This window comes from Pundamilia nyererei, unplaced genomic scaffold, assembly GCF_000239375.1.
Source record: "Pundamilia nyererei isolate P.nyererei 1_Seehausen unplaced genomic scaffold, PunNye1.0 scaffold00065, whole genome shotgun sequence".
NCBI classification, from domain to species: domain Eukaryota; kingdom Metazoa; phylum Chordata; class Actinopteri; order Cichliformes; family Cichlidae; genus Pundamilia; species Pundamilia nyererei.
The window spans coordinates 1613852-1669011 of record NW_005187466.1 but is presented as its reverse complement, the minus strand read 5'-3'; the positions used below and the strand labels follow the sequence as shown (position 1 = coordinate 1669011).

At 39.4% G+C, this 55160-nt stretch overlaps 2 protein-coding genes across 3 annotated transcripts; one reads left to right on the top strand and one right to left on the bottom strand.

Annotated features, from left to right (window-relative positions):
* Nucleotides 1–5322: 5322 nt before the first annotated feature.
* sec23b (SEC23 homolog B, coat complex II component) lies at nt 5323–14499 on the bottom strand. Its single transcript, XM_005735793.2, has 19 exons — nt 14140–14499; nt 12351–12578; nt 11894–11951; nt 11628–11714; nt 10874–11110; nt 10645–10727; nt 10392–10536; nt 9227–9385; nt 9027–9142; nt 8797–8920; nt 8580–8660; nt 8398–8487; nt 8033–8139; nt 7358–7511; nt 7110–7187; nt 6815–6976; nt 6587–6673; nt 6244–6465; nt 5323–5625 (listed from the first exon to the last, which is right to left on the bottom strand). The coding sequence occupies exons 2-19, from the start codon at nt 12569–12571 to the stop codon at nt 5536–5538; spliced, it is 2301 nt and encodes a 766-aa protein (XP_005735850.1). The 5' UTR covers nt 12572–12578; nt 14140–14499; the 3' UTR covers nt 5323–5535.
* An 854-nt stretch (nt 14500–15353) lies between these two features.
* On the top strand, nt 15354–38366 carry ccdc85al (coiled-coil domain containing 85A, like). 2 transcript variants are annotated; one of them, XM_005735791.1, is made up of 4 exons: nt 15354–16115; nt 17401–18499; nt 34738–34795; nt 37327–37407. In XM_005735791.1, exons 1-4 carry the CDS (start codon nt 15870–15872, stop codon nt 37343–37345), a joined length of 1422 nt encoding a protein of 473 aa, XP_005735848.1. In that variant the 5' UTR covers nt 15354–15869; the 3' UTR covers nt 37346–37407. The 2 variants fall into 2 exon arrangements, with proteins under 2 accessions (XP_005735848.1, XP_005735849.1); XM_005735792.1 differs by lacking the exon at nt 34738–34795 and having other exon boundaries at nt 37327–38366.
* The last annotated feature ends 16794 nt before the right edge of the window (nt 38367–55160 follow it).

Sequence of the window (55160 nt, the reverse complement as noted above, 5' to 3'; positions counted from 1 at the left end):
TTAATGCTTAAAAAAACCTTCCAAAGTGGCTGAATTAAAATAATTCTGCAAAGAACAGAATACCAAATCCCCCCTACCATGATGTGAAAGACTCACAAATACTTGATTGCAGTTCTTGTTGCCAAGGGTAACACAACCAATTATTAGGTTTTTGGGGCAATTACTTTTTCCACATAGGTTTGGATAACTTTTCTCTCTTAATAGATGAAATCATCATTTAAAAATGGCATTTTGTATTCATTTGGGTTGTTTTTTTTCTGCGCTACAGTTCTTCAATCTGAAACATATTGTTGCATATGTGAAAAATGTGCAACAAACTAAGAGCTCAGGAGTCAAATAATTTTTATGGCCCTGCACTTGTCTACAGTCTGGTAAACTGCTTATGACGTCTCTGTGATGGTCATAGGCCGTCTCTTAAGCTCGTGACAAGAAGTTAATCCACGCTTTTAAGTTAACCAGTCTTTTCCTGTAATGTGGGAAATCCAATCACACATCCAACCAAGACTTTGAGCACAATAATTCAGTTCGTAAATGTGTCAGAGAGTTTTGCTATGCACACGGCATCCCCCAATGGAAATTAAGACTGATTCAGTATTCATATCAACGTAGTATAAAGCTAAGCAAAATAGATGTTCTCTAGTTTTCTTGTACTTAAAGTCCAGGTTTTTTTTTTAAAGTATACTCTTGGTTAGGAACTATAACTTTGGAACAGCCAGGGCTTTCAGTTTTTGGATGGTAGCTGAAGTTGTCAAAGCATGTAAAACAAAGCAGTGTTTTTTTTTACTTGTGCACATTGGGAATGGCATTTCTCATTCTTTGTTAGCACTGGCAAATGTTTAGGGCATTAAGGCAAATGGCTAAGCACAATTGTTCAAGCACTTCAACTAATTACAAGTTGTGATCAAAGTAGATACTATTTCAGATAGTTTTACTCTCCAAAATATATATTTTTTATTTGATTTGATTTTTTTTTTTTTTATCTTGGGAGGCACTGCATGGACAGTAATCCATCTACAAGTCAAAATCTGCTTATGCCACAAGTGTAAATATGACTATTGTAAAACAAACCCCCTCACAGAAGAGAAAGAAAAGTAGCAAGGCAGTGTAGCAAGGAGGAGACCACAGAGTAGATGCAGAGAATGGATGTAGTGTACTCTCACTTTAGCCAAATTATCTGTGGCCAAACAGGAGTGACAGGATGTACAGTGGTTCACAGCAGTACTTCTGTGGTATAATACTGCACTTAGCAGACCTATGTAAGTATCTTATTGGTATGCAAAAACTGAAGACTTTCATCTTTAATCCAAGGGATTTAACAAAAGTATTGCACTGACTGTTTAGGAATAATGAACATTTTTATACTCATTTTTAGAGGCTCAAAGGAAATTAGACAGGTGACTGATAAAAATACTAGTTCCCTCATTACTTTATGACAGATTAGACATATAAAAGATCTGGAGTTAATTCCAAGTGTTGTACTTGTAGTTGCGTTGTTTAATCCAGCTATTCCCTGGAACTCGCAAGATGAAATCCAAAAGAATGTCAGTGAGAATGAAGGAGGACATCATTACCCTGAAAAGTCAAAATCAGAAAAATAGCAAAATATTTAGGGGTGCCCAAATCAATTATCTGGTACATTCTTAAAAAGAATGAATGCAGTGGTCAGCTCAGCAACACTTAAAAGCCTGGAAAAGCAGGAATGGGAGCCAAAAAGGATGATCACAATACTCTTTTCTTTGGTTACCACTTCAAAATATCCTGCAAATTAAACGTCTGTGACCAAACAGGAGTGAGAGGATGTCACAAGGAGGTAGGTATATTATCTTCAGAGTCTACAATCAAGAGACATACATGAATGGAAATGCAGAGATTTCATAATAAGTTGCAGACCAGTGATTACACTGAAGATCAGGAAGATTATTTTTAGCCAGAAAACATCTAAAAGAGCATGTGCAGTACTGCAAAGAAAAAAATCTCTGGACAGATGAAACCAAGATTAACTTGAACTAGAATGATGAGAAGAGGAAAGTGTATAAAAGGAGAGAAACAGCTTATAATCCAAAGAATACCAAATTATCTATCAAACATGGCGGCAATGTTATGGAAGGGCCAATGGAACCGGGTCATTAGTGTTAACTGATAATGTGATTGCTGATAGAAGTAGCAGGATTAATTCTGCAGTGTCCATACTATCTGCTCAGAAGGGATTACAGTCCTAATGACTTAAAGAATACTGTTAAAGCAAACCCGGAGTTTCTCGAGGCATGGCCATACAGCAGCGGTCCCCGAGCCACGGTCGTGAGTCGTTTGGTACCAGGCCGCGAGAGTTGAGGCTCGGGTGTGAAATTTATGCTTTTCAGGAGTTTTATCATTTTTTTAAGCGTTTTTATCATTAACTCGGTTTCCCTGGGTCTTTTCCTGTGTGTTATGAATAATTCTTCTTACTTAGGTACCGGTACTGGTTTTATTTTGTTGTATTTAAAGGCCGGTCTGTGAAAATATATAGGACTGTCTACTGTGCACCAACCTGACTTCTGCACAACACACCTGCTGGTCCCAACCCCATTAAGAAGGGAAAAAATTCCACAAACGAACCCTGAAAAGGCACACCGTGAAGTGAAAACCATTTCAGATGGCTACATCATGAATCTCATCGAGAGAAGGCCAAGGGTTTGCAGGGCCGTCAACAAAGTGTAGGGTGGCTATTTCCAAAATATAATCTAAAATATAATTACTTGCTACGTAAATCCATATATCTTGCTTCATATATTTGATGTCTTCAGTTTGTATATACAATGTAGAAAGCAGTAAAAAATAAAGAAAAACCACGAGAGAAACCATGAGAAGGTGTGTCCAAACTTTCGACTGGTAGTGCATAGACATCTTAGCTTTCAGGCACAGAAGCCAGAATGGATTTCTCTAGTTGCTGGAATAGAAAAATACAACTGAAATGTTAGGATTCGATAGGAGAAAAGAAGTTGGCACATTTCCTTACAGCTTTTCCTAAGCCCAGGGCACAAGCGTCATGAATTATCATTGATGGAAGAAGAGAAAAAAAAGGAAAAAAACTAAAGCATTAAAAGCAATTGTGATGTTCTTTTGTCCCTTGGAACATCTTTGGGTGACAGCTTTTGCACGAATCAAGATGACCAAGTATATAGACACACAGATTAACAGACACAAATTTTCCTTCAGGAGATTATTTCATATCCGTGTTCTATATGACCGCAAAATACATGCAGCATAGCAATTTTTAACTGCAAAATGCATAGACTTACAAGGATATTTTGATAGTATGCACAGCTACCCATGTCAAAAGAGATTAAAAGTCATTGCACTTATGTTTTGATTTGGTCATGAATACCTTTAAAGCATATGCAGTCTCATAGCGCACATAGTAAGGGCTAAGCTCTTGACAGACACAGCATTCATTTGTATTTCCACAGCAACTTCCACTTAAAGCTGCTAAGAGTAGAATGTGCCTCTAAACAGATAGCCCCTAAGGATTAGTCTTCATAATCTGCCGTTCACTGATCCTCGAAATCATACGGTCTGGGTGCTCTGAAATCAGCTTACAGTGATAGTAGATGGTGTGTGAGTGGTTTTATGATTGGGATTGTGTTCTATGTGGGCTTTTCATACAGTAGCAGTGAATGAAAAAAAAAAAAAGACAATTGTTTGGGTATTGGGTGTTGCGTCCAATCTGCACAGAGGATGTAGACTGTAGCAGCAGCACGGTTCATGCCATTCCAGTGCTCACACTTGCACGCAATCTTTCATATTTGCAGTGCTAGACAGCAAAGAGTATTCTTTATTCTGTTCAAAAACCTTGGTGTCTGCACTGAGCAACTGAGCATGTTTGCCAAGAGAAAATCCAGAGCTGGTGAGAAAACAACACCTAATATACAAGTGCAAGGAAAGACTATGCAGTTTCCCTGTTCTACAAAAAACAGCAACAGTGTTTTACACAGCTGTACAATATAATAAAGTTTGAGTTCAGGAGACACCTGACAGTGCACCTGGGTTGTGGAGAATGAGATAGTGAATAGGACAGGATTATAGTACACTCTAAAAAAGAATATCTAAATGTTTGTCATAGAGAACATACTCAGTCACAGCTGAGCTGAACTGATTAACTTCCTGTGGTGGGGCGTGGACTGCGGTGCCGTGTGGACGCACCTGCACGGAGGTAACTGGAGCTGCAAGTTGCATTGTGGTGTGATGCATGTGCGGCTGGCAGCCGCAGTCAATAAAGATGGCTCAAAACTATGATCTCTGGACCCGCCGTGTCTCATTCACACCCCACTTCCATTACTCAGAACATTAATCAGAATTATTCAGGGAGAGAAAATCCACAGAAAACATTTAAGATCTTCTTGATGCATGCTCAATCATCCAGGTAAGTAAATCTCCAAAAGTTGATTCTGTTCATCTGGACGTAGCGTTTTGAGGGAGAAACGTTTCGTCACTCATCCAAGTGACTTCTTCATTCTCAGCTGACTGCAGGTTTCCCCAAATCGTATAAACAGTACATTTGCATAATGAGTGAAACCAGCCCACTGAAGGAACAATGGACTGGTAGGTCAGTTCCTTAATCTTAATTATGCAAATTCTCATGACCATTGATCAACAACCACTGATCAATGGCCATGAGTACCATTCACAGAGAGTTGGGGAATGGCTGCAATCACAGCATTGTAAGATGGTGAAAGACGTACCCTTAGGCCCCTCCTCGATTCAGAGATGGTCTTTCCCTTTTCACATAAATGGGCTCCTTGACTCCGCGCTCAAACCAGCGTTCCTCCCTGTCCAAGATGTGTACTGGCCAGGACTCTGCAGTCTATTTACACCTAGAGGCCAGTGGACACTCTTTCAAGGATGAGGATGTACACATCTTGGACAAGGAGGAACACTGTTTTGAGCGAACTCAGTTTTTTACTGGAAAGCACTTTGGTCAATAAAGTTGGATTGGATCGGGACAAGAAATCAGCACCAAGACGGTACAGCATTGCGGATATTTTTTAAACAAGTGGTACCATTATAATTTATTAATGAAAACATTTCTAGACATGTCAAATTTAGCTATAGACAAAAGCAGACAAATAATCATCTTATTAAACCTTATACACAGTCTGATGCAGTAGATACATATTTTATAAAAAAAAAAGATGAAAGTATTAGTCTAATCATTCTGCATTTCATAGGTAATACCAAATATTAAACAGATGTAGGGATATTATTGATATGAGGACAGTTTGGTTGAGGAGAACTAGAAACATTTCTCATAAATAAGCTGTTTATTGAAAATGAGTAGACATGTTATTACTATCTTTTTCTTTTAATATACCAATGTGCCATCACCCTTTTTTGTGTCGTATAAACATCACATTGGCCTCCAAACAGCAAACTGAAACAAGCACAAACAGTAGACTGTCTCGGTTTGGCTCCTTTACAAAACTGCAGAAATGTTAATGGATCCCGATGGAAGAAAAATGCTGTATCAATTCTTTTCTCTTTGAGGTGGAATAGCGAGTTCTATGCTGAGCTGGAAACAGCCAGTTTCTTCAAGTGGTCCATGAAGACCTGCAGGCTCACGTCATCAGTAAGGATTGGGGCTCCTGTCTCCTATTGGAACAAGGGAGGAGCAAAATGGTGACTTACTCACTTTGCAAACACATCTCATCACGACATAACTCTGACCACTTTAATGAGCAAAATGCCCCGCTTTGAAGATTGGCTTATGCAAGACCACGCTCTGGTGATAATCCTATTCTCAGACTTCCGTAGCTTTTCTCCTTTTCTTGCAGTATTTGTACAAAGCACTTCCTTGACTTGGGAAATAAGAGATTAGTGCTATTTTCAGCTTGCAATCTTCTACAGGTTAGCTTATCCAAGACCTGTATTTACTGACAGTTTGCCTGTCCTGTGGGTGAAAAACAATCAGGGTGGATGTCTCAGAAGACTTAAAGTCAATCCTGGGATTTTAGTCTATACTTGTACAAATAGATGAAATGAAAACTTTATGGAAAATAAAAAAAATGTATGCATGAGGCAGGAGACAAATCCACTACATTTGAGAATTTTACATTTACATATTTGAATGTAGCGCAAAAGATATAACTATAGTAAAACTGCAAATTTGGTGCCTTTCATTAAACTAAAAACAAAACAGGCTAGTTGAGAATTTCAGTCCAAACGTTTCAAAAACAAATGCAAATAAAACAGTATATTTTAATACCGTACCTGTCCCCAGGCATAGAGGTTGTTGTGGGTCTGCGATGGGTTGACCTTTGAGAGCAGGAAGCGAGCCTGGGAGCCTCCGTGCTCAGTGTCAATGTAGCGTGGCATGGGGAAGCGTGTCTGTAGGATCTCTTGAGCGTCATCCAGTGGAGCCTGCAGCAGCTGTTTGAAGTTCTCATACTCTGCCATTTCTTGGTAGCCTGCTTTTCGCCATTGAGCAATGGTCTGGAACAAAAAAGAGAAAAAAATCCAAATGCATCACAACATACAGAGTTTTGTGTAAATAGTTTAAGCATATAAAATAACATTTTTAATGGATAATTTGTTGAAAAATCTGCTGCCTTACCTCTCCATGGTAGATAACCAGCTGGAAGAAGGTGTCCATCAGCAGGATTCGATCTGGCAGGATACTGCTGCTGTCCAGGAGCACAGGCTGTAACACATCCATGACACAATGCACAACAATTTAGCACCAAAAATATAAACACTTTTGCTAGGAGCTGGCTGTTCAGCTGCCAGTGAGTAACACAAAACATTGATGATAGGATGATAGTGTTGAGCGTATGAGGCTGACCTCTGGTGGTCCGTGGAAGGAGTACGAGTAGAGGATGGGCTGGATCATGATCAGGGACTGGGTCAGGTCTTGCCTGACAAAGTGATGCCTGTAGTAGGAAGACTCATCTGGGCTGTTGTTGAAAACTTGCAGGAATGGTGACCGTCGCAAGTGGAACATAAACTGTAGGTGTAGGAGAGAAAAATGTTCACACAATGTTCACATTGTTTTTCCTAGCAGAGTATTCCAGCATAACTGAATTAAATTAGGGGGGAGTATGATAATCATAATAATGGCTACATTTGAAAGAAATTACCTGTGGATAGAGGGACAGAGACTCTGACAGTCTAAAAGATGTCGGATCATCTTTGTTGAACTGGCCAAATTTCTGACACTGAAACAAAGGAACAAGATAACGTGGTTTAAATACGTACCATGCATGACGTTCACATCAGGAGTCATAATAGATAAATATCAACACTATTCACAACATGGGTATCGGAAGTATTCCAACTATGTATTGTTAACATGTTGCAAACTCTGCTACGTAGGAGTGTCACTTACCAGGCGGATGAGCTGCCTGTCAAGCCAACGCAACACATCAGGACCCTCTTCAGACTCTGCCCTAAAGACGCCCAAGCGGGCCATGAGCACTGCAGCTGCTTCTTGGTCAAAGGATGATTCGATGTGCTGAATCTGAGATTGGGCATCTGCCCAGCTGGAGTAGTTTAAGAAAGAAAGAGAAGCGAGAAAGAGAATGGGAGGGATAGAGATAAGAAGAATAGAAGAAACCAGAGAAGCAGAGGTCAGAATAGGTGTGGTGTACATGACGCACATGCAAACAGGTCTCAAAGGCGTTGGTCTAAATTGCAGGAATGCAAACATCCTTTCTAGAGAGGAAAATATTTATGCAGTTGTCATTCTCTTGGCCTCATTAAACCAACATTTTACACTCCCAGCATTTACTTTATTGAGAACATACCAAATTTAAGTACATTTTAGGTGCAGTCTAGTTGGCCATGGTTCACATCCATTTAGATGAACAATGAAAAGGTGGCAGCTGTCATTCTCTTGGGTGCATTGGAGGCTCATTAAACCATCATTTTACACACCCGACATTATCTTTATTAAGAGGAACCGGTTTGGTAAGAACATACCAAATTTAAGCGCATTTTTAGGTGCAGTCTAGTTAATCATGTTTCATATCAATTTAGATGAACAATAAAACAGGAGTCTTACTTCCTGGCGATGGTGGTGACCCGTATCCTTCTTTGTGTGTTTGAGTGCTGGTACTGGGTTACAAACTGGACTGCCCCACGTCCGCCCTGAGGGACTGGTGCATTGTGCTGCAAACACAAAACAGTAGAAACAGTAAGAATGCAGTTGACAATCATTTCTATTTTACTGGGAAAGGGGGGAAAAAAAGAAGAAAAGAAAAACCCATACAGAGACACAAAAAGCCTTTGTCTGAAGAATCTTTTACTAAACAAAGCCACAATTCTTCATTACAACTATTCATTGTTTGGCGTCCTAACATTTCCACTCTTATCAGCTTACTGTAATTCTATCTAGCTAAAATGCTGAGGTTCAAGTTCTTATTTTACCTGATTCACAACTTCAAAATAGATGCCCAAAGTAGTGGAGGGGTTGAGACCGCACACCTTCCATTGGCTGGTGCCACCAATGCCCAATTCCTGCACAAAACAGAGAGTGCAATTTGATAAATATCCCAGATTACTCAACATGACAGTAAAGAATCCAAATCATATCTGGCTCAGTCACTCACATTCTCTGATACACAGGGAGACTTTGAGTTGAGTGAAACACACGGTCCAATTGCACCGGAAACCTTCAGCTCTCTCGAGGTCTATAAAGCCAGACAGAGAAAGAAATACAGTTAACGTTTTCAACAGCTAATATATGTTACCTTTGTTCTATCATTACAAATCCCAATATAGAAAGTAATCACACGTATAACTCAAAGGACTAAATCAAGCCTTTACCTTGACTTCCAGGACACCTCCAAAGGCCATGCGGAAGTCACCATTGTAGTCCTTACTAAAGACTCTCTGGAAGGTTTGTTTGAACAATGAGGTATTGAAGGAGTCTCCCATCACAATGTGCCCCCTGAAACACAGCACAATAAATTGTCAAGATTCTTAATTATTTTTTAAAAGGGCATACTAATGCAATTACACACCTTCAATGAATGTAATAAATAGTGCTTACTTACCCAGTGAGATTAGATAAGCACTTCATTTCAAGCAGTCCAGTCTGGTCTAGGGCGCAGGCATAGATATCAATACTGTGGCCATTTGTTGCTGAACGATTGGCCAAGGCTTCATAATACTGTGAAAAACAAACAAACACGTTAAATTTATGTAATATGCAAGGAAAGGTTTCAATCAAATACAAGTACTACTGCATGCTTACCTTGGTGGCCTTTTTCAGATGGCGAGCATTGTCTTTCTGGATGTCATGCCAGGAACGAATTGGAGTTTTCAGCTCATCTCCCACCACCATTCCAGGGCCCTGGGTGGGTGGTCCTCCAATAAAAAGCATCACACGAGCCCCTGTGTTGGGGAATGTACCCTGAGGAGACAGGAAATGGACTTCAGTTAGTGCAAGTATCATTATACCCCAAGTTAACATTCAGCAATTCTGCGATCTCGTGTAAAATATATCGTCAAAACTTTTTTGCTTTTATAACAACCAATATGTGCAAGTGGAATTTACATCACAAAATAAAACATCATTAACCAGTCCATTTGAAAATGAACCATAAAAGCATAAATGTTGAATTAAGGGAACGAGTTAGAATAAATGGTTCAAGGAACACGTGTAAGCAAAGGGCAGACTTCATAACCAACTCTTCCAACAGTGAGGTCCAGAGTCCAAGAGTCTGGGAAGGTCTGAGATAGTGAAATATTTGGAACTCAACCAAGTAGCCACCAAGCAGCAGGAATTTGCTTTAAATATGATGTCTGTATTTGATAACACATTCTATATAAAGGCTGATTCATTTACCAAAGGGACAAAGAGTTATCATTCAAAGAGAACAAACAAATGAGCCAGCTGATACTTGATGCCAAAAGCTGTTTGCGGTTCTCCTTTACATGGAAAAAATAAATAAATAAAAGACTCATTCATTTAGTCATATCCCTTAAGACAAATCAGTGAATCTGAAGTTAGTGAAAGAGCAAAATGTATTCTAGTACAGCTGGGGAATGTTCTGTTGTACTATCAGTTATATAACCACACAGATTAGCAGTACAAAAAGGGTGGTTGACAGTGGAGGGAAAAAAAAGCACAAGGCAAATAGGTAACAGCCTTTGAACGGACAGAGAATATTTACTGTTTGTCTGATCATTATCAGACAGCGTGTGCTGTTCGGAAGAGGTACATGTGGCACAATTGTCTTTAAGAAGCTAAAGTTCAGGTTGCTGTGAATTACTGTATTTGCTTTATTTGTAGATAAACCTTGTAAATGACTGTTTCTGTGATCATAAATGGCTTTATGTGTTCCATTTCAGATTATTGACAGTACAGCATCACTTGTATGCACTTAATGTATGAGATAATTTTTTGTCTTTCGTACCTCCAGCAGGCCGACAGCGACAGACAGCGCAACACCAGTGGATCGGAGTGGCCGTTTACCCTGAGGGACAGGCCACGGGTCTCTCTGAAGCTCTCCCAGCAAATCTGTCAGATTCATATCGACTCGATGCACAGGCTGAAGAAACCTGAATATAAGACACACACACACGTTTTAGAAAAAAAAAAGTGCTTTGCTTTTTTTGTAAACAATAACCATCAACTGACAAACATGAATTGATTGTGCTCCGACGTACTTGCAAGTGGCAGCAGCATCCTGAGGGGCCAAAGGACGACCTTGTTGTCCTGTTACAGCTGGCTTTGTTAAACCCAGCATCTCCTGAAATGAAAAGCAAAGGTTTTACACGTTTAACAATAGCTAACCTTGTTTTTTGTACTTTTTAATCTAAATGGACTTCCTGTTTTTTCCCCCCTAATAAGTGTGTCACTCACACCAGACTACCAAAGGCCTTTGGCTGGACTTACCTGTATCTGTTTGGCGGTAAGATCCTTGGTGCCTCGGAACACATAGCTCTTAGCAATCCCCTCGCAGCTCAGCTCATGAACTTGAACCATGCGGCCAAATGTGATGAGGCCCACAAGAGCGTTGGGGGGCAGCAGACTGAGAGACATCTGGAGAGACTCCTTGAGAGCCTGGAGATCTTCTTCTTCCAAACATGTGTCCACCACATACAGGAAGATGAGAGGAGCTGCAGGACCACGCTGTAAAGAGGCAGGAGACTAAAGTCAAAAACTGATGAAATCACATTGTATCCAAACAGTCATAATCACATGGTGAAGAACAATTGAGACTATTGTTTATGCATTCCTTTTCATGTGGTGCTGTGTGGTTTGCTGCTTGCTTCGTATATATTTCTATATTACCGGCACTAGCAGAGATGGCATGTGAACATCAGAAGCTCATAGTCATACTTTCTGAATACACTACACATTATAAACTAGTAGTAGTATTGTTACAAATGCCAACCACAACAGACGTCAGGCTCAAAGTGGTTTTGCTTTTATAATTACCATTTAAAATGTTTATTACAGCCACCTGTATAATTTAACTTAGGTCTACTTTTCTGTTATTACATCTGTCACTGTCAAAAATAAGGCATCCCTAAAAAAACATATGTGATACTACTGAAAACTGTTAATGTTGACCTTTATACCTTGCATCTTCTGGACTTAATACAAATTGTTAAGGTCAGAGTGCAGACATGTATGCAGTATTTACCTGTACTATGTACTCAATTGTAGAAAACTGTGGCATAAGCTCAGCTGGCTGGTTCACGTCTGATATGCCTGCGTAAGAGGGAGGGAACTGCGCACACACACACACACACACACACACACACGCACACAGAAAGATATCAAGATTAACCAACCTAAAAAAGGAATGTAGCTCATCAGCATTAAGTTATGAATGCAGAGACACATTTTGGCAGCGATATGTTTCAAATAGCAGCAAGACTAAACTATGCTCTCAGCCACAGTACTTACAGGGTTTCTCTGGAAGCAGAAGTTGCAGGCCCATATTTTTGCTCTGAAGTCAACTTGACTGTAAAAAATACGAATAAAAGTAAGAAAATAGAGGTTGTATCTAATTGTCATAAGTGTGGCTGTGACTGAAATATACACAAGGTGTATTTAGTGTTTGCAGTTCTCATGCACCACACCCAATACTAAGAACACCTCAGCATTTAGAAGTGCTGATGTGTTAGAAAAAAAAAGTCAAATTCAAATCCCTGCATCTCGTTTCATTCACATTTACATTTGCAAATATAACACTTTAGTAAATAAATGTCAGGAACAGACATCTGTGGCTTTAAATGATGAAACTAAAATACTAAAAGTCAAGGAAATTATATCACATACATATACCAAAACGCATGATTAAAATAAACATTCAAAAGGATACACTTTATAAGCTAGAGTACTGTTTTTCTGTGAAACTCACCATAGTGGGTTGAGCACTGCCTTACAGTTGGCCCGGCTGCAAAGAACTGGCTCATACTGGACCGGTGGCAAGTTGGGCCTCTCTTTGAGAGGTGTGAAGAGGCAGGAGACAGGGACTACCAGCCTGGTGGCTTCAAGGCGGCTCGAGGGCCAGAGGTTCCAGCTGAATCTCACCCCATCTCTGTCCTCATTTTGTTGAATGAACTCCTGGTAGGTTGTCATCACTGATCTTCAGAAGGAAAAGATCCCCCAAAATAACACAGTGAGGTTATCAGTCCCGCTGAAGAATTAAAATAATAAGCGTGGAAGTGGTAATCCAAACGGTACCACTCCAAATCTTCCGATGTTCCCTCTCTGCTGTGTACCGGCTTTCTTCTGCTAGCTGCAGTCAGCGCCTACTCTTTATACCTGTGATCTTTTCTCTCGTGTGCTATAAAAAGGAACGGATTTTCGAAAGCATGACGCACAAATTTTAACATTAGAAAACCTGACCAGCAAGTTTTCAAAGAGTGCGGAGGAATCCTGCAAGTATTTTAAAGCTCTACCTTTGTTAGCGGACGTCACTGAAACATTAGTGACGCCTTTTGCAAATCATTGCCAAGCATGCTGTTGTAGCAACTGTATACTCTCATTCTTTCTCATGACTATGTGAAGCTGCATAGTCAAGAATAAACATCAAAGGACTGCAAAAACATGCAACGTGTTTAACGTGGATTAAATTATATAAGAGTTTTTATTATTCACACATTACATTATCTGTTGTAATTTTTTCCCAGTTCAGCCAACTAACTTATGTGTTACAACATACCCCAGAGCCAAGACTGACAGCACAGGGTCCAGAAATTCTCATCTCATAAAACAAACAGAAAAGGTAGTATAGATTCACACAACTAAGATGAACTTGTACAACTAATTTATATTCACAGGGAAATCTATTGTTTTTTTTTTACTCATTTGTTGTATTGCTCTAAGCCACTTTGCAGTAGTTTAGGTATACAGGCTATTGTTATTCTTTGATTAACTAATCTATTGTTGTAAATTATTGAAAGCATGCACTTTCATTGTTTACAAAATGCGCTTAATACACAAACTTTCCTTACTGACTGTAATATTTGGGAATGACAACTAATTTCTGCAAATACTGTTTTTCTGTGTATTTTATTTTTATTAATGCTGTCACCAAATTAATGACTCGAATTTCTCTTCAACTCTATTACTACTACACCTGACCGCTTAAGATTGCAATGCTTAAGGCAAAGAAACTAAAAAGCCCCCGCACAATCTAATGACATATTCAAGTTTGGAATGAGGAAAAGATTTTGTCCTTTTTAAAAAAAAAAATGTCTATTTTTTTTAAACAAAGTACAAGGAAATACGGAAAAAACAAAAGAAAAGTCAAAATTTTAAGCAACTTTTCGAATTTTATGAATCTGAATAGATTTCAACACAACACACAGGCCACGTATTATCAGCAACGAAGCCACCAGTGAGAGTTGGTCTTTATCAGAACTCGTACTCATTCAAATGCTTATTTACGCTTTGTATGCTGATAGCCAAAACACAACATAACAGCAGTGGCGTTTATAGAAGACAGACTAGTTTAACAGTTGGCCTTATTTTGTTAATCTTCGCTGTAAAACCGTCTCTCTTTACTTCTCTGGCACTCATCTGCATGCTAACGACACCGGGTTAGCTAATGGAATGTAGCATTAACCTACTTCCTGTCCCTTCGTAAATGAAAGCTGAATTCGGGCGGTCTACTTTCGAAGAAATTTAAGGCGAGCTCTTACCTTTTATATTAAGTTGAGCTTAGGTATGGACAACAATAAAGAAACTGTTCGGTTCGAAACGAGTTACAGCATCTGGAGGTAAATGGAGACGGATGCCCGAGAGGACACAGAGACGACGTTGACGAGCTCACTCCCTATCAGCCGGGTATGCACTCCACTAGAATGACGTGTTACTCCAAGATCAGGCGTGTCCTATTGGCTCGTATTTCCATGACGTTCGTACGTCATGCTTAGCGTATGCAGCGGAAGCGTACAACTATGGGAAAATGAGTTGTTTAGATCCGCTGCAGCAGTAACGTAAGCTCCGATAATCTCGGAGTTGTAGAGCGTGTTATGTCCACCGAAAATTTTGTACTGTGTGATAACGTGTTGTTCGACAGTTGTGCGGGACTTGTATTATCTCACTGTACTGACACATGTACATTGATGTACTAATGAGTATTTCAGCTGTATGCCACTTTTCTTCTACTTTACTAAATTTCAGAGAGAAATAATGAACCACATGCTTTGCCTTATATATATTTCGAAAGTTACTGTTAATTTCAAATATATGATTTTTTTTAAAAAATTGTTTCCTACACACAGTCGTCAATATGTTCAAAAATGAACAAATGGTTAACGGTTACTACCCATTCTTGGTTTTTAGAGTTCATTACTATTTCTACTACTACTACTCACTTCTATTAACGTGGTGTAGTTGGGGTGTATAAAAGAAGAAAACAAATAGATGAACATCAATAAAAGCATTATTACTATTATTATTATTATTTATTTTTTGTGCTCAAATATGGGGACTTTTGGTCCAAACCACTTAATATAGCTACACCATACCTACCTATTTCCCACAGAGGAAAGTTCCGGTATCTAAAATATCAGCGGCTTACAATTTGAAAATCACAGACAGTAATTTAAACTTAAAGGACTACACGGTGCAACATGAGGCAGTCGAGTGAGGTTACGGACATCAGTGGATAGCCTGTTGTTAAGTTTTAGAGTATAACCTGTAAACCTGATTATTAATTCATTTATTATTATTATATTTTGGCGCTTATACAGCCTATGTTTTCTCCTAAATCGTCACACTTGCAGAAATTATGTCGTTTGGAGAAAGTACCAGAATCTTAACTTCAGAGTACCCCCTGTAATTTCAAGCGAATCCGAGAGGTAATTAACGAAGCATTTCAGAACAGTTTGCAATAATTTTGAACGTTAGGTGGCGCTGCAACCAAACTATGATTTCGGTGAGGCTCAAGCCCCCGGAGGGAGAGACCTGGAGAGAGAGAGGGAGGGGGAGAGAAAGGGGAGAGCTGTTTCCTCTCCCTGTGTTTCTGCTGTGCACAGCGGACTATCTCCTCTTTCTCGCAGTGTGCTGAGCCTAGATGCGGCAGGTGTGTGTGTAAACCGAAGCTTTTCTCACTTTGACCACCTGACCGACAGAATCTGGATTCTAATGCATATCGGCTGCGCACAGAGTCCATTTCGGCTGTGAGGATGTTGCAGTGATAGTAGAGCATCTTCTCCGCTGTATCGCGCCCAGCCGGCATCGTCAGCTGTTGCTCTAGGAAGAGAGTGGAAGAGTGGGGAGCAACAGAAAAGGCCAAACTATGCGACTGATTTACAATCCGTAACCGTTTCCACCCTAAGTCGACCGGGGAGCGGATGCGAGCAGAGGTTGCCAGCGAGCCTCTAAGTATTTTCTGCTCTTTGTCGGTACCGGAGGAGCTGTGCCAATGGAGAAAGCGACTCCACCGCCCCAGCCTGGGCTTCAGCTCTCGATAGCGAAGACTGAAAGTCCAGCAGAGGACATCTCCGGTCTGACTGACGAGGAACTGCTCAAGTGGACCAAGGAGGATCTGGTGCGCCGACTCAGGCGGTCTGAGGCCGACAAGATGAGCGTGATTCTGGACCACGGGAATCTCATCCGGGAGGTCAATCGTAGCCTCCAGCTGCACTTAAACGAAATCAGGGGGCTGAAGGTGAGGGGGCGCGCATCGGTGAAGGATGAGATCATAGGCTTGGAGCACACCTGAGAACGCGCATAGCAGGAGCAATGCTCTGCTGTTTAGAGAGCGCCTCTGCAAACATGGTGTGAGAATAGATGGTATATCTGAAGTTCAGTGTGCCATTTCATGGGTCATATGCGATCATTTGGGTTTAGATGGATGTAAAGTATATGTGCACTTTTGCACATGCAGGAGCTAATAAAAGCCTCTAGTTTCCATTTTAACTTTTTTGAGGTGGGAAATACGGGCTTTTAAAGTGAACTAAAAAGGGAAGGGATGTTTGTGCTTGTTAGCAAAATCAATACCAAGCTGTGCCCTTTCCACTCAGATAGAGCAATGACGAGTAGGTTTCACTTAAAAATGCTTTCTTCTAACAGTAATGTCCGTCAATAAATCAGTGGATTTGTTCATACAGTGCTCAAATCTGATCTTGTCTTCGCATACTTTAGATTCCTAAAAAAATTCCTTCACATAAATCTACAGCAAGTGGAACACAGAATCGAGTGGCAGATGCTCTGAAACTGTATGCAGGCTTTCTTCATTTCAGTAACCTTTACCCAGTGCCTTCATTTTCTAATAAAATAATTATTGCACAGTGTCCACAGTGTTTACAGTTAAATTCTGAGAATCAGCCTGGGGTTGTCTCAGCTGAAGCACATCGGGATCATTTGCTTTTCTTGGAGACCTCGTCACCTCTCCACCCATCCAAGCAGCCTAATTACACAGGAAAGAGCTGGAGGGTACAAAAGGGGGAGTAAGTAGGAGATGGAGGATAGCGGAGAGTTAAGTTGTTACAGAAGAGGAGAAAAGAAGGAGGTCTCTTGGAGGTGAAGAAAGAATCCTTAAGTAAATGTTGCTTAGTATGAAATGTTTATGACCTTGCCTCATTTCTGTGTGGCCTTTTCCTGTCCTCCAGATGATTCTAATTTACATTATGTATTTCACATGGTACACAGTGAGTCACTGCATTTATGGGAAAGGACGTAGGATTAGGATTTAATTTCATTATGATTGCATACACCATTTGATTGCTATCTGAAAAGCAGTGAAATGTATTCAAATTGCACAATGGCTTGAGTGATTTAGTCGAAGTTAAGTAACCCATGAAAAATGACTTTGTTTTGCAACATTTCAAAAACTAATTTGTGTTCCTTAAGGAGCATTTTTTTTCCTCAGGCTTTCTGGTTCATACATGTAAACTGTGTGTCGCTCTTTTCTAATTTCTAAATTTCTATTATTTCTCTTCTTGCTTTCACAGGACATTAACCAGAAGCTGCAGGAGGACAATCGTGAGCTGCGGGACTTGTGCTGCTTCTTAGATGATGATCGTCAAAAAGGAAAGCGTGTGTCCAGAGAGTGGCAGCGTCTCGGACGTTACAGTGCCAGCATAATGCGTAAAGAGGTGACCCTCTACCTCCAGAAACTCAAGGAGCTAGAGCTTCGACAAGAAGAGGTAATCCGGGAGAACCTGGAGCTGAAGGAGCTCTGTCTTCTACTGGATGAAGAAAAGGGGGTAGTAGGTGGTGGAGGTGGCATTGGAGGAAGTGGAGGTGGAGGCAGTGTGGGAATGGGAGGGTGCCGTAACTCCATAGACAGCCAGAATAGCTTGCTGCTAGTGCCTGGCCAGGGGTTGCTAATGAGAGACGTAGGGGATGGAAGCAGCACTTCCAGTGCAGGGAGTGCTGACAGCTCTGATCACCTTCACCATAAACAGCCTCACCTGGCTGCAGGAGTGGGTGGGGTTGGCAGTGGTGGGGAAAAAGGAAGCCCTGAGCTTCTACATAAACCCAGGTGTAGCAGCATCAGTGGAATAGGAGGTGTAATTGGAGGAGACAGGGAGGTGTCCAGTCCTGATCACCCAGCTGGGCGCCATCGGAGTACAAGCCTGGAGTACCCATACACCCTCCCTCAGCTCTGCCGGCCCCGCTGTGGCTCTATATCTGTGCCTGACCATAGTCGGGTCATGCGGGGCCTTAGTCCCGAAAAATATGGAAGGAACGTGGGCCACCGAAGTCCGGAGCAGCACCCCAAGCACCACAGCTCTGACCTCGTCCTGGGCCAGAGGCAGCACTTCCTAGGTCAGGGAGGCACCGGGGAGCTCTATCAGCGGCACAACAGGAGCAGCATAAGTAGTACAGGATGCGGAAGCCCAGAGCCCCGGCAGGCACATTTGGGGACTGGAGAGCACCATGAAAAGGGCTGTTTCATCCAGGGGGGCAGCCCGGAAACTCACAGGCACCAGTACAGCATGAGCCCTGACCATGTGAAGTTTGGCAGCCCAGTGAGAGAAGGGCAGAGGAGGCCGGCTGGAGACGAGCTGTCACCACATCATCGGAGCATCTATAATGGCATGAATGGTAGGTTTATTTGTGCCTTGTGATGTGATCATATATACTGACCTTCTATTTAACACCTAGTTTTTCCATGCACACACCCCCTTAAAGTCACGTGGATGATGTTGCCCTTGCTTGTCTTTTAAACATAAAACATATAGCAAGCTGAAATAAACTGAATTATACACCTGAATGAGTGGCAGGTTCATCAGAAGGAGACACTTTATCAAAATAAGTTGAACTGCCAAACATACCGTCTTACTTATTGCACTTATTATGAGCATATATAAAGGCTAATATATATTCAAGTGTTTACATGTTTTCTACACCTTAGTCGCTAAGTTACTAAATCAATGTCCATACTCTGAAGACTCTGGAGCTCCAAAACCCCATACTTTTATTCTCTCTAATTGCTTTGCATGATTTAACATTGAAAATAATACCTATTTACCTCATACTGGGCCTTGATGCTTCTCTCTACTCCATATGAAATTAGCTGTTTTTTGTCATTGTCTTCCCTTAAGGTCAACTTAGCTTTTTTTTTTGCCTCTCATAAAGAGAAAGTTTGGATAACAAACTCATCTCTTCACAGCTGAGTGCCCAGGATGGCCATATTAAGGATATCTCCTCTCAAGCATTTAAAACAGCCTGAAGCAAGAAGCTTTTAGCTCACAGGGATTACTTGTACATACAGTGACCTAATTATTTGAAACTTCGGCCAATAAGTCAAAAAGGAATTTAGGCTAAATAGAGTCAAAACTCTTAATTTTTTCTGTATCAGACTATTTGTTGATATTGCAGAAAATTTGTTTTAATATTTACCAGTTTCTTCTGTTTTATGCTTAAGATTTATTACCATTAAATTTATATACTATCAGTGCTACTTTTGGGGGGCATATTGAGATGCTTCCTATACAGATGGTGAAGGTTGAATAGTGTGAAATATTGTAATCAAATAAATATCTCAACATATATAGATATACAAATATACAGCCATGTGCCCAGACATACTTAAGGATGAAAAGTGTAGCATTTCAGGGTTTAGTGTTACAGTTTGTTGTAGCATAGAGGTGTTTTTTTCTCTGTAAACGCAGACATTTTCGAAAATGAGATTTACAGGTTAGTTTGGAATTGGAATGCACTTGTTTGATTGAGAAAACTGAGATACTCATGCTTATTCTGACTGCTGCAAAATTTACAGCATTATTGATTTTTTTTTCATTTCAAGAGAAATGTGGGCTGACTCAGGACAAACTGAGAAAAAACACAGGCGTTATATGAATCTTTCCAGCTCGAATGATCCACGCACAAATTTGAGTTGTAGCATTGCAACTGTTGCCACACAATGATGAATAAACCTATTAAATGATGAATTACCTCTAAATCTTTGCTCCATTTGCATCCATCTCTGAGAGATCGTGGGGAGCTAAGGATGATGAGGAGGACGAAAAATCAAAGTACCAACTTGGCTGCTGTTTAAATACCCCACAGTGGCTGATAATGATTTCTGGAGTCCGGGGGAAAAAGTGCTGAGTGGCACAGAGCTCTCAGATGCTAAAGGACAAATTCCTCAAGGTGAAATATCTACCTGACTTTGCAATATAAGCTTGAAATTACAAGAGAAACAGAAACAATTTGCACAGAGCAAACTCAACTTTTATAGCGAGGATTTTAACTGTTTTTGTTACCAAATGATGAGTCATTTATGCCAATTGGATTATTATATGTTTACCTAACAATATGCACTTAAAAACTTTACAACTTCAAAGAGGTAGTACACAGATCTTTATATATGAACCTCAGTTTACAAGTCACAACATTCGGTTGCTTTTGAGCAGTTTTGTGGGCAGGGATAGCTTAGTAAGTAGAGTGGTGATCGGAAGGCCTGGGGTTTAAATCCACTGAATGGCTACCCTGAGGTACCCCTGAGCAAGGTACCATCCCTACACACTGCTCCCCTGGTGCCCAGTGGCTGCCCACTGCTTCACAGAGTGAATGGGTTAAATCCAGAGAGGAATTTCCCCACGGGGATCAATAAAGTATACATAAAATAAAATCTGACAAGTGACCTATTGGTGTCATGAGGGCAGCATGGTGGCACGGTGGTTAGCACTGTTGCCCCACAGCAAGAAGGTCCTGAGTTCGACGTAATCTGGCCGAGGCATTCCTGTGTGCAGTTTGCATGTGGCTTTTAACTTTTTGTGGCACTGATTATCTGTAAAACCCAGCGTAATACTAACAATGTCTGCCTCCAGAGACACCTGAAATTAAAGCACTAAATGGCCAGTGAATGCATTTTAAGATCCACAGTAGAGCCATGGTGACCTCAGAAACTACTGTACAGTATCAAGCATGCTCTCTTTAGCCATTTTGCAATCTCTATGGATTGCGCTGGATTATTATAAAGACACACACAACTTTGATTTGGATCATAATTCTGTTTCTATTTTAAGGCTCAGCGCAAACTGTAGCTCTATGAGAGATTTCAATCTTGATGTAACCTGAAACCCATATGATGTCTGCAAAAGCCACGCCACATTAATGCCTCACAAATCCTTAACTGGAAAATGTTGTGAGTGCACAGGGCCTGGTAGTTTGCCAACTGTGGCATAACTGTTGTGAACTTAGCTCGGAGTGAAATGCATGCACCAAATAGCCGTTAACCAGGGCCGTAAAGACTTCATTAGGCCTGTGTATGACAGCGGTTGAGCATGTGTGTCATATTGGTATATCATAGTTTGTCATCTGTCGCAATTGATGTTTATCTCCATCATGAACTTGTCGCTACAGGGCCTCCATGCCTCCACTAACCTGACAAGGGAACTAACTTTAAGTGTCACTATAGGATATTTACACTTAGATAGAGACATGCAATCAACACGTTGCCACAGGATGATGCTTTTTCTGAAGTTAACACAAAAATATCACCCATCTGATGCTGGCGGATTAGGATACACTAAAATGCCACTTAAACTAATACAACTGAAGGAGAATGAAAAAGACAAGAAAGATGAGTAGATACAGAAAAAAAGATGTGTGGGGTAGGAAACGTAAAGAGAGCAGATTTGTTGCGATATCCCTTTGTGTCATACACTGACCTAACCTTGCTGCCATGTCCTTTTTTGGATGAAGAGGAAATTTAATTCCTGTTACGATGTAGTACACTCCACTCGCTTGGATTATCCTCTAAGCCCTTTGCACAGCATTATTTCATTTTTTATGATCTTGCATGTATGCTTGTGTGTGTGTGTGTGTGTGTGTGTGTGTATGTTTGTGTGATTTGGGTGGATGTGCTAAAGTGTCCCAGGGTCAGTGTAGCGATGAGGGTTTATTTTCTGACAAATGAACGACTCATATTGATGTAAAACTCAACAGTAGCGAAGCTCAGGCCATTTAAATTCCTGACAAAATCCACGAAGAAAGCAAAACAACACTCTGACCTCTGTAGCCTTTTAATACAATCTGCTGCAACATCTTTCAGGAAGCTTATCACACATAGCTTATTCTCTCATTGTTACAGTCAGGAGGAAGGAATACCAACAAAATGAAAGTACTCGTGCTTTTACTTTGGTTCAACTCCGAGTTTCTGCTTGAAGAAAATAACCATTATCTTATTTTCTCATCTTGATGACATATATCCAAAAGTATATTGACTCATTTATATATAAAAAGGGCATTACAAGAAATGACAAATAAAATCAGTGCATGGCACTATAAGCTTTAACCTCCTAAGACCCGAACTCTTCCACAGCATGCATTTTTAATTTCTCTTTGATATTTGGGCCCGATGAATGTAAAAACAAAGAATTACCAGATTTTTTTTAACCTTATTTTTGTTTTTAAGAAAAGTAAGAACCACATATGAGCATATTCGTTTAACATTTTGATAGAACAGTAGCAGTATAATGTCCTCATAAGTGGATATCAGGCCTTTGTAGAGCAAAATTCAGTATTTTGGTCTAAATGACCCAAAATGTGATGTCCACATATGTGGACGCCAGGTCCCACGAGGTTAAAGCAGCAGTAATTATTGGCTTGCAAATATTAAATTGCAGTAAAAATTAAAGGCCGTTTTGACTTTGTATGCGATGAGGAGCTTTACAAATAATCAGTAACAGCAAAAGATCAATTGTGACTCATAGCACAAATATCTGCCTCGTGATAAAATCCCTCTCTGATACTAATCAGCCATGAACACTACAGTCTCCTGACCCAGACAGCAGGGATGAATGTTCACTAAGCCTACAGGATCTCTGCACTGCAGAGGGTCTTCTTCAAAAAAAGAGGAGAGACTTAATCATGTTTTCTGCTTTAGCAATCACATGTTCTGCATATTAGCTTAAGCTGCTCAGATGATCAGGAGGAGAAAAATAGGCTGCATGAGAAAAGAAAAGATGGTGCAGTGTGTGGGGAAACCTTTGCTCTATTTTCTTACAGTACATACAGTACTGCAGCTGTGTGGCACTCTGTGTACTGTATTTGTAGTTTGCTTGAAAAGTGTGTGTTTGTGATAAAGACAAAGCCATGCTTTTTTTAGCCAGTGACTGCTACTTTATTCTTAGTTGTTTTAATGAAATAGCTCAGTTTGATGTGATACACGCGCAACACGAGCCTTCTCAGGTGACAGATCAAAATAAGATACAGTATAATGTCTAGCATTGTAATGCAAGCTAGTGCTACATAATGGCTAAACCACAGATATATGAGGCTCTCGTGTAATATTTGATATCAGTTTAGACAGAATATTAGTAAACCCATATTAGCCTTCCAAATATCAATAAAGCTACATTTTTCTGCTAGGCTATAGCGTTATAGTGCATGCATTTAATTTGAATGTCAGCAAAATATAATTCCTGTTTGGATGATTTGCTTACACTCGAATAAGAAACAGCATATAGGTGTAATATTTTGGTGTTTTATTGTTTATATATAATAGAAAGTCTAACCCATTAGTCTGACAAATATAATGTTATGGCAGGTAATGGGTTTGGTGGAGCATAAAATTTGTACTAAAGAGTCGCTAAAGTTAGCTGAAACTCTAATATAGTAACATCCACCCCCCCACACAGTGGGGAAAAATAATACACAGTAGAAATGCTGAAGAAAGCATTTTCTAATAAAACCCCATGAAACAACCATAAAATAATAAACAGCAACTTATTCATTCTCTCAAAGAAAATGGAAAGAGCTCAGATAATATCTTTTAAAGTCTTGGATTTAGCTAATTAGCAAGACATCAGCTCAACATTACCCTAAGTTAGAGTACATACACAGTTTATTCCAGCACCTATAGTTTAGTGTTGTAATTTTTTTTAATTGAAGAAACATAGAACAGATTTATGGCACACAACTACATACCTTTACATGTTTTCCTATTTAGGTATCAAATAATGTTCCATTTAGGATTTCTCTTGGGTACTCCCAGCCCGTTCACACTCCCGAGGCGTAATATAATGATGATTTGTCAAGTCCCGCGGTGTTCCTGAGGAACGTGAAAGGTGACCGTCCGCGTTCTTATGCTACGCGCCGGGTTATGGACGAAATCCAGTAGAATAAGGCTCCTGTGGTAATACACATTCCAGCCATGTATTCCATCCCTAACCTTAACCAGCACTTTAATGATGTTAGATAGTGTTTTCCAAAGCGATTTAAGTAAAACAAACATACATGTGTAGATTCATTCCAAACGGTTTTCTCATTTGCCCGATCTTGTAATCTAGGGACGTGTTGGGTACCCGGAAGCGTAACATATTGACGATTTGTCACCAAGAGTAAAATGTTACGCTTTGGGAGTGAGAACGTGTTGGTACTCCACATTTCTAGTGAGAATTACTATCCGTGAACCACATGACCATCCAATGGCATACAAATTGACCAATGAGGTCTATAATGTTTTTTTTACAAATAACTTGATGAATGCCACAAACTGAAATAATTCAGTCAAACCCTAAAGTTGTTTTGTATTCTGCAAGTGCTGCTCAAACCTTTACCTTGTGATTACATTTTTAAAAAAATCAACTAAACACATTTTTCTATCCTACTTCAGGCTTGTGGCTATTTTATAAAATCTCTCGCTATAAACCTCTCTTATTTTTCTTTTTTATATACTCAAGAGGAACTGACACGCTCTGGTCTTCCATTCTCGAGCATGTGATCGAATTAGCAAAGACCAATCCACTCTTTCATTCCATCTGTTAATCTCTATAATTGTGGCATTAGTTCAGACTGTCCAGCTCCTCTGGCTGCTGCTTAGAAGTGCTGCTGCCTGTCAGTGCAACAGGAAATTATCACTGAAGCTGTGGTCTCAGATAATGTTCTCCCTCGCCAGTGTCGTTGAAAAGCTAGTCTCTCTCTCTCTTTTTCTCACTCTCACTCTCTCTCTCTCACCATCCTAATTGGCTGCCAGTGTGAACAACCAGCTGTCGCAAAGAGAGAAAACTCTGATTACAAAGCCCTGTTTCGGGAGGATGTGGTGTTTGCCAGACTGAGCTAAGGAAAGAGGGTTGAGGAAGTATTTGAGTGGATTACTGGCTGTTTTCTTCCCCTCCTTCTCTCCCTCGTTCTGTCTTCCTCTCTATAATACATCTTTTTTTGTTCTTCTTGCTCCACTCTATCCTCTTCTTCCTTGCTTGTCTGCCAAGGCGATGGATGGAAAGCATCCCTTGAAAATTTGTCAAGTCTCGCAGTCTAAGCGGCCTGGGGAAACTCAAATGTTTGTCACAGCTGCTTGGTATGAAAGGATTTAGGGGAGCATTAGGCTGGTGTAAGTCAAATGGAATAATATTATAACCAGACAGTCTCATCTGCCCTGCCATTCCAGCGTTACCTTTCAGAACTTCTTGAACTTGCTTACACGACAAATGCCGCGAAGACCAACTACTTCTAATTCTAGCAGTTTTTTGTTTTACAGTCTATAACTCATTTTAAAATCCCATGGCATTGGATCTTTCTGCAAATAAGAGATGAATGTTTAATTTACAAGTTGAGTAGGCATTCCCTTATTGATGTCTTCTATCATTAAAAAATTGGTTAAAATTTCAAAGATGCTTTCGAGTTAAGGCCATCAGAGACATTCAATTCTCAAGGTGGATGACTTCATCTGCAGAGGGGAAAATGTTACTTTTAAATGTTATCATGGCCTTTGAATTTGTAATCACATCTGAGACCAATTATCCCAAACACCCTTGCCTATAGGCCATCAGAGCAGCTATTAACCCAGGAGTGCATGATTAGGCATTTTGTTTATCTTCCACTGGTGCATATCATTGTCATTTTTAATCAAGCTGCTCTAAGCTTTGTCAGTTTAAAGCCTCCTCCTCCTGGATGCAGCAAAAAGCCGTATATTGCCTCTGCAACTCTCAGACAATGCCAGATCCACACAAATACTCATGACAGTGGTAATGTCAATGGGAAATGGGGTGTAAAATGTGTCTAACATAAAAACAAAAATTGTTTTCAGCAGACTAAATTATAAATTAGAGAAAGGAAAGGAGGATGATTTTGTGCTGCAGATTTAGAAGAGAAGAGCACATAATCAAACGTCTTTCCATGCATAGAATCACATTGTCATACACTGTGGCGTGACTGATGTTATGATTATGGGTTCATAAAGAAAAAACCCATAAGAAGATAACTCCGAATTTTTGATTATGTCGGGCATTTAACTATTCGAGGATTCTCCTAAACATTTCCCCCGCAGCAGCTCGTAAGTGGCTCTTTGAGTTATGAAGGAGGCTGCTTGGCGCATACTAGCGTTGCTCCGGCCCAAACCCCAGAGGTATGTGACAAATGTTGCACAGTAGCCCCACTCATCCGGTAGACATGCAAACCCAGTGGAATGGAGAGCAGTCTTTGTCCTCTTACGCCATGCCAGTGGGGAACAGCCCACTGAGCTGAGAGGAAATTAGCTTGCTAGGCCAGGTAATTAACTGAAAGTTGAGTGGCTGCCATGTATGAGGGCAAGAGTGGGCCTGAGGGAATTTCTCACAGTCCCAGAGTCACCAGCAGTAACCACATTTTGCTACTGTTACATTTACTTCAGTTCTAGCTGTGTGCCATTCTGAGAGCTGTCAGTCTGAGGGTATCAGGCAATGAGGTGCGAGACAAGGAGGAAAGTGAAGCTGGACAGATAGACCTAAGTGAAGCATGGGAAGTATGCAGGTGAGGCTGCGAGAAGAGGGCTTGGTACATTTGCATACATTTTGTGAGCATTAGCTTAGTGATCACATAAATTACATATTAAATTAAGGTTAATTTACCTTCATGTTCGCTGGCAGCAAATCTGTGGTTTTTGCAAAACTGTGGCTAATGTGGTCACATATTTCTGGACAATGTTAAAAGTATAGCAGTGTAATATTAATCAGCAAGTCAGGGGTGCAAAGTCAGACAAAATGCTTTTACTTTCTTTCTGAAAGTAACATGTGACAATTTCACATTTCTATTAAAAATATCTGTCATGTTGCTTATTAATTATTTGTTTTAAATGATTTGAACCTGTCTTCAATTGTTTTAGCCTGCTTTTAAATGCTTAATTTGATCAGTTAAATAGATTTTTTAACTTCTTCCCCACCAAAAAAAACCACGAACAAAAGTTCCATTTTTTTTTACTTTAAACAAAATTGGCTGCCTTAAAAACTACAAGTAGTTAAATCAAATTAAAATTCTTTGGTCCCCCCTTTAAAACATAGAAATATTCTGAGATGATTTAACATCATCTCAGAATCAAGCTGTAACAGCACGTAGTAAGTAGTGAGGAATCCTGTCTTCATTGCAAAAAGCCACATTTATGTTGGTTGTTGCGTAATCAAAATATAAACCTCTGTTTTGGTTCATCTGTCATTATCACTGGTCATGCCCGACAAAGTATGCCTCCGTTTTTAAAGCCCCTGATTGTGTTCCATTACACAACTTAAATTTTATGTTTGTGAATTCAACTTTTAATCTTCAAGAGAAACAACGTATTATTAATTCTTTATAAGGGCTCAAAGTCTTGTGTAGGGCTCATATAGCTTGTCTGTGGTTTATGTCAGTTGTTGTGCATTGTCATTGGTCATAGCACGCTGCTGCTCCTATCAGAGTGATGGCTTTTATAGCTCAGCTGTCTGTTAAAAATGAGATAACTTATCAGGAATATAGCATGTTGAAAGGATGCAGTTATCTACTTCCTGGGGCATAAATTATCTAATGCCCATTTTGTGTGTTTGAGGTAATGGTTTTCCTGATTTACAATAAGGCACGTGTGGAGCTTCCATTACTTTACATTATGTTAGACCATGAAATGATTGGCACCACTGTCATTATATTTATGCCGTTATCTCTTACTAGTTCTCTTTCAGCGATGTCTTTTGGTCTGTGAGATTTCCTCTCCGAGATATTTAAATCAATTTTATTACCCCGACCCCCCACTGCTCCAGACTGACTGGCTCATTTCCTTTACAGTTATACTAAAAGGTACATTTAATCATTTAATTACCTGGCTTTGTGAGAACTTGAGCTGCAAATAAAGCATCTAGTACACAGAATTTCTCTGGTTGCTTTAAATGACAATTGATGGTCAATAGTGACCTGAAATGATAACACAGTGATGAGTTTCCCAGTAGAAACATCCTTATTTCGATCTCTTAATATTCCGCTAAACCCATCTTTTTATCCTTTATTAATAAGTGCTAACAAAATCTTATTTTCACTTTTTCATGTGAGAAGAGCTATGTGAGAATATGGGGGGGGGTGTAAGAGCAGAATGTAAAATCACATCCACACGTCGATGTTAACGTAGACTTAATACTGGCTCATCCTTAACACTCAAATTGACAGATGGTTACCTGTGCTCTATATTGCATTATATTGTTTTGAAGAAAATACACAAATTGTTACAGTGCATTGCATTATTTTCAGCTAAATCTAAAGGGCTTTTAATATGACATAAATGCAAAAAAAAAAGCATTATTGTTGTTTTTAATAGCAAAGGAAGGGACAGCCTGAAAATGTGTAAACAAGTTTCAGCCCCAGGGCATGGGTCATCGATGTCCCAAGGCTTTTGGAAGATGAAAAGCAAGACCCTTTAAATGCAGACCCTTTGTGTCACGCAAAACCGCAAAGAATTCTGGGATATTTGAATATCTAATTCAGAGCTGATGAAATTACCAGTATTGTTTCTCATCCCCACCCCTCTAACTGGCACACGCATCGCAATCCTCTATACGCTGCTCTGTGCCCGGTCTGTTATATTATTCATCAGCACTGTGGTGTGATGGGTGGCGACATGTTAAAATAGAGCAACAGCAGTTTATCTTGTGAATGTCTGCTTAAATATTTAATTTGCCTTTTGAGGATCATAGCAAAACACTACGGCAGTGCATGGAACAACAACCAGCTCTTGTAGAACTCGAGGAGACGATGTGGAGCTTCAACACAGAAGACAAAAGAGGCAGAAGAAAAATTAGAGGCTACAGTTTCTATCTATAAACCATCATGAAAGAAGTCTCCTTCGTTCATAAAGTTAATGTCTTCAATTGAACTACATTTTGCCATAATTTAAGCACTGCTCTGTCAACTGAACAGGCTTGTGATTCAAGAAGTGATGTCTTTGCACGTGTTTGCACGTTGTTTCGTGAGTATGCACCGTCTATTTGATGTATGTATTTCTTTCTGAAAGCACACACAAATGCAAACACACACACAGACATCCCTCGTAGGCTCGATCAGCCAAAGGGGCGCCAATTATTCACCTCTATTCCAACGAGTTTCATGCTCTCGTGTCTCTGTGGTCTATTTCAGCTGAACAGTGAGCCATGCAGCAGACACATAGGCTTCAAGTTATTTGCTGTTTCTCCCTGCTGCCATCACTTACTCTGTTACAGTTCTCATGCCTCAGTTGGCCATTGCAGATTTATCATAGCAACGCGGTAAAAAAAAGGCAGCTTAAATTAGGGAGGTATTGCTAAAAGCCAGAAGTAGATAAATGTATATGTTAAAAAAGAAGAATAGAGAAGAACAATCTCAACCAATAACACTAGACTGAAAAATCTTCTCCTAAAAGTAGCGAGTGACTGATTTGTAGGTTACTGACTTACTACTGGGTTTAGTGTCACCTAAAATTGAAAGAAATACTTTATGTTGAAAGTAAATATATTTTTAATATAGCATTAAATTGATCAGGAATGTTGTCACTGACAGTTAATAATTATTGATATCACTAATTACATGTTCTCTTTGATTAGTGACATTTCAGGCCAAGTTGCAAAGAAGGCAGTCATATCAAGGCACAGGCATTGGCCAGTCTCAGGTATTATCTTTTATGTGAAACTCTACCTAAAAAGCCTGGATCACTTCTTTACTGTTCATGCTGAGACCGGAGTTTGTCGGTACCATTACTGAGAACCTGTGTGGCCTCTGTTTTCCAAAGTGCACACTGTGATGTTTATGCCCTCTTGCTCAGTTGTGCACCATGTCCTCCCAATTCTCTTGCTATTCTGGTTAGAGCCAGTTTGTACCGTTCTGTGATGCGTGTAGTGCACACTGTTTTTAGCAATATCTCTCATGGCTTTATTGCTTAGAACAAGGATGCTGTGTTGATTTTCAGGAGTTCTCCTTCTTCCATTTTAGGAGTGCAATCAAACCTGCAAAGGCAGCTTCTCCAGGTGCTCAAAGAGCTGAATTTATTGCTGTGATAGAATGATTGAATTCATGATTTAACTAGCATTAGGCCTACATTGTGTGCTGAAAAACAGTGACAATATTTGCTGTGTAAGGTGTTGATATCCCATTAAAAATCACGTATGATACGTATATGTTATTGTATTAAACATGCTTTGTCGTAGATAAAAACAAATGTCCTTTTATTGAAAAAGACAAAAAGAAACAAAACAATTACAATTCCTTGGTGAATCAAGCTTTTTGGTGTACACTGTCACACCACGAGCTCAGTTGTTGTTTCTGAAATCTAGTAAGCAGATTTTTTTTTTCTAATAAAGCTAATTTATCTTCTCATCTAGTGCTAATCTTTTTTGTGTGAATTCTAATAACATAATTCATTATTTTCAGGCAGTAATATTCAGATATTTAAAGCAAAGTTCAAAACTATGTTGCATTCATTCATTTTTTTAATTGGTAATCCAGCTGGAGGCTGTGGAGTGGCTGGAGCTGTTATAGGGCCAAAGGTGGGGAACATTTTGGACAGGCTGCTAGTCTGTCACAGGGTAAGCACAAGGACAGGGAACCACACACTCACATCTAAACCTGTGGCAAATTTGCAATCACCTATTCACCTAACAAGAAAGTCTTTGAACTGTGGGAATACCTTGGAAAGAATCCACACAGGTGCAGGGAGAACATGCAAACTCCAAACAGAATGGTCCCAGCTCGGCACCAGAACCTTTCCTTTACTGTGAGACTAGCCACTGCACCACTATTTAAAACACAGTCTTTAAGCGTGACAAAACAGTCCTGCAAAACAACAAAATTCAGTGTTGTTCTCTCGTTGTGTAATTTTACTGATTTAAAAGATAAGAACAGGCTGTGATAGCCTGGTGAAACCAAGTGTAACCAATTAGCATGTTGTTGCTGCTATATAGTGCTGCAGGGATGACCAAGCAGAACTGAAGTGGTACGAGCTTGAAGTCTGGTCTCACAAGACTGGGCATGGCCAAGCACAGACTTGACTCCACAAATACCCTGCATGTTCCTCTTTTCATTTGGTGTATGTATTATGGCCATGCATAATGTTATGCATTCTGAGCTTGCCATCACGCTCCAAAGTCGCACATAACAGCACAGACTTCAGCTGCCTGAGGGACATTAAAACAAGCTGCTCTCCTGCCAGATAGCTTCACTGACTGACTGACTGACTCTAGTTGTCTGTCTGACTGCCAGCTAAACGGAAGGTCACTGATCTACCATGCATCTCAAAGGGCTTTCCTGCCCAGCCAGCCTGAATAATTTATATGGCAGATTTTTAGAAGATCTGAGGGAATGGCCACGTGAAATTACCTTGCATTGATTCTGTAAATTGAGAGAAGGAGAGAGAGAGATGAATAGAAAGCAACAGATCAAGGAGGACTGCGAGATGAGTAGTCCTGGGAGCAGGTTCATGTGTTTACTGGCTTGATTCACATGTCAATAAAAACTTGATTACCGGTTTTGATAAATTATACAGATACCGTCATTCTGATTTGTTTTTGCAGCTCCTTTATTGTTATTGCTCAAAGCCAGCCTTCTTGAATAATTTTCAAGCAATTTTCATCAAAAAAGAGTCTTTATTTTGTTAACAAAGTGTTAAAAGGTTTTGCAACTTCTTTATGAAGTGCAGGATTATGAGTTATATAAAGTTAATAATTTGGTGTCTGGTTGCTAAGGGAAAAGGGCTATATTCAGTATGGGAGCAGCTTCTCCCAAGTCAATCTTGCAGATCTCTTTGAGGGGAAATTTGGAGGTTTTCACTTGAGCTTTGGTGTACAGAAGCGAAATTTATGAGAGCTTACCCCCCCACATTATTCTAGACTAATCATATTATCTATATACTTGACCCACTGTTAACCCCCTTCCCTCTACACATCTCTCGCATGCGGTTAAATCCAATTTTGGTTTTAACATCAGGCTTCCCCATAACAGAAACAAACACCGCCTAAGTTTATTGCATGTTTTCTCACATCGTAACTTTCCTTGAAAAGGTCACAGGTGCTGGTTAGAATTCAGGAGGAGCAAGTTTAATTAGACGCTAATCAAGTTCTTTTAAAGGGATTCTCTGAATTTTGGCACACAGCTGGTGTGTAAACTGACCTGCACCATCACAAGGCAGCAGTTTATAATCCTGTGACCTGTGTGTGTGAAAGCTGACCTTGAGACAGCAAATCCATTCAAGCCAATTGTTTCTGTGAGTTACGCAGCTTGAATCGAGTTACTTCAAGCTAACGCGGTTGAATGGTTGAACGAAAAACTTTTGTTTCTCCTGTGTTTTTTCCAGGAATATTCTTCACTTCTAGTTGTCTTTATAGCGTGATGCAATTGAATTCAATTTTATTTATCTAGCCCCAAATAACAACAACAAACACCTCAAGGCATTATAGATTTATACAGTGACTATCATTTGCTAACATAACCAGCTTATAATGACAGCCTGAAAGAGTCATGTAAAGATGTGTATCGATACTGCCTTTTAATGCTTTTTCTTGCCACTCTTGATCCTGACTAGATAAAGAATAGTCAAATTGTTTACATTAAAAAAAAACTGAAAATTCGATTTTATAATTGTTCTATAGTAACAAAGCCATTCTGAGTGGGAACATGCCACATTGAAACTCATGAAACACATATCCTAGGCATCCTGAGCTCTTAGCTCAGGAACAGAGGTGGCTTGAATAAGGAACACATGAAACTAATCATATGTAGTATGTGTTTGTATGTAGAAGTAGTAATAAAGGGCATATTAAATTTTGGGCTGACCTTTAATGACTTTCATCCTTAGATATATGCTAAAGTAAATTTTAGCATTAATACAAACCCGGATTCTGCAACTGCCCACAGACCATGTTCAGAGTAACATCTTTCAAGTGTAGAAAAAGTCTAAATACAGTAAATATTGGCTTCACCTGTGTTAGCTGTGTGAGTAGCGAACAGTGCATGTGATGATGTACTTTTTTTTTTACCCTGTTTGTGAGCTTTAGCCGTGAAATCAGTCCCATTCCCCACATGCTGACCTCCAAGTGAAAATACCCCCCAGCCCACTGCTGCATCTACCCAACACTTTAAAGGAGTTTTCATATCTCTGTGTTATCCTGCCTTGTTCCCTGATGACCACACTAAGGGAAGGGGCAGGGAACATAGTGAAAGTGGCTACTGGAATCTTTTGCACAACTTGGCGGTCACAAGAGCATTATAAATCTTTAATGTGAGATGTTAGAGCGCCAAGGAGAGGAAATGTGCTGAAAACATGATTATGGACTCATGGGGAGGAAGAAACCGCTGGCTAGGAGAGAAACAGATAGAGATATCAAGCAAGGGAGCAAGGATAAAAGAATTTTGAAGGGCAAAAGAGGTAAAGAGGGATAACATTTTTTTTTTTTGCAAAGTTTGGTCTGCTTATAGCAAAAACATTATTGCACTGCTTTACCGAGTTGTGATCAGAACTTCTCACAGAGCCATTTAAGTATGACAGGAAACCCAGGAAAAGGATTTCAAAATGACGTCAAGAGCTTTCCTTGTGTTTAGGAAGAGCAAAGTTGATTGCAATGGCGTGTTCTCCTTTGAAGGTGCAACAGTTTCACTTGCAGAGAGTGAAGTGAGCTACAACCCGCATAATCTGACAGTGGGGTAAGCAAAAATATGCTAAACTAGCACATCTATCTAACCATTACAAAGAAAAATTAATCAGCCATAAAAAGGCTTAAACCTCTGTTTGGAATTTGCCTTCCAGGTCACCTCAGTCTAGATGTTATCTTATAGGAGAGAAACTACCCTGAGGTACCCTTGAGCAAGGTACCCTCCCTACACACTGCTCCCTTGGGTTTGGATTGGTAGCTACCCACTGCTTCACTGAGTGAATGGGTTAAATGCAGAGCGTAATTTCAGTACAGGAAATTAATAAAGTATACAAAAAGTAAGTGACCGTCTGATTCATATTTGTTTAGTTTACGAAATAAAACCTAAGAAAATATATTATTTCAAAAGGCGCTGTCTCCATGCTGCGTCTGCTTTAAATAGGTCACAGCAACAAATAATACTTCATTTGGATCTTGTCTTATGTGGTCTAATCAGAGACGTCAAGCGTGCACTGTGCGCCTCCGTTGTGAAGTACAATCCACCAGTCAAACCTGTTTCGTGTGAACTTGAGCTGGAAATTGATTGACTGCCTCACTAATCCAAATCATGCCTGCTCACCTTGAAACAAGTCTAATAACGCAGGTGCATTTTGTCTTCTGAACTTGCAGCAAAAAGGTGATTGTGTTTTTTCTCTAAAATGCCAAATTTTTCAGAGTCTCTCATTCTGCTCAGTCACTATGCAGGGTGGGCATGTGCTGATTGGCGCCACTGTTCTAATAACAAACTTGCTGCATTCCCAGTTTGATTTCCGACATATAATTTAGCTAATAACAGAAGCTGCTACTCCATTAACATGTTTTATTTATTAGTCATGTTTCCTTGCTTTTGCAGTCTAACCAGACAGACATCAACTCTAAATCATTAGACTAATGAGACAATCCAGTCTTGTCAAAACAACACATTCAAGTCTCTTCCTCTGTCTCGTTCCTCTTCCTTTTTTGTCACAGCTTTGATATCAGCCGGCTGCTGCACCAACAACTGTAGAAATGTCAAGCTATGGGACAGGTAAGAATCCCTCTCCACCTTGTTTCTTTTTCCTAAACTTTTTTTGTGTGCGTTAATTAGAATCTCTGAAAGAAGAAGAACAGCTAATGAAGGTCATTGTCTCTTCTTTCCACAAGGGCCCATAATCCTGTAATTAGCTCCTATTATTCTATTTTGCCATACAGTGTGCTGCTTCCTTTAGCTTGAAACCTATTTAGTCGGATGGAGGGATTTACATTAGAAGGATTTACATGAATAAATAATGGACTCTTTCAGTCAGGAGTGTTTGAAATACATACAAAACTATTTGGACTTTATTCTCTTGCTAATCAGTAGGTAATCTGGATCTGAACCCGATCACAACAGATCCTGTGTCATTGCAGGGTCATTCCGTGACTTAGTCTGGTGCACTCCCTCCAGATGAGTAATGTGTTGGCATGCTTGATCTAGCCCAGGTGTAATCACAGTGGGTTTGCTGTGGGACTACAGAGTTAGAGGTGACCCTCTTCTGTCCCCGTATGCCATCCTACATCTTCAATCAGGCCCAGCGGGAGGCCGAGATGGTTGTGTTAATATTTAATGACCGCGAGACAAGACGTACCTCCCCCTAGAGGACAGTTGGGGCCCCCCTTGGCCCCCCTTGTCGTTGTTTAGTACACCAACACACACAAACTGTAACTACAAGCCACATGCGTGCTTATTCCCCCACACATGAACTTCTCTAACATGCATATTAAGGACTGTTTGTCCTTTTTCTTTGCATTCGTTTTTTTTTCAATCCATCACCTTCTACAAAAACATCCGTGACTCAAGTGAAGAAAAGAATAAAGTGTACTTTTTGTCAGAAGATGATTTGCAAGCTCAGAAAAGGCAACAAGGATGTGCTAAGAATGCGGACTGCAGTCAGGCCTTCTGGTCGTCCCTTGGCTCTCCACTGAGGTGGAGACAGACGCAGGCAGGAACAAAGGAATCTGTCACTGATAAGTAACACAAAAACCTGCAGAGATGAACATCTTACTCGCTCAAACTCTCTCTCTTGCTTGCTCTCTGTCCCCCTCTCTCTCTTTCATTCGGTCCCCTCAACAGACTAACAGCTAATAGCTATTTATTCATGCATCTTTTTTTGAGAACATGCAAAGAATAAATGGCTTTGAGAATCAGGGCTCAAATTCCTTTGTTGAAAGCTCACTCACGTTTACAACTGTCGACATTGCAAACTATTGTAAGAAAAGACTGCCTTCAAGGTTAAACAGTGGAAATAAGAAGCTGGTGACCTGTACTTGTCCAACAACAAAATACAGGCAATCGGGCCTTTTTCCACACAACAAATATTGACAGGAAACAAGACTGTGCGTAAACTGTGTGACGATTTTATTCCATTTAACTCTGTCATGTTCATTCTTGCTCACTGTCATGCTGTCATGGCTTACTGGGACTCTTAGATAGAACTGAACCAGCATTATCATTGTTCGAAACATCTGTTTTTCCTAACATAACAAGGAAAACTGCAAATATAGAAATAATTAACATAGCAATATATCTGTTACAGCTCCTATTTATCATTTAAAGCATATCATTTATATATATTTTTAATTAATGTCCTGTTCCGTCACCTGCACACTGAATAGGATTTTGAATTACACATGCTGTAACGCCCAAGCTTGAGATTAGTGAAACACTATCCCATACCACTTGAAAAATCCCTTCTTCTCAGGCAAATGAATGTGTTGCAGTACAGTGAATAAGAAGGATGTTATGTTTGCTGTTTGTTTTTTTTGTTTTTTTTATATTTATGGATTTATATATTAAAGTCAATGTAAAAAAAACAACTTTATTTATCCCCAAGGGGCAATTAAGATAGATGACACCTTGCCGACCATACATACAATACACAAACATCACATTGGGGAGACAGGTCAGGCTATGTAGCACTGGCCGGTTGACCACATGAGCAGTGACCTGAACTGAAACCACAGAAAATGCACAACATGAGGAAAGATGAGGAGAAAAAAAGAACTCCCCCCAAAATAAACTACAAGATTTTGAGAACTTCCAAAATATGAGATACAAAACAGCTAGGACAAGCTACAAAAACACTGCAGACACTTCTGCCCAAACAAACTGGTATACAGTGCGTATATATACTTAGCCCTTAGCGCTCAGGTTTATCAGATTGGTCTGGGATGAAAAATGCCTTCCAAAATCAATCCGGTTGGTTTTTGACATTTGCTTAGGTGTTTCTGTTATTGTGTTTGAGATTTAAAAAGTTTAAAAAGATTTAAAAAGTTAAGATATTCAATAATAAGCTATTACAAACAAAGAACTCTTGAAATGAAGAGTCTCACAACCTAAGCATACCCCAGTCACAGCGAGCACAGTCACCCCTGTGACCTCACACTCACTGATTTCAGATATTTTCCCAAACACACATCATTGTTTCAGTTCGTTTTTATTTGTTCTAAAATGTCGCTCAGTTTGATAAAATGTATGTTTTCAGACCTGCTTTTAGTTTTTAGTTAACTGCAATGGCATGTCTGTCTTTTCCTGTGCAGCTTTGACGCTTCCTCTTGACCCCAACTTGGCGACCCACGCCTCTCAAAGGGAGGACGGGTTGCAGTGAGACAGCCCTCCTGCATCTCAGGCCTTGAGGGACACAAGCACCCCTGGATGCCACCTTCCACAGCTCCGGATGGTCTGTAGTCCACGGCCTCATCCATTTGCTACAGCCGTTAAACAGCCTGCCTCCATGTTTTCATTTCTACATATCGAGAGTTTGAGCAGACAGGGGTGGGAGTTTTTTCTTTTTTTTCTTGAATGATATCAGTTTAGTTGGTAAAAACTTGTGATGACTGCTACACCTAAATGGAAATCTCTCCCGGCCAACCAAGACATGGCTACCTCCTGGAGAGCACCCAGAGAGAAAGTGAGAGAGGCTGTGGATTGGTGTGAGTAGATGAAAAGGACTTTGCACTGTATGTGCTGCTACTCTCTGTTTACAAATGCAGATCACTGGTGGAGAAGCACATAGACCTTTCTATATCCTGCTGTTAAAAAACTTATTTTCCTACACTCTCCCATTTTTTTCTGCTCCCGCCTCCCCCCGCTGTCATCGTTAGAAGTGATCTTCAGTATGTGTAATGAGACTGGTGTAATCTAATGCTCTGTCTCTCAATCTACAAATCCAGATGATCACATGATTGCCATCGTCTCCTCTCTCATTCATACTAAAAATTCAGAACTCTTTCAGCCATTTCAACTGACGGTAAAAATAAGACAAAATTGTATATGTCAAAGATGTTCTAGCAAAGAAAAAAAACACATCCTCTTCCTGTGTCTTAAACCAAGATGGTCAACATTACTAGCTGCTGACAGATGTTCTTATTCTATGAGATGCAATGTTCAGGTGTAATTTTTCTTTTTGTATTATCTTCTTTGCTCCCTCAAAGCGCCTATATTTAAGCTGGGGAGAAGATTATACATTTCTCCATGTTGTTTTTTTTTACAAGTCCAAGTAAAAAGTAGATTATTGGATTAGTTTTCTATATATCTATATATATAAATACTATATGACTATTATTTTTGACTTACTGGTATTAGAACTATTATATGAAAATGCATATGATACAGTATATCAAATAATAAATAGACTTCTTTATCTAAAAGTGGATTGTTGGTTCGATTTTTATTTGTGTGCTGATTGCGTGAGTGAGCTTTGCAGTTAAACGTCAGGTTGGAGTATAAGTTGTTTCACAGCTGCTGTAAATCAAAAGTTAACCCTTTAAACCCTAACCCGTCACCGGTGACGGTTAACATTTTTAGCAAGGGTGGGCAACTCCAGGCCTCGAGGGCCGGTGTCCTGCAGGTTTTAGATCTCACCCTGGGTCAACACACCTGAATCAAATGATTAGTTCATTACCAGGCCTCTGGAGAACTTCAAGACATGTTGAGGAGGCAATTTAGCCATTTAAATCAGCTGTGTTGGATCAAGGTCACATCTAAAACCTGCAGGACACTGGCCCTCGAGGCCTGGAGTTGCCTTCCCCTGGTTTAAAGGGTAAATTAGGTCAGGTTTTAAAGGGTTAAATGGAAAAAATCATTCATCAACATAAATATAAGTTTAAATTAATCAGTCGCTTGCAATACTATGAGCAGCTGCAAGAAATCACATGTTAAACATGATAACCCGAAATGTAGCCACATCTCATTCAGTCAGATGGTAGACAATAGTGTAAAAATGGAAACAATTTCCTATTGAATCACAGTTGCAGTTTGCTCTTCCTTCCTCTGCAGCTATAACCTTTCCTCATATCCTGCAACATCTGCTACACTGCTAAGAATTTCTGTTATAGCTGTGTGCTGGTCAGTGTTTACAGTAAGGGTACGAGTGACACTCAGGTAAAAAAAAACCTTGGTTTTAAATAATTATGTAAGTATTTAATACTGAGTTGCAAATAAATCGTCTAAAAGACAGCTGGGCATTTTCGCGAACGTCAGCTTAACAGAAGAAAGCAATGTGCTCGTTAGGTGCTACACTCAATAGTGCACTGTTCCATATTTGGGGACAGTATGAGAACAAGACAGTATGGGCAAAAGACAGAATGACTGGGATTATCACAGAAAAAATAGATGGTCTGTGTTCATTGTAATAAAGGAAAATGTCAGCATTTGCAGCACTGTCGTTCACTGTTTTAATGTATCCGTGATAGAGTAAGGACAAGAAGGCTCTTAGGCACAGGGGAATAACTTCTTCCGTCTCTGGCTACACAGACAAAGTATTACCAGACTTCTTATTTGATATTAGTCTTGGAGTTATGTATCCAAGTCAAGGTCAAAAAAGGTCAGGTACGGGTATAAATACAGTTGTATTAGACTCTCACTGGGTTGAGCTATTAACAACACTAATAGTGAAAATAATTGACGTTGATCTGGTTTGATATGATTGCTCAGAGTCATTAGGGTTTACTAATATGTCCCAGAAAATCTCTTTAATGAGGGTCTGTCTTTAAATCACATATCTTTACACTGCACATATGGGAAGTCCTGCTAAGGAGATGGAAGGATCTATAACCTCTGATGGAACTGAGTGATTGCCTTATGTAGTAAGTGTTAAAGTGAAAAGGAAAAACATACGATGCAAACAAACAAATACATCAACGTGTGCACATCTGTGTGTGTCTGTGTTAATTTATAAAAGGAAGTGTGTATGTGTGTGTGTGTGTGTGTGTGTTGTTCCAAATACAGTCATCTATGAGGTGTGTGCATTTCAGCGAGCCAGTCAGCAGCAGGTTGATTAGGACACACCCATGCCTGTTCGTCCAGTGTGCGAGCTTTTATTGATTTGTGTGCATCTGTGTATGTGTTCCTATTTCATGATATAAAGCTGCAGGTTATGTGTTTGCGTAAGTGTGTGGGTGAGAGCATGCAGCGCCCTGATCTGCTCTGCTGCATTGCAGCACGTCCTGCCCAACCCGAGGTCGCCGTCGTCCTCCGCCAGGGCATTCTTCCAAGGTCGCAGCAGGTCAATCCTCCCCATCTGCATACCCAGCCACTGCAAGGGTAAATCTATAAACACCACACCAAATCTGTCAGCTGTTAGAGCAATGAGACACCAGTAAGAACTAACACAGAGATCAGACATGTAATCTACCCAGACGACCAGTCAATCAACCAGGAAAAGCTATCAACACAAAATGAACTACTGACACAAACATTTTTATATGCAAACACATGCAGCTGGAGTCAGATACAGTGACACTTTAACTGGGAAGGTGTTAGCCTAGTGGAATTTAAACAGGGGAGTGCTTGGTTTCTACAGTGCTACTGTATGTGTGTATTCTGCTTTAGACTTGGCAGAATTACTTGCAGAGATAATATGACTTCTACATGACTAGATACTAGATTATATAAGGTTGAAACTCTGTTTAAAATTTTCTGGGAAGTGTACAGAATTTATTATTTATAAGTCAAATGAAAAAATTAGATTGTTCATTTGTTACTGACAGAGATCTGACAGAGTAAGATTCATAGCTGTGTTTTGACCCTACAAACCTTTCTACTCACTGTAAAAAGTACATTTATTACTATGTCTTGTATTGGGCAAATTTCCCCCATGCTCCACATTAAGCTCTTTTATATTAAAAGACTGGTATTACTGAGAGCCAGAAGTAGGCTGTCTGGATGAGGATTCAGTAAAGAGTTTTAGGATAGACAAAAAGCTTTTGCAGCCATGCTTAGAACTTTGGGAAATCCATCCATGCGACTTATGCTGTCATTACTGACTTAACACTAATAGTAACACATATCACAACCATGCATGCTTATTTAAGCCATCTGGGCAAAAAGTAGAAAAAAAAAACTTTAATCGGAAAATGTCATAGCAGCCTATATGCCATTTAATTGTTTATATTCTTTATTGTTTATATTCTGAACTTTTTGTGTTCATAAAGGCAGTTTGGGGTTGTGTTTCGTTTCATATCATCCCTGTACTCGCAAAACTTAGTCCAACTTTAACTTCAATACCATAAATTATTTTGGTAACAGATAAATAAAGAGCGTGAATTCACTAGAACTGAAAATGTTATATGTACCAGTGGTATTTATCCTCAAAACATTCATTAAATTGGCCTAATAATTTTTAATTTACAAGTATGCATCTTTATGTTTAGCTAGGTAAATGTGAAATGATTTTAGCGATTTGCAGAAATGTGAAAGCATACAGGGAAATACAGTATTTAAGGAAAAACAGAATCTTATCCATTTCAACCTTGAAAGTCAATATTTAGTATGACCACATTTATTTTTCAAGGCAGCCAGAACTTTGGTGACCTTGTAATGTTTTAAGTAGTGTTGAGAAAAAGTTCTCCAGGCTTCTTAAAGGACACTGCAAAGCTCTTCTTTGGATGTTGGCTGCCTTTTGTTTTATTTTCAGTTAATATGAATCCACATACTGATAACAGGCTAAACCAAAACTTTTCAACTTGGATTCATTCATAACTTCATAAAACCTGTTGCCACTGAAACACAGATAGCTCAAACAAACTAATTTGGTATGTAGAAATGTGTTGAGATGGGTGGGCTATAACTATCTGACGCTCAAACACAGTATGACAGTATCCTGTGAGTCAACTGGTAAAAAAGATAATTAAATGGAGAACAATAACAGAAATTAACCAGCATGCTAACATATTAGCATGCTAACATATTAGCAATATGTTAGCATGCTGATGGGCAAATTTGTAGGTTGTAGCTAAAAAAAAAAAAGCTTGCCAAAAAATGCTTTTTGAGATTGCATTTCAGCAACTGTAATATGTCTTTTCCTCCCTACAAGTACAACCAAAACCCACTTCAATGTGACTGATATCTAGAACTGTTTATAGCGATAAAGCAAGCAAACGGGAAAGGTGTAAGTTCTGCTTTTCTGAGGAAGACTAATCAGACATAAAACAAATCTTGTGCTCAGCCCCTTGTTCACCTCACCACAGTGAATCATCAGATTTCTTCTCTGAAGTATTTTTCTACAACCTCCTAAACAATGTTTATATAAGCCCTTGCCTATCAATTAAAAACACACCAACAAAGGATTCTGGCTGAAATATATGACATCAAGTCCTTTTCTGCTGTTTTTTTTTTCCTATTAGTGCATTGAAAGCAAAAAGTATCACAAGATGAAGAGTGAGAGACAAGATTCTTCAGGTGACAGCAAACGAACCCTCATTCGGACCATGCATCTCACCAAGTGTGACTTTGGGGAGCTGTTTGACAAGGAGTGGCTTGTTGTACAAATACTCAGCCTCAGCTCATATGCCAGGATGTTTGGGGTTTTATTACATTTTTGCAGCAGAAGGATTTCAATATCAGGATATCAATGATTTATCATCTAGATACAGCAGAAACAAACAAATAGATGGCTTCTATGATTTCGTGTAACACGGCAAACTGTCAAATTTCTCCTGCATGAAAGAAACTTGTTTGCTTATGTAGGTGGTTGGTGTCCCAGCGAGCACCTTAGTATAAAATGTAAAATCTGTCAATAATAATAATGCATGCTCTGCACACTCAAAGAAACATCCTCACTGATATGATTAAGTACACAAATGTTATTTTCATTTCATCACCATATCTGTGATTCACAAAATTACCATGTTCTGTCAGCATAAACACTTCTTGAATATTTGTGCCTGTGTTTGCATATTAAGTGAGGAAATAAAGTGCTTTGTCTGCATTTTTAAGGCGATCATAAAAAGAGAAATGCTTCACAGTGAATGCAGCTTTACGAAAAAGCTTGTTTAACTTCCCACTCCTTGTAGGTCACCATCATAAGCAAGACAATGAAGTCGATGCTACATACGTCTTAGACTCGTTTGCTAACGATCCATCTCTAGGACAATGGAGCTTAATTACGTCCTCTAATGACTTCACACACAAAGGCTAATGGCCAACATAGATAACAGATCTGTCATTACCACTGCATATATCTTGGTTGGAAGCTTCATTGTAAGGACACTCGCCAAATTTATCTGGGTCCTACAGCGAGAATGACTAATAGGTGTGTTTAAAATCCACTTTTTACCAAATTTAATTATTGACAAACTGAGAGTCAGCAAAAATATTTTAAATTCAAGACAATAATCTGTGACATTTTTTTCTTAGAAGAGACTAAAATTAGTAAATCTTGAAATAATCAAATATTAAATGTTTGTTTAAATGTCCACAAAATGCAGCAGCTGTTACTGCTATCTGTCAGTGTATGTGGTGAGAGGCTGTCATGCAGCCATGTAGAGAAAATGTGTGATAGAGAGAGAGAGAGTGACAGCCAGAGAAAGTGTGGTCAGGTCTGCTTTTTATAAACTAAGCAATCAGACCCTGATAAAAACCAGCTGGCTGGGTCATGTGACCTACCAAGACTGAAAGTAAAGTCATCACATGAGAAACTGTTGAAAACATGAACAAATAATGCTTAAGCGTCATATTTCAGGGGTTATAAGCAAGACTGCAGAAAGCTTGGTAAAAAAAACTAGAGCTAGGCGTTATCTGTAACAGCATATAAACCACACAACCACACTTTTTAAAATAATGTCATTTTGACAAACAACCACAAATGGACTAAAGTGCTTCCCTGCAGCAAGAATAGGAGAAGAATGAAGTATACAGTGAAGAAGAGCACAGGGTCACCTAACTTGCTTTATTTTAAAACTATTCTGACTACAGTTGAGACATGCAATGGCCTTGCTCAAAAATAATAATGTTTCAATTGCATGTGTATGTTTTTTTCTAGTTACACAAATATCCCTGATCATCCATGAGCTCTAGCTAAGCCTCAGTGCTGTTATTTTTACACGCAGCCTGCTGATACCTTAATTTATATAGCATCAGTCAAACCTTTGCACCTTTGACTGGTACAGCAAGTGCAATTTTGTAAAAGGTGTTCACTTTAACTGTCTGGTTAGTAAATATTTATTCAACCTTCGAGCCAATCGCACTTTCGAATTCTCCGTGACCATTGTCTGTAGTTGCATAACTCTAACCCTCAGGCAAAAAAGAAAAAGCCTGTAATCCTTGATGTCCTACACTAAGTGCACAGAGTGTTTTCTTCTATTGAGAGCACTGAGGCAGAAAAATAAAAGCAATTTACTCCTTCACTCAGCTGTAATCATGCCTCAAGGTTGTGTGCCTTAACCAGCCAGTCAAAACTGCTCATCTCAAATCAGCATCTTATCAAATTTAACCTTTTCTATTGATGTCTGGGTGAAATTTTGTCATATTACAATAGGAAGTATCAACTTATGGCCCAATGTATTTAATTTTTCGAGGTCATGGTTATCTTTGACGATCAAAGTCTAATCAGTTCATAGTGTTTGGCTAAATTGGAGGAACCCCAGCCATCAGCTCTACACCAGAAATGCCAGCACATGAATACTATCACTTCAAAGCCTGCATTCACAAGAATAAAAGATAGGAAAGCATTGGACATACATCATAAGGTGGTATACGTACTCGTGTTATGGGCGCTTGGTAACTTGCTCACGCAGACTGAGGGGTGGGTGCACTGATTGATGGATGTGCAAGACTCATACCAGGAAGCATTCAATCTGTTTGCAGTAGCAATCTGTGTGTAATTAGCATCTGATTTATTAAAGGCAGCAGATAATTAACCAATCAGTGGACTGAGCTGCCTTTTTTAAATTCACTCTGTAAATCAAGGAACCTGAAAAGGTACAATTCTGCTTTGAGAATTATGTGAGAACTTCTGTTATGATCCAAGTTATCTAATGACTTTTTGTAATCTATTTACTGTTTGATTTTTATTCTCACTTTTCACACCAATTAGAACAACTTGACAACTATACCTGATTTTTTCATTTTTTAAAGTTTAATATTTAATATAAAATATTATATTCAATATAGAATATTTCATATATATAATAATATAATTTGATTATGAAAGATGGATATCATGATGTATTATCTTAATATTTACCTGGAAACTATTGGGGTTTCTGGCGCTGAAGTCCCTATCCATCTTTCTTTGTTTTCCTTTCTTTCTCTCTTTTTTCTCCATAGTGGTTGAGCAAAATCAAGAATGGTGAAGAGACATTTTAGTATTAACACAAAGCTGATATGCAGTGACAGCAGTAGAGGCAAGCAGAGCACAGGGTTGAACACAGAAGGAGACCCGTGACTGACTCATTGAGACAGGGTTGAGAATCTGAGACTGACCCTTATGCAGAGCTCCCAAATGAATCTGCCTCGATTTCTGTGACCTCTTGCCCATGTGCTGTTTTTCTGTTTTCAGTGCTATTTTCTCTTTCTCTTTGTTTTTAGAGGTAGGAACCACTATTGCAATGGCAAGGTATAGTGAGAGTGACACCAACACTGGGCTGACGTTCGGTTCTGTTCTCCAGATACTGATGAGCCTGATTTATATGGTTAATGATTTTATTTTATTTAACTTTGTTGTTGTCTTTTTTCAAATTTGCTGCAAGCTGGCTATAAAGCCAGCTTAATAAAGTCATATAAAAACAACAGACACAACATTATGGTCAGATAGATGAGTGAACAGTAGAGTGATAAAATGCTGAGTGGCACCACGATAGCGACAGTGTGTGAAGTGTGTTATTTTTTTCTAACTCGTTTATTTTGATACTGTGAAGGTTTAAAATGAGGGGGTGAAAAGTTTGTCAAATGAGGCAACTGTAACTGATTGCTGTCAGCTAAGCTTCACCTGAGCTAATTCCAGTCTCTAAACTGTAGACCATACAGGTGGTGTTGCACATGGATCATTTTTAATGGAATTATTATGCGCTGCATGGTACAGACCATTCAAGAAGTCTGCATCCAGTTTTGGTGAGTGACATTCTAGTGTTTTCTCAGTCTAACATGATAGCTGTCCACTACAGTGTCTGTTTATTGCACCTGTGCAAACCAAATTTCTCCAGGAATTAATGTGTGAAACCTTCTGTGTATGTCCATCTTTTACAGTAGACAGAATCTGTGCACTGGACATTTATGTTCCTAGAATGTGACAGAAAATGAACTACTAAAGAAAATCCACAGATGAAAATCCACAAAGTCAAGAAGCTAACTAGGACAGCCTCAGCTGGATTCGGCTATAGAAGGAAGTCGATTTGAATTCATTGCACTGCTGGAAGGCTTGCCATGTATTAGATGCACAAACAGCACCTGGTACAGTGACAAATTCTCAGATGAAAGAACGAAGTCTGCTTTTGGATGATCATATGCTGCTTGTTATCTCTCAGATAGTGTTGAAAAACACATCAGGTTTGCAAATGTGAATTTCTAATGTCCAACATTAGGACTTTCAATTTATCTCTGTCAAAGATCAAATTAATACAAGACCAATATCACAGCAGTGATGCCAGTAATAAGCCCTCCAACACACACACATGCATCCACACAATGTAATTATCATTTGACCCCTTACAAAAAGAACATTGGCCAGCCGAGCTGGATGGGTTTAGCGTCACCAACTTCAAAGAGTTGACAGATGTTGATCGCTGTAAGCTTTTGATGATATTAAAGTCCCGTCTCTCTTGTCCTTGCTATTTTTTATGCCTCTTCCTTCATTTCTATTTTGTCTTTTTTCTAAAGCTGAAAAAGCTAAACTATATAACAATAATTAACCACATCATTTTGTTAGAAATGTAGTAGTATAGTACCTGACAATGCTTCCAGTGTCTGCTTTTGTACGAGGCTAGCAAAGTTTAATCTCGTGCTGAAAGCGAGTTTTTTAAACTAGAGGTAAGAAAACAAATTAGACAGCATTTCACTTCCTCTTCTCACAATGATCAGGCACAAGGGTATATTCGTATGCATGCATGCACACACAGGACATGTATGCATTCACCCAGAATATGAGGTGAGAAATACAGGGCCGTCTTAGATCACTTCACTATATCAGTTTAGCTACAGGGCTTGAAAATAAAGGATGAGACGACTCCTTGGAGATATTCTTGATGACTTGTCCCCTCCTGCTCTTTACCAGATTGACATTTAGAGTCCCCCTTTTTTCCCTCTAGTTTTATTATCACTTTAAAAATAGCCCCATCAGCCATCGGCAGAAGCAGACTGCTGGAAAACTGTCGAATAAAAAAGATGTATGTGCAAACATAAGTACAATAAACAAAAAGGGATTACACATCTCTTTGTATAAATGTATAATGCATGATAAATACCTGTACATGAGCAAAACAATAAATAATTAAACTATGGTCTAATGTCTGTGAATTGCTGTTTTCTGTTGCTTTCAGTTCACATTGGCAAAAAGGTTTAATAAAGTTTTAACAAGATATACGTCACTTACTGACTTCATGTCTATGAATGCTAGTTTATCCCCAGGGGTGGGTTTTGATTATCGATTTTTCGATTAAAATCAATTCTAGAAATCAGCGACGATACCCATCCCTATTTATCACCAACGGCAAAAGGGCAAGAAGAGAATCACCGAATGACCTAAAATCCTAAAGGAGGGTAAAAAAGTTGGATTAAAATAGACTGATGATGCACACTCACCACCCAGCATACACACATGCAAACACAAATACAATAATCTGTTAATCTGCCTGCATGTCAATATGCCATTAGTGTCATTCGAAATAAGAAGAAATAGGTATCGTTCTATGAGACCATCAGCCCATCAAAGGCTTTAAGCAGATTTGTTTGGGCTTATCCTTCCTGGTAATGGAGAGACGGAGAAGCAATGAGACAGAGTCAGTGAATCATGGTTAAGGAGACTTGTGGGTGTGCATTGCAAACCATCACTGAAAAAGGAAATTTTGTTTTAGAATTATCTAATACTTTTGTTTTGGTTCACTTAGTTCAAGCATTGTTGCTTCTTACTAAGTAAAAGTAAATACTCTTCTTTGAATATTTTGAAACTATCTGGGTTGCTAAAATATAAAATAGCAAGACAAAGAGCCCAGAAAAGTCTCACTTTGGCACAATGGTATTATGTAGTAATATGTGGTAATATCCATGCTTTCATCTTACACATGTTGGAAACATTTCCTCATTACCTTAAAATGTACTTGTTACAAAAATAAATAAATAACATGTTGAAATTATGGTGGCTTTATTGATTTGTAGTCTTTGAGCAACCAAAATGGTAAATGGCCTGTACTTGTATAGCACTTTACTTAGTCCCTAAGGACCCCAAAGTGCTTTACACTACATTCAGTCATCCACCCATTCACACACAGATTCACACACTGGTGACGGCAAGCGACATTGTAGCCACAGCTGCCCTGGGGCGCACTGACAGAGGCGAAGCTGCCGGACACTGGCGCCACCGGGCCCTCTGACTCTCTGTTTTGATTACATTCTGTGCCTCGACACAGCATGGTACTAACAAAAGTAAAGCTCCTACAAATTTAAATAAATCAGATTTTAAAAAGGGCTCAAGGAGACAAAATTGCACATAAGACAGCAAAAAGATTAAATGGGGTGTGAGGCTGTTTCGTTAAAGAGATACATTGTTTCTAATTCATCTTAAGAATTAGAAACACATTCTTTATGCATAAAGGTGAAAAACCTTCCAGGTAGGTTGCAACACAGAGAGATTTCCACTCCTCTTACATTTTAATGCATTTTACAGAGGCAGTATCAGACAGAAGGTAGCTATGCACCATCCAAAATCAATGCATTTCTTAAAAATAAAGACAGAACAGAGGGTTTAGCCCAAGATAACAATCACAGGTAGTAACTCCAGAACAATATAAAAGAGGGTGGAAAAAGAAAAAGAAGGGTTTATGATCTAGAAAGTTGCATCTGGCGAATATGTTGGAGCAGAATTATTACATGGGAATATATGGCTACTAGTTTAGCCATATATTTACAATATAATACAATACAACAGAGATAATATAATATTTACTGTAGAAATTTACAACCCCAATTCCAAAAACATTAGAAAAAAAGTCAACAGAAACAGAGTGCAATGATGTGTAAAGCTCATAAACCCTAATTTTATTCACAACAGAAAATATATCAAACATATAAATTGTGAAATTTTCCTATTTCATGAAAAATATTAGCTGATTTTGAATTAAATTGCAGCAACATAAGTTGGAATTGGGCAACCAAATCTTCATAGAACACCCTGCAGGTGCTGAAATGGCCCGTCTTTTATCAACTGAAAACAATTTCACATTATGAAGCAAAAAGTAGAGCAATAAAGACCCAGGACATTTGAGCAGCAATAATTCTATATCAGACAAGATTGCTCCTCTCCCAAAAGACCATTAACTGGTTTCCAGACCGTTGTTAAAAGACGAGACGTTAAACTGTAGTAAACATGGCTCTGTCTCAAGTTTTGAAATATGTTGCTGCCATCAAATTCAAAACTGCCTTAATTTGTGTTCTTAAATGCTACATTTTTCATTTTTGTGGTACATTTGGTAACTTCTGCGCATAATGTGTAATGCATTACAGTTTGTTGAGTATTTCTGTAATTCTAGCCTTTCGATGTGAGGATACTCTGCAGAGTCATTGGTAGAAAGCTGTCAAGAATAAAACAGTGTGGATAGTTTGAAACAGTGGATGACGCGTGAGGAGCTTTGGGATGAGAATCAGAGAGCAAGAGACAAGCTGCAGCAGCCGTTCTGCTGCCCAGCAGGCCTCAGCCTCATTAGATTCAGCAGCAGTTTGGTTTCAGAGTGAGTGTGTGTGTATGTGTGTGCGAGTGTCAGTGTTTGCTTGCACTAGCTGGGAGGCCCAGTGGGCAGGAGCAGATGCTCCATCCTCACACTCAAAACTCCCCCAACAGAGTGTGTTAGCTTTCTCTGAGTAAGGCTTTTCTGTGCTTTGTCTCTTGCTCTGTCACCGCTCACTTGACCTTTCAGCTTCTGATACGTGATAAATGTACACCTGAAAACGTCACAGTGCAAAGCTTTCACTTTAGCTGCTGACCCAATAATAGCGCATTGCACTAAAAACTAGAAATCAGTCCATCTATCTTCTGTCCCAGATCCTGGTTTAGGGGGCAGCAGTCTAAGACCTCTCACTCTCCTGCTCCTGCTCCTGTTGGGTCACCAAGGGCACCACGTTCCCAATCAAGACTTGACACTCTCTCAGTGTGTCGTGGGTCTGCACTGAGGTCTTCGACTGGATGAGACACTCCAGAATGACTGAGCTCCTCAGCCTATCTGTAAGGGAAAGCCCAAACACCCTTTGGAGGAAGCACACTGCCTGTATCCACTGTGTCATTCTGTCACTACCCACAGCTCATGACTATAGGCGAGCGTGGAAACATAAATCAACCATAATCAATCATAATCAACCATAATCAACCATAAATCAATCATAAATCAATCATAAATCAACCTGTAAATCAACAGACCTGCTTTTAACTTCGTCACTGGCCTTCTCTTGTCAGATGTTAGCATGCTAACATACTGATGCATGGTAAAAGTGATGCCACAAAACACAGAGCTATTCAGACAACAACAATGCCCAAAGCGAGCCATGTGCTTGAAAATAAAAAATGCCTGGAGATTATTTTAAGGGTTTATTTTGAAGCATAGATTTCAATTCCTGTGGGGATCATTTGATTGACACCAACCACAGAGAAAAAAAAAGACTCAGTCACGTATGCAGTATGAAAATATAAAGAAGCTTTTTTAAAGTTGTGGAAAGACCATGAAGCAACTATTAACGTATCTTTTGAACATAGGAAGCAAGTCCTTATGGTCAAGGATATTTATGATTACAACAACCTTGAATATCAGCCTTATCATGAGAAAATAATTTTCAACAAGGAGGATTTTGATTTTTTTACCTGCATATTATTATTTTTTTCTGGAAGAATGACTCATCCTCATCCGAAGGAGACTCATCTGTGCCTTTGAAAAGTTGAAAAACCAGGCAGGCTTTAATGGGACACAGGTGGCAGACAAGCACACACTTTACAGCATACGTGCACTATGTAGTCCTTGCCCTAGATCATCCATTACATCTGGTCTCGTATGCTTTTCTCTACTATCCACTCTCCTGGCCCACCAGCTTCTTTCTATCTCCCACAAGAAGCTTTATCATTTTGTCTCAGCAGCAGTGTCAAGAACCCAGGCTAAATGGCCTTTTCCAGGACCCGTTTGGCTCCACATCGATTAAAACTTTGCCGGCCCAATGGGTGATATCAGCAGGAGTAGGAGGGGAATATGTCAGCCTTGTGATGGAGCGACTCAGCTGGGTAGAAACTCAGGTGTGGTAGATAGAGGACCGCTGAATCTCAGCGCCAACACTAGGAAGAGACTGTTTAGTAGCCTGTCAGTGAGCAACAATGATTTCCCATAGTATGCAGAGGTGTACAGAGGTAAACAAGAGAACAGGAGATGTGCAGCGTAATGCTTATAATGTTATGAATTCATGAAAAGTATAATATACCTTCAGCTTGAAATAAATACTACTAATACTAAATAATAAGAACTCTAACTAGCTATCTATTCATGGACGATCTAGGGCAAAGACTACATAATGCATGTGATTGCTAACAAGAAAGACTTTAGAGCCAATATAAAGATTGCGTTTGAATATACTGTGTAGTTTAAGCCTAAGAATATACCGAGTACATCTCCTACAGGACTGTGCCAATCTTTATCTCCTCAGAGAGCCAAGTCTGGAAGGTCTGTAAAATCAGGCCAAGCTGCTCTTAAAATGGCCACCGGGTGTGGAGATTTATCACACCACCTGCACACTAGTAAAAAGAGATCATTTGCTGCCCTTCCTTCATACATAAACTGGTATGCCATGCTGGGGGGGGATAACATTTATCATGACACTCTTTTCTGCCAGTTCTGTAGTCTGACATGGTGTTGTTGTGCAGTCATAAGGAAATTTATTGCTCAGTTTTATGCATCAGTACAGATGTCTTGTCAGACAAGTGTCACAATGATGTTTAATCGTATAAAGTCAGTTACAATTATCATCAGATTTGCATAATGTGCACAGGTCAGGTTTGTATTGACTTGTGGGCAAAAACAGAAGTTAGGTAAATCAGAAAACGGTCTTTACTTGGGAGGCTCATGCTATCCCAAGCAAGAAAAGCAAATCGCATCAGACAGGCTGTCCTAAAAGAACACGCAGCATATCACAATACCAATCCTGAAAAATCAGCTGTCTGTTTATATTTGCCGATATGGACCCCTCAGTGTTTATGGCATGAGGGTGGATTTTGTAAACGAGGCCTTTGCTGTAGTGTTTTGCAGTGATACTCATGTTCAGCAAAGGTTGGGTTTAAGCATGTCAGCCTGAGTTTAACTCATGCAGTAACCTGGAGGACTTTGCTCAAGGGTACAACAATCACTGTGCGGCTGCAGCACAAAAGGCAGGAGAGCTCTCCAGCTGCAGCCTCATGAGCTTCTGAAACTCCTTTAAATAGAAATTGCGGTTGTTTTTGACAAAAGTGGGCCTTGACATGGTGTGGAGTGTGAAGATGCACACACAGTTCCCTTCCATTTTCAAATACACCCCCAAATCAATAGCCTGATTGAATCTGGTTCTTCCCTTCTTGCTCCCCAGGGGTCCTGTTGATTGGACTTGGCAAATTCCGTGTGTGTGTGTGTGTGTGTGTGTGTGTAAGACAGCAAATATAAACTTCTGTTTTCTTCACTGTACACGCAGCAAAGTTGTGACTCTGATCTGTATTCTGAGAAGACGTCTAGCCCCTAGAGCAACATCTAGCCAAACACTCTCCACCCATCTTGACGGATTGCTTTTCATGAGGTCGAAAACCCGTCCGAAAGTCACGACTGTCAGCAGATGAAATCGCCTTCAGCTGATGTATCTAATTAATCTGGTAAGTCAGTGCTATTCGAAATGACTGTGAGTCAATGGATCGCGAGTTGGCCGTGCACTGACCTATCCAAAGCCTGGCCTTTGAGTGAAATTCTCTGCTACAGTGTTTTTAAGATTCTCTTGAAGCAAGTGAAATAGGGTCAGTGTGCTTATTTAATTTGTCAGGACTTGTGTTATATTGTCTGTAAATAAGTGAAATGATATGTGTGGTTTAGTTTGATGAGTGCAATGACAATCATTTTATCCAAAGGCAAATTTTACAGAACCAAATTGTTTTAGACTTCAGTTGTTTGCTGTCTTTTCAAATAAGTCTCCATATTTTCATTCTTGGACTCTACAGTAGCTTTGCATTATTCAAAGCATCAAATAATCCTTATTTATTTTACAGTAGGGCAGTGAAGTTTCTGCCTGAAACAAGCTGTTTCACTTTCTGTTCCTAGTGTTTAATAGCAGGTGGGTTGGACTGCTGTAATCAAAACCAGAGCCATGTGCCTAAGATGACCATATTTGGAATATCCTCTCTCATCAGCTGACATCATCCAGCCCCAAGAGCAAAAAAGATCAAATAAAATCGACTACAACAAAAATTAGTTGAAATATATGCATTTTTTAATCAAATCTCACTATCATTTATAATTCGTTTCTCCTTTTTTGGAAACAATCCATGATTGAAATTCAGATTAAAATACCACTACAGCTTTTCTGATGCTGATATGCATCCTATCAATCATATAGGTGTAATGAACTGAATGAATCAATTGATAAAGTAGCTTTATTATAATGTGACAGCTACTTTTAAACATAGAACTAAAATATAACATTTTATTTTATTATTTTCCAATTTTTGGTTATTTCTCTTAGACAAACAGTAGCTAGCTCATTGTGTTAACCAGTTTTCTCAGCAGTTAGCTTGGTGAAGCAGCTTTGGAGCAGAAATTGTAAACAGCTAGATCTCAGACTCTGCAGGCTCCGGTTAGCATGTTAAATGTTAAAGTTCTTGACGGTATAATATGAAAAAGACAGAACAAGCATGGTTTGTTTGGAAGTGTCACCAAGAGAAAGTGTCTTCTCTCTAAAAAGAACATGGCAGCACATCTTAGGTTAGCAAAATTGTATCTGTAAAACTTACAGCAGTTCTGCAACAATATCTTTTGGACAGACAAGACCAAAAAACAAGACCGTTTGTGGTGAAAATCAAACACAGCATGTCAGCACAAGCATCTGATATCCCATCATCCCTCCACAGTGGTGGAGGATGATGATTTTGGCTTATTTTGCAAGGACGGGATCTGGGCAGCTTGTAGTCAGTGAGTCAACCATGAACTCCTCTATATACCGAAGTATTCTGGAGTCAGATCAGACCAGATCAAATCATGCAAAATGGCTGAGAAAGAAAACAATCAAGGTGTTGCAAAGACCCAGTCAAAGTCAAGACCTCAACTTGCTTGAAATGCTTTGGTGGGATCCTAAAAGAGCTGCACATTAACAAATGCAAGCAAACATCAGTGAAGCGTGAGCCAAAACTTTCTTTTTCACACCATTATGTATAAATTATGCTCTATAGTACAGAGAAACATTTTTTCTGTGGTTTTATCTTAAAGTTATTATCCAAAGAAGATAAATAGCCTTTACTTCTGTCCTGCTCCTGAAAGACTGCAAAGCTATGAAGATAATCTGCAAACATGTGAAGTGAGTATAACTCTTCCAAAGGCGGAGCTACTCATCATGAGCTTAATTTTTAATAACGTCAGCCGACATAATTAGAATTATAACTTCACGTTAGAGATTTGCAAGTGGCAAAACTTCATTAATTATTCAGAACTATCATTTAGTTATAAATCAGGCAAGATCGATCAGATGCTCCGCAGAGCTGTCACTCAGAGTCACAGTTTTACAGTTAAATTATTTGGTAGGCAGATGCTAACTGAGCAGTCAGAATATTGTTTTTTTTAAAGTGTGATTGATTAACTAAATATATTTCTATTTGTGTGTTTATTATTTTATAGTTTTTAAAGAGTGTGTCGTTTTTAGATAGATAGATAGATAGATAGATAGATAGATAGATAGATAGATAGATAGA

Bases quoted from the DNA above. Each gene is read 5' to 3' on its own strand.
- sec23b (XM_005735793.2), bottom strand. From the start codon at position 12,571: ATGACAACCTACCAGGAGTTCATTCAACAAAATGAGGACAGAGATGGG. The intron at 8,921-9,026 runs GTAAGTAAGCAC...GCTGTGTTTCAG, and splicing joins TGCTTATCTAATCTCACTGG to GGGGCACATTGTGATGGGAG. The intron at 8,140-8,397 runs GTAAAATAAGAA...TTGTGTTTGCAG, and splicing joins ATTTTGAAGTTGTGAATCAG to CACAATGCACCAGTCCCTCA.
- ccdc85al (XM_005735791.1), top strand. From the start codon at position 15,870: ATGGAGAAAGCGACTCCACCGCCCCAGCCTGGGCTTCAGCTCTCGATA. The intron at 16,116-17,400 runs GTGAGGGGGCGC...TTGCTTTCACAG, and splicing joins ACGAAATCAGGGGGCTGAAG to GACATTAACCAGAAGCTGCA. The intron at 18,500-34,737 runs GTAGGTTTATTT...TTTTTGTCACAG, and splicing joins CATCTATAATGGCATGAATG to CTTTGATATCAGCCGGCTGC.